Source organism: Bidens hawaiensis, unplaced genomic scaffold, assembly GCF_021521415.1.
Source record: "Bidens hawaiensis isolate Kalapana, Puna unplaced genomic scaffold, B.hawaiensis_p1.1 tig00014196_1, whole genome shotgun sequence".
In the NCBI taxonomy this organism is placed as follows: Eukaryota; Viridiplantae; Streptophyta; class Magnoliopsida; order Asterales; family Asteraceae; genus Bidens; species Bidens hawaiensis.
In genome coordinates, this window is record NW_027492220.1 from 177,923 (window position 1) to 250,011 (window position 72,089).

Below are 72,089 nucleotides of genomic sequence, written 5' to 3' on the forward strand. Positions count from 1 at the left end.
TAAAAATAAAAGAGATGCATTTGTAATTGCGTGCACTTGAAAGAGAGCTAGAGTTTATAGTTTGTATTTGAGTCGAAATGTTTTAATCATGTGGCAATAGGTTTAAGTCAAGTTGGGGTGGCTCGGCCTGGTAAAACCAAAATGGAATTGGTGAAGTGGCAGCAGGGCTTTTAGGTGTGGGTTCCACTTAGTCATACAAATTAATAGAATTGTCACGCCTTATTTGCCTCGATTAGTATTAGGTTTATGGGTTTAAAGTGGACAGCAATACCGGCAATCGACCTGATCTAGCTTATTAGGTGAAAGTTGGAAGAAATATTTGGGTAACGGGTCACTTGTTCTAATACTTTAAAAAGAAAAATAATAATAATAATAATAAATAAATAAAACCAACAGTTGTCGGTTGAACTCGGATATGATCCTGTGTAGTATTCTTTTTCAGGGACAAAAAAGTCTTAAGTGTGGGGATATTTGATGTGTTGTAAAACACGCGTATTTTCCGCACCTTTTTATCTACGTATTGTATTACATTTTATGTATTTTAACTTGTTTTAGATAGGTTTTACATATTTTTATTTATCTTATAGGCAAAAGGTTGGAAAGGAAGAAAAACCGGACTTTTGGAGCAGTTTACGAGCCTTTTACGCATATGTTTTCAAGTAAAACTCAAAGCCCGGCCCGTCGACGATATGAAAAAGCCCAAGCCTCATATTATATCATAAAATAAAAAAGAAAAAAAAAACCCTAGAGTGGGCTGGAACCTGCATTCGCAGTAGTAGGCGGCAAAGGGAAGGAGAAAAAAGTTTTGTAGCGGCTAGGGTTTGGACTTATGGTGGCTAGGGTAGGAAGAACAAGCAAGAACAAGCCTCGGTAGTCGTTTAACATCAGTTTCACAGCAGCAAGAGCAGCAGAAAGCCAACTCATATCCTTTCTTTAAACTATTGTTCATCAATCTTTCTTATACTTGTTGAATTGTTCACTAGTTTTGCAATTGCTGTAAGGATTGACTTGTTATTGATTAATATTGATTGTTGAATGACCTTTGAGATGATTGGTATGAGTTTTATGGTAATTTTGTCACACCCCGTTAAGCGAATTGCGGAAGCGTAAAACGGAAATGCAACAGATACGACTGGTATCAAATACATTGTTCATAAAGAAGCATTACTAACTAATTTACAATATATTATATCGTTCTAACATCTTTTACAAACTAGGTGATACAAGAAAACCGGTTCTTCAATTACTTTACTTCTAACTCAAATGCCCATGACATCAATCACCAATCAGACACGTAACGCACAGGAAATTACTTCTCATACCTGATTACCTGAAAAGCATGTTAAAACAGGTCAACTACGAATAGTTGGTGAGTTTCATAAGTTTAACGAAATCAGTTCTGCGTACCACACAGTCATAGTTTGTATGTACGCGCGTATGTAAAAATATGTATTTACATTTGTATAAATATGTACAGCCATATCCTTGTGTGTGCATATGCACACATATAAGTTTATAATATGAATTCGAAATTTTGGTAAAATCGTGATTGTTTGTTCGTACTACCTGTTTCCAATTTCCGTGTTTAACCAATCATTGTGGACCCCCTTCCTCCCACAACGGTTCCACATAACTGTCCTCTAATGTTTGAATAGTTTATTTGATTTGATTATTTTATAGAGGATTATAGACCGTGCTTAGGCCAATTAGGGATCTAAAATTTCATACACAATTTACCAAGAGTAAGATTTTGTTAAGGCGAGTTTTTCAGTTGGATAGTTGTTACAATTCGGAAGAAAGTATTCGAAGTGGATCAGTCAAGAAACTATCATTCAGCTGGTATTGCTTTCTCGGGATGTTTTAGGAATATGTGTTAAGAGATCCATTGTAGTTTGTTTCCCACTTCCAATGGGGTATCTCGAATTGTTGTAGCATCTCCGAGGATCTTTAGTATTCCCCGTTAACTTATAATAGTGCACACTTTACAACATATGTGCCTACGATTCCTTCATATATTTCGCTTGCATCTTTATACTAGTACTCAGTTTATCCGAACATTTGGCCTGACTTTTCCTTGTTCATCATTTGGTTATTAAGGCTATAAAAGTTTAAAGTTCAAGTTTCGGTTACAGATAGTATAGTTTTCCTCATCCGTGTTTCGTCATTGGGGTACTAGGTTTTGTTCCATGTACGGGATCACTTCTTTATCTAGAAGAGGCAGTATAACAGTTCTATTTCTATATATAACCTTCATTTGAACTCAATTAACTAGTCCATACTGACTATTACACAATGACTCCTCACTTCCACCGGGACTGCATCGATAGGAAATAGCTAGTTATTTAGGTTAAAAGGGTAGTTTTTCGAGTAATATGGTTAGTATTTATAGTCTTACTTTTGGTGGGTTCTATAGTATACAGAATTGTTATTTTACTAGACGGTATATTTTCCAAGGTAATAACTTGTAGGAACGAAACGTCTATCAGTGTCCGTAATAAATAAACTAAAGTATATTAGGCATTACTAGGAACGTACCTGTTACTACATTTGTTCTATCTGGTTTATTCACAATACTTGACCCCTAGTTGAGTTAGACGTCGATGTCGGTCCTTGCCTTTGTCTTCCCGTCGCAATTGGGTTCAATCTAGGGCAGTCTTTCTTGATGTGCTTCACACTACCACACTTATAACAGGCATTACGGTTTATTATGGTTTGGTTTTGGTAGACTGGTTGTTGTCGTGTTGGTTGCGGTTGGGGTAGTTGTGAGTCCTGGAGTTGGGTTGGTGGATTTATAGTATTCATAACGGTTCTACAATTTCGGGCATAGTGTCCCACCTTCCCACATTTGTGACACACATTGGTCCGACATTCACCAACATGATGATAACCACATTTTCCACATCTAGGCAAAAGCCCGTTATACTTATCTTGCTTCACATCAGAACTGATCATAGCGTAATTTTGTATTGCAGGGCGCGCACATTTATTCTGTTGTCTTTCTTGTATTTCCGATCCATAATTGGTTCGTTTTGTACCAGATGATTCCCCGGGCATTCTTAACGCACCACTTCTAATCAAATCAGAAGTTACAATGCCGGCTTGTAACACAGCATTTTCGAAAGTTACAAGGCCAGTTAAATTAACCAAACTCCTGACTTCGGGGGCTAAACCCCAAATGTAGCGTTCAGTACGTTTAGATTCTAGAGTAACTAACCATGGGACTAGACGAGCCAGTTCGTTAAAGCGGTGGGTATACTCCAAGTGATCTGCACCCTTCATTTCTAGATTCCAAAGTTCTTGCTCTAATTTCTGAATTTCGTTTATCGGACAAAAGTGTTTTATCATAAGACTTTTAAGTTCTGTCCACGACATACGATTGGTTGCCTCTTGTCCTCGAATTTGCACAACAGTATTCCACCACATTAGCGCGTGGTCTACAAATGTAGAAGTAGCAAATTTGACAATACAATCTGGTGGACAGTTAGTGATATTAATGATGGATTCAGTCTTTTCGATCCACTTTACCAGTCCATTTGGTCCTTCAGTACCGCTAAATTCCATAGGTTTACATAGCATGAAGTTCTTAAGTTGATATCCGTGTTGCGGGGGATTTTGATTGTTACAACTATTGTTCAAGTTCGGTGGGAGATTATCATTATTGAAAGTAATATTGGTATTCAACGGGGAAGTATTAGTTGTGATAGTATCAGTATTTATCGGGTTTGTGGTTGTATTAGCATTTGTCGGGAATTAGTATTTACGGCCATGTTAGTGTTCGGCACTTGATTTGTATTCATAGTTGTATTAATACTGGCAGCGAATCGTGCTGTTATAGTTGGAAGTACTGTTTGTAGTTGCCGAGCAATCATCTCGGCTACGTCTGCCTCAGACAATGTGTTTACTTTCTTCGGGGCCATTCTATAACAATAACCAATTATCCCACAATTAACAAAATTCACATACGCTAATGATCACAAAAGGAATTACAATAACAAGTAATCAGGTATTTCAATTAACACGTATATATCACACGGGTTTGTTCTCGAGTTAGAATTCTAAGGATAGTACGTAAAATTGGCCTAGCAACCGCCAAAGTTTTCACATATATTAAAAGTTGTCATCTCATGACAAGAAATTTTAACCCAATAGGGGTCAATGTTTTTATTAAAAATGCCCAAATCGTCCTCCATATTAGCATAGCGCACCACCATATGCTGGTATGGAGTATCAGAAGCTATACACGACAATACCGTACTATCCTTATCTACCAAGGCACGCGTTATAACAATTATAAATTGTTCACAACTTGTACGACAATTGTTCCGATACAATCCCATTATTGGGAAGCTGTTTTTGTTCGGTCTCTCCCGTAGGTAGATATTTGCTCGTTACGAGTTTAATCAGTACGTTATAATGGGAATGCATGTGTATATTCCACCAGACTTCTGAATGTTTGTTAACTAATATGGTAAAATATATTCTTTCGCCAGGTCATTCAATATTCGTAGGCATGTCGAACTTAATAAAAGTAGTAGTTTACTAGTTGGAGGTATGTAGGTTCCATTCTAGTCGGGGCACGTCATCATTTCGTGATTATAGCGTTTTCATTTTATAATAATCGATTGAAATCGCGTAATATAAGAGAGGTTGAAGGTTGTCGAACATAGAAGATTCGAAGAGCTTGCTAGTTAAGGAGGTTCATCAGAATTAGTTGTACTGATGATATGTAGAGGAAATTATTATTGTTAGTATTTCTTTTTGAAATATCATTAATACATTATATGTAATAGTAGTCACGGTCTGTTTATAGAATTATGGACTCAATAAAGTAGTTATTATATTTATAATTCAATAAGTTGGATTCATCACTAAGTATTTCCCCCATGGATGGTGTTTGTTTTTCAAACAACAGAAATCGAAGGATGACCAGAAAATAGTTTAGTTTAGTGTCAAAGAAACGAGTACATAAAATAAAGGTTAGACCTATGCTGAGAGGTATTATATGTGTGTGTGTATATATATATATATATATATAGTCTTGAGATCATTGTCTATAAAACATGCCTCCAACGGTTCTTTCCCAGGCCTTGCATATTAAGTCCCTTAGTGGTTCCGCATATCACCAGATTTAGTTTGAACTCGGTTAAGCGTCCTCGTATTCTCGTTTACAGGAAACACCGGTTCCTTAGTTGTCATAAGGCTACCCAATCTCAATATCCTTTGGTGTAATAGTTAGTCATAAAATAGCATTTTCAGATAGCTTTAATCAAAGGAGAATATATTATTAATTAGGGTAAAAATAAAATATTTTATTTGTTATGTATACATATAATATTAATTTTAGTAAAATATAATTTTAATTAATATAGGGATTAGTATTGATCATAACCGATTATAATGTTCGTTTCGATAAGATTCCATAATATCGGTAGTACCGTACGTACACATATCCCTATACCTCGTCTCAGATAAGCACGTATGCACATTCATATATACTTCACATCACCTTTATACACGTATGTTGCCATTTTTACCTGTCAATATGTTCCGCGACTTCTCCCCGAATTCCCTCGTACAAGCAAGTCTGTTATTACGTTCCGGACCATAATAACTCACTTGCCCTCCGAATTCATCCCGGCATCCATCAGTATCTATCGTTACTCATTATTAACTTTCCCAGTGATAATCGAGCCTACGGTTATATTATAGGTATCCTATGGGATAACCTAATTCTTTATAACCAATGGCTCTGATACCAACTTCTGTCACACCCCGTTAAGCGAATTGCGGAAGCGTATAACGGAAATGCAACAGATACAACTGGTATCAAATACATTGTTCATAAAGAAGCATTACTAACTAATTTACAATATATTATATCGTTCTAACATCTTTTACAAACTAGGTGATACAATCAAACCGGTTCTTCAATTACTTTACTTCTAACTCAAATGCCCATGACATCAATCACCAATCAGACACGTAACGCACAGGAAATTAATTCTCATACCTGATTACCTGAAAAGCATGTTAAAACAGGTCAACTACGAATAGTTGGTGAGTTTCATAAGTTTAACGAAATCAGTTCTGCGTACCACACAGTCATAGTTTGTATGTACGCGCGTATGTAAAAATATGTATTTACGTTTGTATAAATATGTACAGCCATATCCTTGTGTGTGCATATGCACACATGTAAGTTTATAATATGAATTCGAAATTTTGGTAAAATCGTGATTGTTTGTTCGTGCTACCTGTTTCCAATTTCCGTGTTTAACCAACCACTGTGGACCTCCTTCCTCCCACAACGGTTCCGCATAAACTCAACCACTGTGGCCCCCCATCCGCCCACAACGGTTCCGCGTTAACAACAACCGCTGTGGTCCCCCTTCCACCCACAATGATTCCACGTAAACTCAAACATTATATGGTGTACACGCAAATAATTAGTATATTCTACACATAGTATTTCCTACGGCTAATCACATAGCATGTATATAGACACATATACACATATAGTATTTATCACGTATCACCAAATACTGTGGCTCCCCATCCGCCCACAATACGCATAATCACATTATTTTCTTAACATTCATGTCATAATTATGTTAGTTTGTTTAATAAGTTGCAGCAGAACTTGGCTCATAGGCCATACTCAACTTTAGTTTATAAGTTGCAGCAGAACTTGGCTCATAGGCCATACTCAACTTTAGTTTATAAGTTGCAGCAGAACTTGGCTCATAGGCCATACTCAACTTTAGTTTAGTAAGTTGGAGCAGAACTTGGCTCATAGGCCATACTCAACTTTAGTTTATAAGTTGCAGCAGAACTTGGCTCATAAGCCATACTCAACTTTAGTTTATAAGTTGCAGCAGAACTTGGCTCATAGGCCATACTCAACTTTATTTTATTACTATTGTGGCCCCCCTTCCGCCCACAATAGCCCCATAATCATCACAGACCACGTTATCCCCATGGCCATTACAGACCACGTTGTCTCCCAAATTTGTTATGTTTAACATTACATAACGTGTTTGTATAAACATGTTGTCACGTGTAATTTCATTATGTTTTGCAATTCGTATTATCTCCATTCAATATATCAATCAACGATAATAATCATCTTTCATCAGCACGTAGTCAATCATTATGTTTGCAGGGACTTTTCATATATAAATGTTCAGATATTTTATATCCTGATCCGTTTTCAGATAGATAACGTGTATAAACATGCTTTCCAGCCCAAAAGTTCGTAAAATAGTTTAAAGAGTGGGGTCATGAAACTCACGGTTTTGTAGGCACTCAGTGCGAGGTCAGCTCGGGGTTTGTTTCCCTTGCTATCACTTAGTCCCTATAGTCCATATTATAATAATATTAATATTTTAATATTATTATAATCTCAGTACTAAACTGGGTTGTATAACTAATCCGGGTATAGCTGGAACGACCAGAAAGTAGCAATAGGCTTAGGTTGTGATGTTGTTCAATGTCTAATACTTAAAACTGAACTTGGCTCAGATTCTCGTTTCCCCAGCTGGGCTAAGTTGTTCGTTTACGCGTTCAGAAAACAGTTATGGGAAAATAAGCTTGAGTAAATGTATTGGTTAATAAATATGATTAAGTTATAAAGAAGGATCACATACTAGGGTCCCGGATTAGCCACGGGGCCCGTTTCCGTTTATTCAGTTTGATTTGAGAAGAAACGCGCACAATCCATCCGGATTGTCCAGGTTTCTCATAGAAAAGTTCTTTTTTACTTAATTAATCCGAAAATATGATTTTTGATCACTCTTGGTGTTTTGATATTCTCGCAGGTTCGCTAGTCGCGAACTTGCCGGTTTTTATAAAAACTGAATTTGTTTAATCTTTAAATTAACATAATTAATTAACCGTTAATTATTAAATTATGAAAATTTAACCACTTATCAATTAAAATATGTAGATTTTTATAAAAATATTTTTGGAATTATTTACTGATTTATTAATTTATAAAAATTCATTTTGTCAGCTATATTTCGCATGAAAATCGTCCGTTTACCCCAAACAATTTCCAAAAAATCCACAAAAATTTCTGAATGCTCAAATCATGTCCCAAATCAACCTGTATCAATTCCAGATCGTAAAATGCTTGTGCGATATTCTTTTCGACCCAAATTCGGCTATAAAAATTCACACGAACGCATATACACAAAACACCTTTAGACTTCTCCAAATGATCCCAAAATTCATATGTGATCAAAACACATCAAACCTGAGTTTCTAAACAAATTTCATAATTTTTGAAGTAGTTTAGCTATTTTTCCCAAATAAATGTCCCAATTCAGTAATAAATTCGTCAAATATTCTCGGATGGTTGAAATATCACCAAATTTGAACAGAGACTCATTGACATGGTTCCTGATGTCCCTGCAAAATTTCAAGGCCTAAAAATATGCACATCACAACCTTAACCTAAACAGCCTGTAAGCGAGTAAATCGGTATTACCTTTGCGGTTTTGGTTCGTTTTCGCTCTCTTAATCCAATTTTCGGGTTCTTGTGCTTCTATATAAGCTAGGTACAGGTCTTATATCACAAACCAAGTAGGTTTCATCAATAGAACAGCCCTTTAACTTAGGGTTTCGGCTAGTTCACCGAAACGAACTTTTGAACCGTAAAAACGCCGTTCCAACCCTTTAATCCGTGTTTATGGCCAAAAAAACTATCAAAACAGGTTCCTTACCATGTGTATGATCAAAACATATTTATGGACCATTTTTAGGGTTTTTACATGGTTAGGAATGATTTTTAACAATTAAGACATGTTTTTTTGGTATTAATCAAGGTTAAACAAGTGTAAAAGTAGCTTACTTAAGTTGTTACCTTAGGGTTTTGGAAACAAATCTGGAGTTTTTGCTTGCAGCTGCTTGGACCTCAACTCCTTATCAAATAAAATGAATAACCAAGCTTACATAACAAGTTATATAAAAAAAATGGGGGTGGGGTGGGCTAGCCGATCGGAAGCTTCATGGGCCCATTTTGGCCCAAGTTTCTGATTCTAAAGGCCCAAAAACGAAAAGCCCAGTCCAAATTTAGTTCGGGTTCGGTTTTTGGCTCGAAAAACTTATCGGGTGCGACAAACAGCGCGAAAACGAGTGTTTTTCGGCTAGTTTTGTGTAAAATTATAAAAACATACTATACATTTGTAAAAATCGAAAATATTTTCACGGATCTCTTAAAACATTTCAAATAGGTGTTTGGTAAGTCTTTTTCGGCTTAACGGATGATACAATGCTTGGTTTGTAACTATCTTTCGCGTTTAAATCTATAGCGGGTAGTTAAACGAGCATGTTTTCGTTTAACGTGTTTGCTATCGAACTAAGGCCATATTATCAGTATGTTGGCTTATAATAGACATATATCTCGTATAGATGGCCCCTCGGGATATTTGGGTCATAACCAGACCCATTCGGTTAATCGTTCATTCGTTACGCAATAAGCGGTGAAACGCTTATTCGAGTTTATAAGTACTAAGGTGTACTCGGTTTTGCCACGGATGTCACAAATTTTAATGAATATTTGCTGCTGTCCAAACAATATGCTAGGCTAATCTTGTTAGTTCTACCTAGGGATGATGTTAATTGTTAGGTTTTGATAGGTTTTATGGATTGTTTGATTGATAGACCTTAATTGCTATTGTAAAGTTTGATTTAGACATGAAATAGGTTGTGTTTAAGGGCTGGAAATATTGGTTAATTTATTTCATAAACCCCGTGTGTTGGTTGATTAGTTTTGTATTGATTGATCGGTGCATTGTTTGATTCTAGACTTGGTGTTTAGGGTTTGTTTGCGGTAGGAACAACCGTAGGATTTTGCTGCATGATTATTTGGTTAAAGTACAACGGTTAGACACTTTCTTTGAGACCGAGAGGTGATAAGAAGTAGGGTCATCTCATTGCCTTTATATGCTAGAATAAGGATTGCACGAGAGCGAGTTCGTTTCTTGTCAAGTTTAGGTGTTTTGAGTGACTAGTTGATCTATTTTGGTTTAAGTTAAATTGTTCCTCTATCCTTGGTTGTGTAGTATTCATTGCCATTAGGGTCGAGTGTTGGTGAGACCGAGAGATAATCTAGCATTAGAACACGTTAGCAATTGTTTCCCGGTTTGGTCGTTTTAGCCGATTTTGAGTAGTTTAGGCTTGTTGTGTGAGACCGAGGGGTAATCCAGTGAGCCCGAGCGATCCTTAGTCGTGTCATCTTTAGGGACCGGTGTCTTGAAGTCATTCAATCCATTAGCTTGTTAGGCCTACAATTTGATTCAGATTTAGGTAGACGTTTTTTTTCCATCCGAAGTCAACTCAGTTAGTTCCCCGTTAAGTTTTCTATTTTAGGCAACTTTTGTCAGTCAGTTAGGTTAGTCCAGTTAAGTAAGTAAAAAGCAAAAATCAATTAACTATTATTTTTAGGTAGGTCTTGTCTAGGTTTAGTAATCGTTAGTGTCTTACGTGTCCACGTTTTCGATACTCAGACTTCCTAGGTCTATACTACTTGCGATCGGTACACTTGCCGGTTGTGTGTGGTTTTAGGATTTTCGTTTTAATATTAAAGCTTAGTTGTGAGGGTCATTGTTATAGGGTTATTAGACACACATCAAGTTTTTGACATCAATCATGAAGCGCAACACAACACATATACCCAACGAACAAAAGCATACCTGTAAGACCCCGATTCCTGGGGATCCTACAATTGGTGATCCTATCCAAAAACATTCTCAAAAATTTAAAGCCAAACAATTTCATATTATTAAAATCGTTCCAGAGTACTAAGCAGCGGAATAAGGAATATCAAATTTCTCAAAACCAGGAAATTGTGATTTTAAACCCAAGGCAAGTCATTTATTTTAAAACCTGTTTCAGAGTATAAATCAGCGACAAAGTCATAATTGATCAAACAAGTTCCCAAAACACGGGAGTGGTGCCCAAAACCAAATCTAAATGTATTTAAGTAAAATTGAAAAGAACAATGTTCATCAATGAAACTTTCTGACTAGATATAACTTCAACCGTCCTAGTAGCCTCGAGCACGTCCAAGCGGTAAGCATCCTCCTCCTAACCTGAAACTCACACTAACATACACACAAAGTCAGCTTGAGCTGAGTGAGTTCAAGTTTTAATAATTGACATTTATAATTATCTTTCAAAAAAATCTTAAAATAAAACGGGATACAACAATTAAGCCATCATCAACAATAAGTATTCATACTTATATGTATACATCTATATAATTATATCCCTATAATTATCATCCAAGTAATAACATCAGGGTCGAGCACACGCACAACCCAAAAACATAACATCCAAGTAATAACATCAGCGTCGAGCACACGTACAACCCAAACACGTAACATCCCATCCGATGGTGATCATGCCACACGAGCCTCCCCCTTACGGACTTTTCAGGGCCCACCACAGGATTTAAGAACCTGAGTAGTATAGTTTGGCCCGGCCAAGATCACCATCCATCCGTATGCAAACACAAAGCAGGCATACGCAAACATCCTTAGTCGATAACGACTAATTAACATCGCCAATTATTGGCCATAAAGTAACGCATATATAAACATGTGTATACATATATATATATATATATATATACATATTTATATATGTATATATCATCCAAAAATATCTCATGATGAAAGTAAGTCTATGGTCATAAAGTAACACTTGCATACTCATTCATAAATATCATTTCAAGACATGGCATGATACGGGTGAGCCTATATCCTTGAATCTAGGTCGTAAGTAATGTCTACAACCTTAAGGAATATATGACCATAAACGAGTCTCAAATATCCTAAGGCATAGAATATAACTCACACATATTATCATGAACCCACAAACACAAGTAAGGCCACGTAATACCATCCAATTAGTTTAAACGAGTTAAGTTGGGTAAAGTTGTAATATGGTGTGTATGCTAGCACAAAACTTGAAAAGAGTGAAAAGGGGCATCATGAACTCACCTGACACGAGGCACACAATCAGAACGGGCTAGAGGACCCTTAAGTACTTCCACAACTCAAAAGCCTGCCGGATTACGAGCAATAATTACTAGTGGTACCGAATCGACTTGTTTATCCTACGAGATGCTCTAACATGGTTCGAGTTACCTAAAGCCTCGACCCCATCAAACTCAATCATAACAGCCCCTGGGGCCTTACATTTACCAACACGACCCTTAGATACTCCCGGGACTAAAGAATTCCCAAACTACCCCCGGAAGCACTAGGTGATACTAACACGTGCGTTTAAGAGTTGTTTAGGCACTTAACATCCAAATCAGTCCCGTGTGGAACAAATTTAATAAAATCACCGCCAACAAGTCCACACGACACTACACGAGTTGGATGGGTCGGTAACTCGCAAACACAACGCACCAACTATCAAATAAATGAGAATTCGCGTTGTACCGACCCGTTTGAGTAACCAACAACCAATTCAGCCCCAATACTTACAAATATCATTTTTCCACAGCCCGTATATCAAACCGAAGTTACACAAACTGAATTGGTTGTTAGTTCCCTCAAACAACACGCTAGACGCAACAATTGACAAACTAGACAACCGAAACCTAGTTTTCACTTCATCAACAATTGACCAATCTAACTAATGCCAAAAATCACGATACTAAAGTATGATATATAAGAAATACCTCGGAAGATGATAGAGCAAGAACTTCAATTAAAACAGCTCCGAAAGGACCTCAATTGGTCACCCACCGGTTAAGTCCTAAACCGAAAGAATTGATCAATGTCGAGAATAAGGAGCAGATTTTAGCATGAAAGGATGTATTTTATTACATAGGAAAACCATAGAAATAAATTATGAAATTTTTACCAGAGTTGTATAAATGTCTTAAGTTTATTAAAATATTTTTATTTTATTTTTCTAGTGCACATAAAATCTTGAAAATTCCTCCAACGCAAAAAGGTACGTGCAGCTATCTCAGTACGCAACATAATGGTTTTATTTTTATAAAAATCATTACCCAACAATATTAAACGATTCCAATTGGGTTTGATTCCTAACTCAAAATATTAAGTTCTAGAAGTGGAACCAACCAATTTGGACTTGTCGAAAAAGAGTTATGATGTCGGGAAGACAGACCAGAATCCGTCATCCTGCATCAACTTTGACACTCGATCTTATAAAATCATAAAAAGCATTCAAATCTCGTCCAAAAATTACATATTATACCTTTCTGGAAACTAGACCCAAAGTAAGAATCGATCAAAAACAATAAATTTTCATCGAGTTACAGACCGAGCAATAAACGATTACGAATCTGTCAGTAATTGTTATCATCAAAACTCAACCCTAACATGTTCAACAAGGGTTTAATTGTGAAAAAGACTTGTATTAAGGTAGGACCGACCTTGAATTAGACTCGGGAGGCCGGAGAATGGCTTGAACCTACACGAAAATCGAGGAGGAGACCCCCCTATGGCTGCCGATCGGAAATTAGGAGGAGGGAAGCAAGTTAGGGTTTATGTTATAAAACTTTTACATCTAGGCCCTTCAACTTATAAATTATGATGTATTGGATTAAATGTTATATAAATAGGCTTACAAGAAAGACAAAGAGGTCCCCGAGGAAAGCCAGATCAAGTCTTGGTAAAAATACAAACTCTATAACACATAGATCCTTTTAACAAAAATTTGCGGGCGTTACAATACCCAACCTCACCAGCCCATCACAAAATAAAATTAAAACCTTGCCATTTCTCCCATGTAAGACCCACATTTCTCCACCGATTCTTTACCCACAAAAAACTTAACGCTTTATCTTTCCAGCCACATTGCAAATGTTCGCCGGCATTTCATTAAACAATATCGCATTCTAGGCACACCAAATACACCAAACGATGGTCAAACACACCACATAAAAAGCTTTCGCTTTCTTTTTCTAAAAGTGGGTGAACCGATGTAGCTCCAACAAATCTCTAATCGAGAAAACGAAGATAGAAGGTAACTTGCACCAAGAGGAAATAATACTCCAAATATCTTGAGCAAATTGACACGAGATCATCAAATGATCCACCAATTCCACCTCCTCCTCGCACATTAGGCACACCGCCGAAGTCACTGAATACCTCAACCTCATAACTTCGGGCATTAATATCACATTTATCTTAGGTATGTTCTGGAAACGATTTGAATGTTTACGTAGCTCTCATAAAGTATAATCACTACAAGAAATTCTGTCTGTTATGACGAAAATTATACCCCTTATAGCAACGACTTGTTGTTGCCAAAGCCTTTAGCGATGACAAGTTGTCGCAATCTTTGTCTTTGCCTAAGTGATATTGCTATAGGTCGGGAAGGCATCACTATAGGTTCGTTGCTATAGGGTTGGCTTATTGCCACGACTTCTCGTCACTTTAGGCTTTAGATTATTAAATAAAGATTTAATAAATATTAAAATTATCTATTGCCACGACTTGTCGTCGCTATAGGGTAATTAAATAATAAAATTTATTTACTTTGTAGCCACGACATGTCACCGTTACTCGAATTTAAATTAGAATTTTTTTTAAATGTGATGTTTATGTAAAGACAAAATTTCATTGCTATAGGGTAGAAAATTTATCTTTTTTTTTCCAGGTTTTTTTTTTGGGAAACTATAAGAAATCCATATTTTTTAGCACATAAAATCTTAAACCAACAAATAACAAAATAGCCTACCATCAAACTACGAACGTTTAAACTGTCAAATTACAAACGTTAAATGATGTGGTCTAAATTATACATATTATATATATATATATATATATTCCCTATACTTTTAAGTCATTTCGAGCTATGTTTTTATTTAATAGTATTATTTTTTTGGTTCGTATGTGAGTTTAATGGTTTCATGAGACAACGAGCTAAAATGGAGTAATTTAATTATCTTGAGACCGACGAATGACGAGTCGAGCTTATGATATATTATAGTTGTTACAATTATATGTGTATTTAATAAGAATAAAAAAAAGAAAAAAAAGAAAGAAACGTGACACAAGTTTGGATGATATGTTCAATATTTTCATTTGTTTATTATTATTGCCATGCTTGTTAAAAAAAAAGACTCAGGAATCAAAAGAAAAGAAAATCATATTTTAATATTTAATTGTTTTCCTTGTCTCTATTTGTAGATTGTTGTGACGACGGAAGTGGCTTTACGAAAAACATAACAAATAGAATATTGGGCCAAGAGATTTATGGTGATATGAAATTATGGGCTGGAAATATTGGGCTTTTGAGAATTAGGCAACAAGTAAAGAAAATTAGTATAAAGAGAGACCCTAAAGCCGTCAGAGGGGGACAAGTAGAAATTAATTGAAGAGGTCGGTGGATTGGTCAACTCAAAAGCAGCCACAACCAAGGTTTGTTGATTGGTTGGTTCATAAAGAAATCTGAACAGAAGTTGAATATTATTATTCTTTCCGGGAGGAGCTTTGTGATTTGGAAGTTAGAAAGGCAGCCAAAAGTCAATTTGTTTGGGTGGTGTTCGGTTTCGCACCTACTCATTCAACACGGTTCTTTTGTTTTTAATTTTATTATTATGAAACTAGTTGAATTCATTTATTTTAGTTTATGGAACATGATTATTGGCTAAACTCTATTTAGTTGCCTAGGCTTTGAATGAATACTTGTTGAGTTTGGTTTGCTTGTCGGTTTTATTGGTTATTGGTGTTAGACTAATATTATTGTAATAGACTTTTTGATGTTTTTAAGATGAATATATGATGTGTTGTAAAACACACGTATTTTTCGCACCTTTTATCTACGTTATATTATTATATTTTATGTATTTTAACTACTTTTAGATAGGTTTTACATATTAATCTTTATCTTGTAGGTTATGGAAAAGTTGGAAGAAAAACCGAGCTTCGTGAGCAGTTTAAAGGCTTTTTACGCATACGATTTCAAGTAAAACTCAAATCCTAGCCCGTGTACAAGATGGAAAAGCCTAAGCCTTACTATAATATTAATCTTTATCTTGTAGGTTATGGAAAAGTTGGAAGAAAATCCGAGCTTCGTGAGCAGTTTAAAGGCTTTTTACGCATACGATTTCTAGGGTTAGTAATCGTTAGCGTCCTTACATGTCCACGTGTTCGATACTCGGACTTCCTAGGTCTCTACTACTTGCGATCGGTACACTTGCCGGTTGTGTGTGGTTTAGGATTTTCGTTTTAAATTTAAAGCTTAGTTGTGAGGGTTATTGTTATAGGGTTATCCGACGCACATCAATATGCATACTTATTATTAATTTACTTTTATTCACTAGTTCCATATGTGTCTTTGTGAAAGTCTTTCATGTGTAGACGCATATTAGGTTACCTACTGTGTGTTCGTAACTAGTTTATGGTTTATAGTTGACATATTCCATAGGAACTATTGTTTGAGAGTTTAGAGATTTTAAGTGTTCTACCTATCTTGAGACTAAGAGGTAATAGATAGTTGGGGTTGTCTTAGTCATTAGGTGGTTTGGGCATAGATTACACGAGAGTGGATTTCCCCTTATTGTCTTTTGATTTTTTCTATCCTAAGTCTTTTTGAGCATCTTTAGGTTACTCCTTACGTCCCTTACACTCCCGGATGTATTGTGATTAGTGAGACTGAGAGGTGATCTAGTCATTAGAGTACTTTAATATTGTTGGAGAGACTGAGAGGTAATCCAACCAACCGGTTTGCGTCATACGCCCCTTAGGTAATCCTCTTAGGTGACACCCAGTGAATGATCAGGGATCCACTAGGATGTCTAGGGCGTCGTATCTGATGTGTGTCTAATAACCCTATAAATATGACCCTCACAACTAAGCTTTAATATTAAAACGAAAATCCTAAAACCACACACAACCGGCAAGTGTACCGATCACAAGTAGTATAGACCTAGGAAGTCCGAGTATCGAACACGTGGACACGTAAGACGCCAACGATCACTAACCCTAGACAAGACCTACCTTAGAATAATATTTAATTGATTTTTGATTTTTAATTACTTAACTGAACTAACAAGACTGACCGACAAAAGTTACCTAAAATAGAAAACTTAACGGAAAACTAACTGAGTTGACTTCGGATGGAGAAAAACGTCTACCTAGGTCTGAATCAAATTGTAGGCCTACCAAGCTAATGGATTGGATGACTTCAAGACACCGGTCCCTAAAGATGACACGACTAAGGATCGCTCGGGCTCACTATATTACCTCTCGGTCTCACTCAACAAGCCTAAACTACTCAAAATCGGCTAAAACGACCCAACCAGGAAACAATTTCTAACATGTTCTAATGCTAGATCACCTCTCGGTCTCACCAACACTCGACCCTAATGGCAATGAATACTACACAACCAAGGATAGAGGAACAATTCAACTTAAACCAAAATAGATCAACTAGTCGCTCAAACACCTAAACCTGACAAGAAACGAACTCGCTCTCGCGCAATCCTTATTCTAGCATGCAAAGGCAACGAGACAACCCTAACTTCCTATCACCTCTCAGTCTCAAGGAAGGTGTCTAACCGCTGTACTTAATCCAATTAATCCCGCAACAAAACCCTACGGTTGTTCCTACTGCAAACAAACCCTAAACACAAAGTCTAGAATCAAACAATGCACCGATCAATCAACACACGGGGTTTATGCAATGAATCACTAGAATTTCCAGCCCTTAAACACAATCTATTTCATGTTTAAATCAAACTTTACAATAGCAATTCAAGTCTATCAACCAAACAATCCAAAAAGCTCATCAAACACTAACAAGAATCATCATTCCTAGGTAGAACTAACAAGTTTAGCCAATAATCATCTTTGGACAGCCATGAACATTAAAAAAAAATCATTAAACTCATCTTAAACATCAATTCAAACATTCAATAACCAATACTAATCAATAACAAGTCAATCTCTCAAGTAATTGCAAAACTACTAATCAATTGAACAAGTAAATCAAAGTATATGAACAATTAAAAAGATGTAAGGATATGAATGAATTCCGGGCTGTTCTTGGCTGCTACAACTGATGAAAAACCTTCCCGAGGCTTGGTTCTTGTGTCTTCTTCCCTCCCTAGCCGCTACACGATCAACACCCTAGCCGAAAAAACTTTTTTTTCTTTTTTTCCTTCCTGCTCTGCTGCGATCGGAACTTCTCCTGGCCTTAGGGTTTTTATTTTTTTTATATAATATAATATAATATGGTCTTGGGCCTCCATGATGCATACGGGTCGGGCCTTGAGTTGTTTACTTGAAAATGTATGCGTAAAATGCTCGTAGAATTCTCGAAAAGTCCCGGTTTCTTCCTTTCTTTTACCCAAAACCTACAAGATTAATAAATGTATGTAAAACCTATCTAAAACAAGTTAAAACATATAAAATATAATAATATACGTAGATAAAACGTGCGAAAAATACGAGTGTTTTACAACACATCAGTATCTTTAGATCCCGGTTCCATCACAGTTTCCATAGCCGATAAGCATCCAAGATTCACAAATAGGATTTCAAGCCTAGGTAACGCTTTTCTCATTATTGTCTTCGTCTAAGTTTTAGAGTTTTAAGTTTAATTTATTAGTTAATTTAGCTTAATTAAATAGTCTAAATAATTTTTAGTTTTAAAATAAAATAAATAAAAATCCAAAAATAATCTTTTTTTTAATTATTAATTTATTTAGCTTTTAGAATCTAGTTTCGTTAATTTAATTAGTGTCTCTAGGGTTCGATATTCCCGGACTTCGTATAGCTATTCTACACCCGATAGGTTCACTTGCCTGTTGCTAGTGGTTTGGTTTAGGGTATTCTAGGTTTTTATTACTCGTTGTGCTAGGTTGATTAATAGAATTATTTTTATATACCACTTTAAGCACATCAAGTTTTTTGGAGCTGTTGCCGGGGACACTTGGTAATTGGCGAGTTAGATTCTATTTGCTTTTTCTTTGTTTTTAGTGTTAGTTTAAACAATTAGATTTTATTTTATTTTATTACTTAATTACTCTTAATTGCTATCTGTGCCTTGTGTGCTTTAGGGATAAGTTTGGGTCCTCACTCTTTTAACTGTTTTTCAACATACGCGACGTACTCGTTCGCTAGGACCACCAGAGTTCACTGTTTCTTACGAACCCAAGAGAAATTTTTGTGAGCGCCGTAGAGAGCTTCGGGAGATTACACGTGATTTACACAAAAGCAAGGTACACATTCCAAATTCCACTTCAGATATGGGTGATGCTCTTCCCCCTAAGCGTACGGTTCACTCGAGAGCGAATGAGGGAGTTATGGGGAGACAGTCTGCTATCACACGTCCGGCGATGCCCGATGCTAGTAGCTGGCACATTCCACCCAACATCATGAATTCTATTACTTATTCCTCCCCTTTTCACAGACTTGAAGACGAGGATGCGCCGGGCCATCTAAACAAATTCACTCGCATCTGCGACACTTTTCATATTGCCAACGCCACTCGTGCTTCTATTTACCTTCATCTTTTTCCATTTTCTCTTGAGGGTCGAGCTTCATCATGGTTGGAAAACTTTCCCCCTGGGTCTATCACTACCTGGGACGAACTTCAAGATAGATTCCTAAAGAAGTATTTTCTGTCATCTAAAGCCTCGCGACTTCGTGATCAGATCTACTCCTTCCGCATGGACCCTGACGAGTCATACCCTTTGGCGTGGGAAAGGTTCCATAATCTGCTTAGTAGATGCCCCCAGCATGGTCTGTCCGAATGGGCCGTAGTCGAGAAATTCTATAACGGGCTGACATTTGAGATGCAGCAGAGATTCAATACGTCAGCTGGAGGGGACATGTTAGAGAAGCTGGATATAGATGAGTGCGAGTCGATGTTTGAGAGCTTCGCCCTAGCCGAGCAGCAGGGATCGTCCACCCGAGGAACTTTTAAAACCACCACTTCTTCCGCTCGAGGCATCCATCAAGTCTCGAATGATACTAGCATCATGGCTGCCTTAGAGGCAATTCAGAGGGAAATTAAGGACTTGAAGAAGGTTGTTAATAGGTGCGAGATCTGCCGAGGAGGGCACGAAACAGTTGATTGTCCGATCGATCAACAGGAGCAGGTGGACTATTTGGGAAATTAGAATAGAGGACCGAATGCCTATGGGAACCCAGGATGGAGGAATATCTCAAACTATGGTTGGAGGTTGGGAGGTAATGCTCAGGGCTTTCAGCCGAGGCAGGAGCAAAGTCATGTTAGAGATACAGAGGTGGCAGGGAGTTCGAGTGTGGGGAAGAGCAGTGGTATGGACCCGGATCTTAAGGAGTTTCTATCTAAGCAATCTACCATGCTTTCCCACCTTATTGATAGAGATAATAACCCACAGAATAGACTGGCTGAGCACGACACCTTATTGAAGAACCAGCAGTCGTCAATTTTGGAGATGTCTCGAAAGATGGATGAGATGATGAAGCATATGCTACCTAATAAGCAGGTTGGATCGTTTCAGGGAAGCACCGAGCTTAACCCAAAGGCACAGCTGAAGGCGGTGACCACCCGTAGCGGTAGAGGAGGCGATAGAGAGCAACCATCGACAGATGATGAGGAGCCGGTGGATGAGGAGAAAGAGATGGAGGCTCCTGTGAGGATGCACGAGAGGCAAGCCCCCGGAAGTACCGCGTCAAACGGTAAGTCTCCTGCGAAGATTGTTGCTGAGAAGAAGATTGAAGAGAAGAAGAGTCCCGAAGTCGATCTTACTCAAGTTCCGTATCCTGCCCGTCTTCTACGGCAGAAGTAGGTGAAGGAATATGGACATTTCTTGGACACGTCTAAACAGTTAAAAATCAATCTTCCGTTTGTCGAGGCACTCCAGCATATGCCCAAATATGCTACATTCTTAAAAAATCTTCTTTCGAATAAGAAGAATGTAAGGCCCCGTTACCGGTAGCCCTACTTTCGTGTTGGATTTACTCATAAACACAGTTCTAAATATCAGAGTTAATTAAAACATTTACGCGGAATATAAAACTTTCATAAAACATTACATAATTCATAACTTGTCTCAAAACATCCTTTGTCTTTCAACATTAAAGCATTAAAATTAAAACATCATAAGTCTTCAGATGCCAGACTCTTATTCAGTGCCACGTGTCTCCTCAAGCGAGCTGCCTCATCCTACTCACCTGCGTGCATACTAAAAGTCAGCTACGCTGAGTGAGTTCTAGTTAATCACATAATCATACAATACATTCTTACATTTCATACTTAACCTCTTAACTTTCTTTCATACACACCTAAGTGCTTTTACTTTCATTTTTACCTTCATACTTTCTTTACATACATAATCATACGTTTTAAAGAGCCTTTCGCCCTATAACCTCACAGATATTATAAGGGTCTGGTCCCTAGTTTTCGAATATTAGAAGGGTTCGATTCCCTAACATCACAGATATTATAAGGGTCTGGTCCCTAACATCACAGATATTATAAGGGTCTGGTCCCTAGATTTTGAATATTAGTAGGGTTCGATTCCCTCTTCGTTACCATACAACCATACATCATACCTCGAGTATTATTAGGGCTCGGTACCCTCCTTCCTCGAATATTAGTAGGGTTCGGTTCCCTAGTTCTCGAATATTAGTAGGGTTCGATTCCCTCTTCGTTACCATACAACCATCCTTTCCTTCTTTTATTAACTTTATCACATTCATACACATAAGCATACATAACATACTTACCTTATACCTAGCGTTACAACCTGACAGTACGTGCAATATCTGAAGATCGTTCACGTACCATCAAGCAATCATTCATTCATATCACATATATCACATATGGCATACACTTATCACTTAGGATAAATGCATTAATCAACACATCAAGTATGCACACAACCCCGAAAACATAACAAGGAATGGGGCTAGAAACTCACCTGAACACGGTTACGTTCACCGTTAATCGTAATCCTTTTCTTCAGTTGTGCATGGCTGACTGTATAACAAGTATACGTATCAAACAACTATCACTACTCATATCATCTTTCTAGTCTTAACTACTACCCAAAATGAACGGGGGTCCGGGGGCAGCGCCCCTGGCAGCGGGGTCTAGGGGCGGCAGCCCCTAGCAGGGTCCAAGGGGCAGAGCCCCTGGCTGGGTTGAGCTAAGCGAAGCGAAATGCCTGTTTCGCTTCTCATGGCTGAGTTGTCATCAGGCGAACTTGGCTTTAGGCGAAGTTAAACCTTAGGCGAACTTAGCTTTAGGCGAAGTTGTCATCGGGCGAACTTGGCTTTAGGCGAAGTTAAGCCTCAGGCGAACTTAGCTCTAGGCGAAGTTGTCATCAGGCGAACTTAGCCGTAAGCGAAGTTATCAATTAGGCGAACTTGGCCTCAAGCGAAGTTATCGCTTTGAAGGCGAAGTTATCGCTTTGAAGGCGAAGTTGCCCAGTTGCAGGCGAAGTTGCCCAGATCAGCCGCTGTTTTGGTTTTTATTGAGCATTTTGGCGATTTTAACACCCTTGTTAAGGTTCGACATCACCCACTACGCTTCCCGACCATTTTCGGTCGTATCTACACTATAAAACTTGGATCTTTAAACTTCAAAGATCAAGAATCATACCTTTCTGAGCTTGTTTGGATCTTGTTTAACTTGTTATCACAACTAATCGCTCTCTCTCTCGGATCTGGCTCGGTTCTTCCCTCGGCCGGCGGCGGTGTTGGTGTGTGGTGTGTGTGTTTTGGAGTGTTAGAGAATATGGTGAAATGAAAGATATTTTAGAGTTTAGGGGATATTTATATCCCTTAAATCCCATGGACCTAAGGCCCATTCTCATTTAACCCATCTCAATTAATCCAAGTCCATGATCCGCTCCTTACTCGATATCCAATAATTAACGCGAAATCACTAAACATAACTTTCTTTATTCAACATTAAAATTTTAGGATGTTACAAAGAAGCTGGAGGGGCTTTCCACGGTATGTCTAAATGAAGGATACTCTGCGGTAGTTCAGAACAAGCTGCCGGAGAAATTAGCAGACCCGGGACACTTCACGATCCCGTATTTGTTTGGCAGCTCGACTGAGGGCTACACATTGGCCGATTTAGGTGTTAGCATAAATCTGATGCCATATTCTCATTATAAAAAGCTAGACCTTGGCGAGCCAGTCCCGACGCGCATGAGTTTATCCTTGGCCGACCGTTCGGTCAAATATCCGCGGGGAACCGTGGAAAACGTACTCGTTAAAGTCGATAAATTTGCTTTTCCCGTGGATTTTGTTATTCTTGACATGGAGGCTGACGATCAGGTCCCGCTCATTTTGGGACAACCCTTCCTGCGTACTGCTAAAGCGCTTATTGACGTCTTCGATGGCAAAATTACACTTCGTGTGGAGGAGGAAAACGTCACCTTCGATGTCGTCAAATCGATGAGGAACTCCAGTAGTCAGGACGATTCTGTTTACTTTCTTGACACGTTCATATCTCATGTTGTCTTGACTACATCTCTGGAGCAGATTTGCTCAATCAGGAGGACGAGGTTGATGTTCCCCTGGAGCATGACCTAAGCATTCTTGCTAGCTCACTTCCTAAATACCCCGAGGTGTTCACGGTTGCTGATAGCACCGAGGGACCGAAGGAGAGACCTTCGATTGAGGCACCGCCGTCCCTTGAGCTTAAAGAGCTACCTCCTCATTTGGAGTATGCTTTCTTGGACGGTGAGGCTGATTTGCCCATCATCATTTCCTCTCGGTTGACGGATGATGAGAAGTCGAGGTTGGTTGATGTGCTTAAGGCACACAAACAGGCTATTGCGTGGAAACTGATGGACATTCAGGGCATCAGCCCGAACTTTTGCACGTATAGGATACTCATGGAGGATGAGTACAAGCCTGTAATCCAATCTCAAAGGAGGCTCAACCCTAACATGTCGAAGGTGGTCAAGAAGGAGGTTATCAAACTCCTCGACGCTGGCCTGATCTATCCTACTCGGACAGTCACAGGTTGGCGGGTTTGTATTGACTACAGAAGGCTTAATGACGCTACTAGGAAAGACCACTTTCCTCTTCCGTTCATTGATCAGATGTTGGAGCGCTTGTCGGGACGACAGTTTTACTGTTTTCTTGATTTGGATTTTCAAGTTATTTCCAGATCCCCGTCGCGCATGAGGATCAGGAAAAGACCATTTTTACATGCCCATACGGTACCTTCGCATACAAACGTATGCCTTTCGGTTACGTAATGCTCCGGCTACTTTCCAGTGTTGCATGGTAGCGATTTTCCAGGATATGATCGAGAGTTCCATGGAGGTCTTTATGGACGATTTTTCAGTATACGGGGACTCTTTTTATCAATGTCTTTCTAATCTTGAAAGGATGATGAAGCGATGCATAGAGACGAAGTTGATGTTGAACTGGGAGAAATGCCACTTCATGGTGACTGAAGGCATTGTGCTCGGGCACAAGATTTCACGAGACGGTGTTGAGGTAGATAGAGCTAAGATCGATACCATCAGTAGACTTCCTCCACCGACTAGTGTGAAATCTGTTCGTAGTTTTCTTGGGCATGCGGGTTTTTATCGTAGGTTCATCAGAGATTTTTCTAAGATTACCCGGCCCATGACTCGCCTTCTAGAGAAGGACATCACATTCGACTTTGATGCTGATTGTCTAAAGGCTTTTGACTTTCTCAAGGGGCAGCTGGTTAACGCCCCTATCTTAGTAGCACCCGACTGGAGCTTACCCTTCGAGCTCATGTGCGACGCTAGTGATTTTGCAGTCGGGGTTGTTCTAGGTTAGCGGAAGGACAAGCACTTCCATCCTATCTATTACGCGAGCAAGACCCTCAATGATGCTCAGGAGAACTAAATGACTACCGAGAAGGAGCTTCTAGCAGTGGTCTTCGTGTTCGAAAAAATCCGTTCTTATCTCGTGCTATCCAAAACCATCGTTTATACTGATCATGCGGCATTGCGATACCTGTTCGCCAAGAAAGATGCCAAGCCTCGTTTGATACGATGGATTCTCCTGCTTTCCAAGTTCGATATTGAGACTAGAGATAAAAAAGGAGCGGAGAATGTTGCTGCGGATCGCTTGTCAGGTTTGGAGGATCCGAAGAGAGGGGAGATTAGAGAGGACACCATCGAGGATAGGTTTCCCCATGAGTCATTGATGATGGTGAAAGTGAGATTTGAGACCGAGCCAGTCTTATACGTTAGTGCTGAAGAGGAAGGTCTTCCATGGTTCTCTGACATTGCGAATTATCTGGCCGAAGGAGTGGTAAGTTATCAGCAGAGGAGGAAGTTTTTCGCAGATGCCAGCCATTACATATGGGATTCACCGTATTTGTTTCGTGTAGGCACCGATCGAGTGTTGAGGAGGTGTGTGAGTAGAGAAGAAGGTCGTAAGATTCTTAGACATTGTCAGGAGAGTTTAACTGGTGGCCACCATGGCCCGTCTTCCACTGTGAGGAAAGTTCTAGATTCCGGTTTTTATTGGCCATCGATTTTCAAAGACTCACACGAGTTTGTCAGACAGTGTGATGCATGTTAGCGCACTGGTAACATCTCATCTCGTAATGAGATGCCCCAAAACCTATTCAGGTTTGTGAGGTTTTCGATGTTTGGGGCATTGATTTCATGGGTCCATTCCCTTCTTCTCGAGGGAACTGATACATTCTCGTGGCTATCGATTACGTTTCCAAGTGGTTTGAGGCTCAAGCCTTGCCCACTAATGACGCCCGAGTTGTAGTGGGATTCTTGAAGAGGTTGTTTAGTCGGTTTGGTACTCCAAGGCCTTGATTAGTGATAGGGGCACACACTTTTGCAATGCCCAGATGGAGAAGATGTTGGCACAGTATGGGGTCACCCATCGTTTATCCACCGCCTATCACCCACAGACGAGCGGGCAAGTGGAGAACGCGAACAGAGGCGTGAATAGAATTCTAGAGAAACTGTCGGCAAGAACCGAAAGGACTGGTCCAATAAGTTAGATGATGCGCTTTGGGCTTTCCACACAGCATTTAAAACACCTATTGGGACCACACCCTTTAGGATGGTTTATGGGAAAGCGTGTCATCTGCCGGTTGAGTTAGAGCATAGAGCATATTGGGCGTTGAGATCCCTTAATCTTGACCTAACCCAGGCTGCGAAAAACCCGTATCTCCAAATTCATGAGGTTGAGGAGTTGAGAGATGAGGCGTACGCGAGATCGTGGAGTTATAAGGAGCGTACGAAGGCGTTGCACCTTCGGAAGTTGAAGAAGGTGAAAGAGTTTAAGTGTGGGGATCGAGTGTTGGTTTATAATTCCCACCTGAAGTTATTTCCAGGTAAACTTAGATCGATATGGGTAGGACTGTATACGGTCAAGGAGGTGTTCCCGCATGGTGTTGTTGAAATTCGAGATGTTGATGGGAGCTCGTGGAAGGTAAACGGCCATAGGTTGAAGCATTATATTGGTGGGCCGGTTGATTCGGTTGAGGAAGACGTGTTTTTCCTCGACATCCCTAGGTTGACTGCTTGATAGGGATAGGACTCGGGCAATGCCAAGTGTAAAGTTTGTATATGTTTTTATTTGTTTTCTTTTATTCTTGTATTTTGAGTCAGTTTTAAGTTTTAGAGTCTGCTTGATGTCTGCTTTGGGTGCTTTGAGCTTTGTTTTGCATGTTTGGATGCTATCATTCGTACTCAATCTCCATTCGGACGGGGGCGTTCTGAACTTATTTGATTTTAGAAGGGTACCCAAAAGCCGCGGCCGCGAATGAAATCCTATACGGTCGCTTTATTGGAACTTGACTTATGAAGATCACTACCTTATTACCAGGGGAGTATGTTCCATTTTCTTTATTTATTTATTTATTTTTTTTTGTTTTATTTTATTTCTGCTTTATTTTTGTCTTTTTCCTGTCTCACATTGAGGACAATGTGAAATTTAAGTGTGGGGATGAGAAACTGGCGTTTTTTTAGATAGTTTAAAAAAAGTAATAAAATAAAAAAAATTAATAATAAAAATTAAAAAAAGTATATATTTATATAACAAATAATAAAAAAATAAAAATAAATAAATAAATAAAATGTCCCTTGAATTAAATGTTTTGCAACAAAATGGAAGATGATAGAAAAATTGGAGATTGGTTTTTCAAAACTACTAATATATATGAGATAAAAAAAATAGAAAGCACACTTAATTTGGGATGTGTCGGTATGCTCAACTAGCCTTGAGATGGGGGTAAACGGATCTGTAACTCTTTAGGTGTGGGACCCATAGGCTTATAGATATCACTTGAACTTAATCATTGAATATGATGGGGGGCTTCATAGGTTGGTGGCTGGGTTTAAGGGGACAACAATATCGGCAATCGCGGTTTTTGCGTTTATCTATTATTAATTAAAATAACCTAAATGTTTTGAAAATCAGTTTTCCAATTATGATTACATTGCAAATAGCTTTTTCAGGGACGAAAAAGATTTAAGTGTGGGGATATTTGATGTTGTCTAAATTATACATATTATTATATATATATTCCCTATACTTTTAAGTCATTTCGAGCTAAGTTTTTATTGAATAGTATTATTTTTTTGGTTCGTATGTGAGTTTAATGGTTTCATGAGACAACGAGCTAAAATGGAGTAATTTAATTATCTTGAGACCGACGAATGACGAGTCGAGCTTATGATATATTATAGTTGTTACAATTATATGTAGTATTTAATAAGAATAAAAAAAAAGAAAAAAAAAGAAAGAAACGTAACACAAGTTTGGATGATATGTTCAATATTTTCATTTGTTTATTATTATTGCCATGCTTGTTAAAAAAAAAAGGCTCGGGAATCAAAAGAAAAGAAAATCATAAATATTTAATTGTTTTCCTTGTCTTTATTTGTAGATTGTTGTGACGGAAGTGGCTTTACGAAAAACATAACAAATAGAATATTGGGCCAAGAGATTTATGGTGATATGAAATTATGGGCTGGAAATATTGGGCTTTCGAGAAGTAGGCAACAAGTGAAGAAAATTAATATAAAGAGAGACCCTAAAGCCGTCAGAGGGGGACGAGTGGAAATTAATTGAAGAGGTCGGTGGATTGGTCACCTCAGAAGCAGCCACCACCAAGGTTTGTTGATTGGTTTGTTCACAAAGAAATCTGAACAGAAGTTATTTTCAAAGGAATATTATTATTCTTTCCGGGAGGAGCTTTGTGATTTGGAAGTTAGAAAGGCAGCCAAAAGTCAATTTGTTTGGGTGGTGTTGGGTTTCGCACTTACTCATTCAACACGGTTCTTTTGTTTTTAATTTTATTATTATGAAACTAGTTGAATTTATTTATTTTAGTTTCTTGAACATGATTATTGGCTAAACTCTATTTAGTTGCCTAGGCTTTGATTGAATACTTGTTGAGTTTGGTTTGCTTGTCGGTTTTATTGGTTATTGGTGTTGGACTAATATTATTGTAATAGACTTTTTGATGTTTTTAAGATGAATATGCATACTTATTATTAATTTACTTTTATTCACTAGTTCCATATGTGTCTTTGTGAAAGTCTTTCATGTGTAGACGCATATTAGGTTACCTACTGTGTGTTCGTAACTAGTTTATGGTTTATAGTCGACATATTCCATACGAACTATTGTTTGAGAGTTTAGAGATTTTAAGTGTTCTACCTATCTTGAGACTAAGAGGTAATAAATAGTTGGGGTTGTCTTAGTCATTAGGTGGTTTGGGCATAGATTACACGAGAGTGGATTTCCCCCTTATTGTCTTTTGATTTTTGGTATCCTAAGTCTTTTTGAGCATCTTTAGGTTACTCCTTACGTCCCTTACACTCCCGGATGTATTGTGATTAGTGAAACTGAGAGGTGATCTAATCATAAGAGTACTTTAATATTGTTGGAGAGACTGAGAGGTAATCCAACCAACCGGTTTGCGTCATACGCCCCTTAGGTAATCCTTTTAGGTGACACCCAGAGAATGATCAGGGATCCACTAGGATGTCTAGGGCGTCGTATCTTTAAATCCCGGTTCCATCACAGTTTCCATAGCCGATAAGTATCCAAGATTCACAAATAGGATTTCAAGCCTAGGTAACGCTTTTCTCATTATTGTTTTTGTCTAAGTTTTAGAGTTTTAAGTTTAATTTATTAGTTAATTTAGCTTAATTAAATAGTCTAAATAATTTTTAGTTTTAAAATAAAATAAATAAAAATCCAAAAATAATCTTTTTTTTAATTATTAATTTATTTAGCTTTTAGAATCTAGTTTCGTTAATTTAATTGGTGTCTCTAGGGTTCGATATTCTCGGACTTCCCATAGCCATTCTACACCCGATAGGTTCACTTGCCTGTTGCTAGTGGTTTGGTTTAGGGTATTCTAGGTTTTTATTACTCGTTGTGCTAGGTTGAGTAATAGCATTATTTTTATATACCACTTTAAGCACATCATTAAACCGTCTAACTACGAGCGTTTAAATCGTAAAACTACAAACCATTAAATTGTTCATAACTAATCACTCACTTCTTTCACTTTCACCATCTTCGTCATCAACATCCATGTCTTCATTTTCAACATCTTTACTCGATTCACCTTTGTTCTTTTCATGTCCATCAACACCGGCGATCAATTGACGTATTTGTTGTTGCATGGTGTCCCATTGTGATGGTGTTGTTTCGTATACGGACGTGACATTGGCTGATGTACTTTTCACCTAGACGAATGCCTCGTGCCCAACCACTACGAGAACCAAGTGCACGTCGAAGACACTCTACCTCATCAATTGGCTTATCATCGCCCTCATCCCTTTGCATCCTACTAACCTCCTCTTGAATTTTGTCCTATATTAAAGAATAAAATGGTCAGATTTATAATCTGATTGCTTTCAAGCTTCACTATAAGTTATCCTAGATTTATAATCTGATTGCATACATATACATTATATATCCAAATATAAATAAACAAACTTACCAATCTTGGGCTGCTTGGTTGTTAACGAATCCACCTTTGACATTTAAGTGCATTGACCTCCAATTCTCGATTTCACTTGTTTTTGCAGTAGATTGCAGCTATAAACAATAATAATATTACTAAGATTTGAATCAAATGTAAATACTTCTATAGATTATACTAATAACTTTTCTTACATCCAAGTGTCTTGTTTGAGCATACGGCCTACTCCCACCACAACTTGGGTAAGATTGTTTTGATCTATTTCTTGCGTTTTGTTCTTAGCGCTCAGCATACTAGGATTAAGAAACAGGTCATCAATAAGCTTGTTTCACTTTTTTATGTCAATTAAGGAATGAGGCTTTTTTCTTGAATTTTCCAAATCTTCTTTACCTCCAACTTTCTTGAAATGTTTACCAAATTCATTTTAAGACCCCGAAAGCGATTAGCAAAATTACTATTAATGTCATCGTTAATTTTTCCCCAATGTGGTGAGTTTGTCCATGGGGCCAGATCAAAATAATTCTACAAAAAGTAAATAAAAAACATTAAAAAATAGGAAATTGAAATAAAAATCAAACATTACATTTAAGTACGCGAAACAATTTTCCCTTCTCCTCTTTGGGCACATTTTTCCATCTTGAATAGTGGAAATAAACCACTTTAGGAAGCCCATTTGTTATGCATCGTACGAACATGCTTTGATAATCACCAACAGGTTTATATGTTGCCCCTTCGATATCAAACTCCACGGGTAGTGGTTTGTTGTTGTTATTCTTCTTCACGATGTCTAAATTTTTGTTGGCACCTACCCCTCGCTTTCGTGGTTGAGCTACATTGATAGCGAAATTAAAACTTTAGCAAATTAAAAAAGTATTATTGAGCAGTTAACATTGACCCATACTCAAAAACATACGCGAGCAAGTTCTGAACGGCTTGCGCCTTACAGAAATTCTTCTAAAATATAAAATTAGGAAATGACCAAGAACACAAGCGGAAACAATCAGGTATTTATGTTTATTGACATTCTAAGGGTACATATACAACCAGGTTTGTGTATACTGTTGTAAAAGAAATGCACCATATCTGTGTATACTGTTGTAAAAAGAATAAACATAGAAATACCAGCAGCAAAGATTTACCAGCAGTAAAAACAGTATACCTAAATTTACCAAATCTATGTATACTGTTTTTACCACTCCACAGCAGCAAAGATATATGCATACTAACCACTACTACTAATCACCAGATCTACCAATAAGCACTATTACTAATCTATTTTACTCGTAAACTGACCACTACAATTAATAAACAACAAATCTACATTAAGGTAGAACAATTAACTTACATGACTCACAACCACTAGGGGTCTTAAAAGAACGCCCAAGTGGAGGTCGATCCCCACTATCTCCACCATGCGAACATGCACAAGTTGCCATTTCTACAAAAAATAAATAAAAATAAAAGATAGAGAGCAAGAAGAAATAACAATCATAATTTAACAATTAATAAGCAATAATATAACATATTGCAGAGACAAGTGTCTACATACATTAATAATCATTCAAATCAATACCAATATAACATAATCATTCAGAACCATCACTAATATAACACAATCATTCAGGACCATCACTGATATAACTTGTGTCAACAAGATCATCATCATCATCATTGTCGTCCTCCTCGTCTGAAGTGTATATACCCTCATCTTCTACATCATCATCACTGAAACTTTCATTGTTCACAATCAGCGGGCTAAGACTTGACGAACCACCTTCACCTAAACCCGACACCATGGGCAAGTATCCTAAGTCAATAAACAAGCTACCACATTTAACGCTTGTTGCTTGGACAATCGAGGGGCTAAGACTTGCGTCATCGCCTTCAAAGTTATAATCAAATGATCGAGTGTCGTGCAACACATCTATCTCATGAACGGGACTAGCACTTGGATAATCCTAGAGTGTTCGATGGTGAACGTCTTCCACAAACCTCCAATTGGAATTTGTAGGATCTTCGATATAAAACACTTGTTTAGCCTGAGTGGCTAAAATGTATTGTTGCTCATCATACCACTCACTACCAACATAACTTTGACGGCTGACGTCAATAGAAAGAATATTGTCTTTCTTAACTATTCATCCCTTACCCGACGTGTTAAACCATTTACAACCAAAGATTACAACTGAGTAACCACTTAAATAGTTCAACTCAATGATCTTCTGAAGTTGACCATAAAATGGTGTATTGTCTTCTCCAAAAGACACAACACCACTGTTCTGGGTAAGGCATCTGAGATCACGATCATGTACCACAAATCTAACGCCATTGACTATGCAAGTTAAGTAAGAATATGCACTCAACGGACCATGTGCCAATGCCCTAAGTTCATTAGTACAGTTGGGAGACTCGTCTAGCTTTCTATTAAGCCATGAAGAAAATTCTTTTTTAACATTTTTTTTCAGGTAAAGCTTGTTTAAGTTCCCTGTATGATGGATAGACAAACTAATCAAACTATTTTTCAATAAAATATAAAATAAAATTAAAAATAAAAAAAATCTTACGATATGTTGCTTTTAATTTCACCATCGCAGTTGTCCAATAGAAACCATCCTAATGATTTTTTGGCATCTTCAACAAGATCAACTAAAGTCACCACCGACATTGGTCAACATTGTGGTGAGAACACAGAGTATTGCCTCTTTGGAATGCCATCATCTACATTTCTATGAGGACGGTTGAATTTGGTTTGTATACCATCAAGATACAAAGAGCAAAATGTCAATGCTTCTTCTGCAACATAACCCTCTGCTATTGAGCCTTCGGCCCTGGCCTTGTTTCTTACATACGCTTTCAGTTTTTTCATGTATCTTTCAAAAGAATACATCCATCTCATATATACAGGCCCACCAAGAATAGCTTCTTCAGGTAAATGAAGAACTACATGAACCATTACGTTGAAAAATGCTGGAGGATATATCAATTCCAACCTGCATAGTATCTTTATCAGTTCATCATGTGCTTTGTGCATGTCATTCACATTTACTGATCGTGCACATATTTTTTAAACAAGGTGCAAAGGCCAAATTGTTTTTGGAATCTCCTCATCGAGTCCTGCTCGGACCCCTATTAGCAACAATTGTTGCATTAGAATATGATAATCATGAGACTTTAACCCTACTATATTTCATCCAACCACCTTACTTCTAAAGTTTGAGCCAAAACCATCAGGTAGTCTCACTCCTTTAATGAACTTACAAAAACGCTCTCGATCATTGGTTTTGAAAGAGTATGGGGCATGCGGTTTGCTGACCTCCCAAAACAATTTTGTCACATCCTACTGCAACGACAAATCGTTGCTATAGGTCTCCTATAGAAATGACAATGTCATTGCTATAGGTTTCGTGATATCAGATGAAATTTCTTGTAGTGAATGCATAATCTAATTTAATTACGTTTATAAAAGATATAGAAAGATAATTATCCGAGTAAAATTTATAGTGGCAAGTGCTCATTTTCCAAAACGAAGAACAATTGAAAAAAATCAAGAATTATATGAAAAGAGTAATAGAAAAAGTGACGCCAAAAGATTGCACTCTTGAAATCCACAATAAACAAAATAAGGAAAAGCATTGTCAGTTGTTCATATGTGCAAGAACAGAAATTAGATTCGGTTTAGTTTCACATGAACATTGTCGCATATTTCAGGTAACACATAAAACCGAACACGATTAAAATCTGAAGCATAATGTACATGTGCTTTACATACAAGTTGTAGTCATGTTGGTCTATCTATCTTGCCTGATTCTTTTTTTGGGGTAATCCAATGAATAATCCTGTGTCAACATCAGAACCCTCTCCAAAGTTCAATGTTTGAAAGTTTGCTCTTTGTTGAGTTCGTTCGTCTATCGTTTCTTTGGTTTGGACGAGACACTAAAACAAAAAAGATCCGAGTGTCATTCCCCTTTAAAACCAACAGTTTACAACATTGTATATAGAATTTTTCTTAAGGTTATTTTCAATGTAGTGAATACATATAATTACTTCCAATGTAAATATAAATAAATAAACCAACTCTAAATTAATCAAACTGTTATAAATGAAAAGGCTTACCTTTCCATTAAGCATTGCATTTCGAGAAGCAAGTAATTTCTCCTGAAATTTCGGACAGAAAATGAATAAGCATTGCATTTCGACCAAAATGTCCATTTGATCTATCAATTTCGACAAATGTTTGTTTGACCAATCAATTCCCATAATGTACACCCTAAAACTCGTAGACTCGATCACTTTTTAATCATTACTCAGTAGGATTTTTAGCCAACTAGCATCTGCACTCTTCAAAAAAGATATTGTTGGAAGACATAAAAAAAAGATCTTATTAGAAGCTAAAAAAAATTCATCTGAAGCCAAAAAGCACCATTGAAAGCCAAAAAAATTCGTCGAAGTATAAAAAAAATATCTCGTTGAACACCAAAATGGATCTCATCGGATGCCAATTTAAATGTCGTTGGAAGCCAAATAATCTTGTTGGAAACCAAAACAATCTCTCATCAGACGCCTAAACAATCCATTCAGCTCCGACGACTAAAAGAAAAATATATCGACCGGATGGTTTCATGATATGTAATGGAATCATGCTGATTAAAAATCCCGTCGAGTTATGAATAAAAAGTGATTGGGTTGATAAGTTTTAGGGTGGACATTAGGGATTCGTTGATCAAATGGACATACATCGACCCAAATTTTAATTTGTTGGTTTTATTTGTACCTTTGCTCGTAGCTCCTCTATCTGTTCACTATAAACTTGCATCTGAAAAACCAAAAAAATAAATTGAGCAAGAAGCATTTCAAGTCTAACTCAATCAGGACTAGCAGTTGAGACTTGAGAGTTAGTGTCCTTATTTTTTTTTCTCTGTAAAAGATAGAAACCCGACCTTTCGAGCTCGAATGATGCACACGCTCCTCTCCAGTTGATGTTCAAGCTCTTGCAGTTCCTCAATAGTGCTTGATCCCAGACCTTCTCCCAAAAGCTTTCTGTCAAAGTTTAGATGTTATTTGGTTTTCTTGAAGCTATCGAACTATCGATCTTAGCTTTGCATCAACATATGTTGTCAACTATAAGGAATATAAACACAACATTTGAACCTTTTTGCTAGCTCTAGGACCTTTATCTTGTTTCCCATGATTTCTGCTTCTTGCCTTAAATGCTGCAACTAAAATGCCATCAGTGATTTGACATCCCTCGATTTCGGGTCAAATTGTATTTATTTTGTATTTGTTTTTATGTTGTAAACCAACCCGATTTATATCCCGAACATTTCAAATATATAAAATATTGTATTTTATGTTACTAAAACATTCCCGCTTGTCTAATTTGAAAAACCCCTTTTACGGATTCAAAAACGGACTTAAAACGCTCAAAATACAACAAAAACGAACTTCCGGACACGAACCGACTCGCAGCGAACCAGCAGCTTCATCTTCTTTTTTTTTGTTGTTTTGTGACTTGTCTTGACCCCCCTTTTGCATGCAAACCTTGATATTTAACCCCATGCTTGACACGTTCAACACACCGTATATATACACCCCTATCCCCTTCATTAATCCCTGCTCATTCATCTCTTTCTCTCCTAATCCTCAAGCATTCAAAGGTGTTCTTTATATTTTTTGACAGTTTGACTTTCCAAAGTCAAACTGACCATAGTCTTACATTATAATCAACTTGTTAACACTTATTAATACTTGAAGATTGTTATACAATATATATATAATAGCACCCTTTGTACCTTCGGCGGGCATTTCTCCGGTCTTGGTCGGTTAAGTGTCCCCATAAGACAAAGCTACATGGAGGACTCGTAGTAGTCCTTGATTATATATTTTCCGCATCTAACCATCTAACTTGTTATACTTGTTTAACTTCTGCTCATCTTAGTTCTATTTTACATTTTGAGTTCCATGGTTATGGGTTTGTAAAGACTAGCCTCGGTTATTCCGTAAATAACTCCAAACCGGAAGCCGAACTCTTGTTTACTAGTTTGTTTAAATAGTTGTATAAACATGTTTTATGTAAGATTTGAGTTTCTAAAATCATTTTAATTAGTTCCATGGTTATGGGTTTGTAGAATTTAACCTCGGTCTTATCCCGAAACAAGATCCGAACCGGAAACCGAACTTTCGTTTAAAGACTTTGTTGTTAACTTTTTGTATGTAAATCTTTGGTATTATTATTTATAAATTATTTTAAAAGTTCTATGATGTTTGGACATGTGGTAACCATTCTTGGCCTTATTCCAAGATAAAAACCGAACCAAACCAAACTAAACCATGTTTACTCGCTTAAGACACACAAGTGTGTTTTTAACCATTAAAGCTTATATATTTCTTTAAAAATACTTTATAAACTGATTTTAATTATTTCACAAAGTACTCGGAATGTTGAATCCAACTTGATCTTATAACAAAGTTTGGACCGATTAAACCGAACACTCGCTTAACGGACGTTGTTAGTTCTAAATCAATAGAACTACATACTTGGTTAAGTCTCTTTAAGATTTATTGAGTTATCTCATACATTTATTATTTTGGAAAGTTGACTTTGGGTTTGGTCAAGTCACCAAGACCCGAACCGACCACCCGAACACTCGTTAAAACCCGTTTTAGTATCTATATTATAAAGGGACTTGCTTTCTTGCATTTTTACCCACCTTATTACTTAACATAGGTTGAGTAAAATTAAGGGCTAGATACTTTAACCCGGTTTCGAGCAAACCTACATTTTTAAAGGACTATTATTATAATTTCTTAAATATTTACATTTTAAACCTTAAACTTTAAATTGTTTACATTTCTTATCATTTATTTTCATTTAAAGACTTCCAAGACAACTTTTCTAATACAAGACTTCTTCTCCTTTAGGCTTCGTTCGTTAAACTCATCGTTCCGGTTAATCTCCAAATCATCAAATCTTTCAAGTTTATTACTTGAACGTGAGTACTGTCATCCCCCGTTTTCACTCTTTTATATTTTGGGGGTGACATTGCAAACTTATTCAAATCCAAATGATTTATACTTGAGTCTTAAACCACAAACTTTATTGTATACTTTACTTAAATAAATGCTCGATTTGGTGTTATATGCTTATTTGCTTAAGTGCTAATGTGTTTACCGCTTTTGGATGGTTGATTCACAAATCCGAGTATATCTGGCATCCCCTTATAGAAATGTGTCGTTAATGTATTCTTATTAACGATTTCATACAAAATCCGAGTATATTTGGCATCCCATTATAGAAAGGTGTCGTTAATGTATTCTTATTAACGATTTCATACAAAATCCGAGTATATTTGGCATCCCCTTATAGAAAGGTGTCGTTAATGTATTCTTATTAACGATTTCATTTATCTAAATTGTTGCTATTATTTATTGTTTTGTATACAAGTTGTGGAAATTTCATATTATATATCTATTGTTCAAAAACTATGAAATTGCTCACCAACCTTTGTGTTGACAAATTCTATTTATGCAATGTAACAGGTTTGACTTTAGGTTGACTCGAGGACTTGAAGAAAAAACGTTATCAAGACTATTAGGATATTAGCAAAACGATCAATATATTATTTATTATGATTTGAATTCGGTTATTGTATGAACAAGTTATGTGACTCTTTGTGTTTTTATGAATTTAAATGAGTTGATTAAATATTGTCACTTAATAGTGTTGTGTGCGATGAACAATCGGTTGCGGCCCGACGTTTCCGTCTTGGTCGGGGTGTGACAAATTGGTATCAGAGCCCATCGACTATGAGATAGGTGGTTAGACGTAACGACCTAGTATAGTTTAGGTTTTAGGGTCCTTATACGTGATGCTTATACGTGTTTACCCTACTTGATTGTTTATTGCACTTATTTATTTATAAACTTGATTAAAATTCATTTTTAAATCATAAATGTACACATACACACACTTTCATAGTATTTTAATGTATCTTTACCTTAAAACGCAAAACATTAGTTTTTTTTTTATATTATGTTTTATGGATCACAAGCTTAACTTTGATTCTGTTGTTTAAAATCTCCTTAAAGATCGGCTCTATAATATTCGTTGCGATGACCGTAAGGACTGAACACTTGGAAACGGCCTTTTGACAAAAAGATTCCAAGAATCGAAGGTGATATACTTACCTGGGAAGGTCGAGTTTAAGTGTTCTTTTTTAGGCCAAACGATTTACGTTATATGAGACGACAAATTTAAGTAGTCGAATGCAAGCGTTCCAGTTGCCTCCATATTTTGGTGTTGAAAACATGAAAGCCACGGTGATACGTGGACTAGTGTTTTTGACATCTCGTTGTATCTCCGTTTTATTATATGTTATTATCGCAATTTGAGTCAACGACATAAAAGACGCGGTGATACGTGCATATGTTCGACTCCATGTATATATTACATCTATATACGAATTTTATTGTCGGGATATCAAATCATGGTGGTTCATGTACGACTTTCCCGACTATATGTAAATTTCTATACTTTAAAACCTCCCAATTTTTAAACTCCAAAACTTTGAAACATATACTCATACACATTTTATCATTTGGTTTATGTACAAACTAAAAAAAATAATAAATAAATAAAAATTTCTTACTAACATCTCATCCTCATTAACTTTATGAATTCACAATCAAAACTTGAAATTTTATTTTATCTTTATACACCCTCATATTTATTTCCAATTACTTCAAACTCATTCTATTTTCTTTATAATTTTTTTTAGAATGCCTCCACTACGACGTCAACCATGCAAGACTCCAACCGGCTTATGGCATCTTTCGTCGTCAAGCAAATGGCCGCTAAGATTCCCGAACTACAAACCCAACTTCAAGCTACCCAACCTCCTCCCGTTGCACCTTCCGTTGTTGCACCCGTTGAACCCAAACCCGCATCCTATTCTTATAAACAATTTACCGGTGCTAACCCAACCAAATTCGTCGTCACAAACTGTGCAACTACCTTGTTGCAATGGTTTGAGAAAATGGAGAGTGTGTTCCGACACAGCGAATGCCCCGAAGCGAAGAAAACGAATTTCGCTTCAAGCATGTTTGAGGAAACTGCTCTTAATTGGTGGGGGTAGTGTTATGCATCTCCAAGGGACGGAAATTGCCATGGCGCTTCCATGGACCGAACTTAAGGAACTCATGATGAAGAAGTTTTGTCCCAAACACGAGCTCCAAAAGCTTGAAGCCGAATTTTGGGAATTGAAACAAGAAAGTGGTGATAATGCCGCTTACTCGCTCCGTTTTCATGAATTGAGCACCCTTGTACCTCATTTGGTTACCCCGCTCGAACGTAAAATCGACAAATACATCGGGGGTTTACCCATACTAATTCGGGACTCATTCATGAGTAGCAAACCCGAGAACCTTGAGGATGCAATTACTCTAGCCGGTTAGCTATCGGAGAACCATGTTAAGGCGGGTACCCTAACCATCCAGAAGAAAAGTGATAAAAGCAAAACCGAACCCGCACCTCAAGCCAAAGTTGACCCACCACCTCAAGCCATCAACTACTCAAACTCTTCCCGCCACAACAACAAAAAAAAAACCAAACAAAACCACCAAAACTATGTCGTTACCCAACCGCAACCACAACAACAACCCCAAGCTTCCCCACAAAATCGAAAACCCTATACCGGTACTTTTCCACTATGCAACAATTGTCAACTTCGTCACCCATCTCACTTACCTTGTCGCCATTGCACTATTTGTAACCGTTTTGGCCATCTAAATAACACATGTCGTTCCGCACAACGTACTCAACCCAACCAACCAAGAACCACTCCACAAAACACCCAAAACCGCTTTGCACCTTACCCACAAAACCCTCCTCAACAACCCCAAGCTTGCTTTAACTGTGGTGACCCAAATCATTTCTGCAACAATTGCCCACGACTCACTTTTGCAAACCAAGCCCAAAACGTAACCATACCCTACTATCAAACCCAAGCCTACCAAGTCCAAACCTCCTAACCTCAACTTCCCCAACTCAATGCACCACTCATCCAACCCATGCAAGCCATCCAAGCACCTCCTCCTCCACCACCTCATGCACCTCAAGGAAATCCCGGTAACCAAGGACGAGCTTTTATGATGAATGCTAATCAAGCTCAAGTGGCAAACGATGTTGTCAACGGTATGTTTCTAGTGAACGAGCATTTGGCTTCTATATTATTTGATACGGGTGCCGATAGAAGTTTTATTTCATTAAAGTTTGAATCTACTCTTGCCGTACCTCGCACTAAGCTTTCTCGACCCTTTTCTGTCGAAGTCCCCAATGGAAATTCTATCACCATAAACTCGGTCCTTCGTAATTGTTCTCTCACTCTTTGTAAGCGTAAATTCTTCATCGATCTCATTCCGATGTAAATGGGAAGTTTCGATGTCATAATAGACATGGATTGGTTATCTTTGCACCGTGCCGAAGTCGTTTGTTATGATAAATTCATTCGGATTCCGCTTGTCAACGGTAAAACTCTCAAGGTCTACGGAAAAATGTTTCCTAAAAGGCTCAATCTCATGTCGTGTTCTCAATCGCAAAAATACCTACGCCAATAGTATGTTCCGTTCCTAGCCCAAGCGGTGGTAAAAGACCATAAGGAAAGAAAAATCCTAGATATCTCCATTGTTTGTGATTTCCTCGATGTCTTTCCAGATGATGTTACCGGTCTTCCACCCATTCGTCCGGTGGAATTTCGAATCGATCTTGTGCACGGCGCAATGCCCATGGCCAGGCTCCTTATCGTTTAACCTCGTCGGAAATGCAAGAATTATCCAACCAACTCAAAGAACTTTCCGATAAAGGTTTCATTCGTCCAAGCTCTTCTCCTTGGGGCGCTCCCATCCTCTTCGTGAAAAAGAAAGATGGCTTGTTTCGCATGTGCATCGATTATCGTGAACTCAATAAACTTAATATCAAAAATCGTTATCCTTTGCCACGAATCGACAACCTCTTCGATCAACTCCAAGGCGCAACGTGTATCTCTAAAATCGATCTTCGATCGGGATATCATCAGTTGCGTGTTCGCGAAGAAGACATTCCAAAAACCGCATTCCGTACTCGATATGGACATTTCGAAGTTTTGGTCATGCTCTTCGGGTTAACCAATGCACCCGCGGTATTTATGGATCTCATGAACCGCATTTGCAAACCGTTTCTAGATAAATTCGTTATCGTCTTTATTGATGACATTCTCATCTTCTCTAAATCCAAAGCCGAGCATGAGCATCACTTGCGTTCCATTCTTGAACTCTTAAGGCAAGAACAACCTTATGCCAAATTCTCCAAATGCGAATTTTGGTTGGAAGAAGTTCAATTTTTGGGACAAATCGTAAACGACAAAGGTACTCATGTTGATCCCGCTAAAATTGAGGCCGTTAAGGATTGGAAGACTCCATCAACTACCATGGAAATTCGATCCTTCCTCGGTTTGGCCGGATATTATCGGCGTTTCATTCGGAATTTTTCCAAGATCTCTTTACCCCTCACCTCCCTAACTCATAAAGGAAAACCATTCGATTGGGGATCCAAACAAGAAGAAGGCTTTCACACTCTCAAGGACATGCTTTGCAATGCTCCCGTTCTAACTCTTCCCGACGGAAACGACTATTTTGTTGTATTTTGCGATGCTTCTCATCAAGGTCTCGGTTGTGTTCTCATGCAACGAGGTCAAATCATCGCATACGCATCAAGGCAACTAAAGGTCAACGAGAAGAACTACACGACTCATGATCTCGAACTGGGTGCTGTTGTTTTCGCTCTCAAAATCTGGAGACACTACCTTTACGGTACGAAATGTGTTGTGTTTACCGATCACAAAAACCTTCAACATATTTTTGACCAAAAAGATCTCAACATGAGACAACGACGTTGGGCGGAATTACTTAGTGACTACGATTGCGAAATTCGCTATCATCCCGGTAAAGCAAATGTTGTCGCCGATGCCCTTAGTCGAAAGGTTAATGTCAAATCCGTTTTGCTCCTTAGCGTCATTATTCAAACCGATCTTCAAATTCGTATCTTTCAAGCTCAGTGTACCTCCGTTGAGGAAGGCAACATGTACGATGAAATGTCGTGTGGAGCCGAACTTCAACTTGAAACCAAATCAGATGGTCTTTTGTACTTTCTCAATCATTTGTGGGTTCCCGATCGCGATGACCTTCGTACTTGTATACTCGACGAAGCTCACAAGTCGCGGTATTCTGTTCATCCTAAGCGGATAAGATGTACTTCGATCTTCGTGCTACCTTTTGGTGGCCGGGTATGAAAAAGGACGTAGCCTTGTATGTATCTAAATGTGTTACTTGCTCAAAAGTCAAAGCCGAACATCAAAGACCTTTTGGTCTACTCGAGCAACCACCGATTCCCGTTTGGAAATGGGAAGACATTGCTATGGACTTTATCACTAAACTACCCAACACCCAAAAAGGAAACGATAGCATTTGGGTGATTATCGATTGTTTAACCAAATCTGCTCATTTCATTCCGATCCGCGAGAAGCATTCTGTCGAGCAGCTTGCTCAAATTTATGTTCGGGAAATTGTGTGCCGACACGGTTTACCATTGACTATCATTTCCGATCGCGATGCTCATTTTACTTCTCATTTTTGGCAATCTCTTCAAGAAACCTTGTGAACACATCTCGATCTTAGCACCGCTTATCATCCTCAAACGGACGGACAATCCGAACGTACGATTCAAACACTCGAGGATATGCTACGAGCGTGTGTTCTTGATTTCGGTGGGAATTGGGATTCCCACATTCCTTTTATTGAGTTTTCTTACAATAATAGTTTCCACTCTAGCATTGGCATGGCTCCCTTCGAAGCCCTCTACGGTCGTAAATGTCGTTCCCCGATTTGTTGGAACGAGATCGGTGAAGCTCAAATCACTGGTCCCGAACTGGTTCAAGAAACCACTGACCGTATCGATCAAATCCGTAAAAATCTTTTGGCCGCTAGAAGTCGTCAAAAGAGTTACGCCGACAAACGACGGAAACCTATCGAGTTTAATGTTGATGACCTTGTCCTTCTCAAACTATCTCCTTCGAAGGGGGTGGTTCGTTTTGGAAAGAAGTTAAAACTAGCTCCTCGATTCGTTTGTCCTTTTAAAATTCTTGAACGGGTTGGAAAGGTGGCTTATCGACTCGAATTACCAGAAGAGCTTACCGGTGTTCATCCAACTTTTCATGTTTCGAATCTCAAAAAGTGCTTAGCCGAAGGTAATCTCCATATACCTCTCGACGAAGTATATGTCGATGAAACGATGATCATGGTTGAAAGACCTGTCGAAATCGTGGACCGAAACGAAAAGAAAACCAAACGTAGTCGCATCCGGTTAGTTAACGTTCGATGGGAATCACGGCGTGACGCAGAGTTTACATTGGAACGAGAAGAAACAATGAAAGAGAAGATCCACATCTATTTGCCTCATCATCATCATCATCATCATAATTTTGGGACGAAATTTCCTAAAGTAGGGGATATTGTGACATCCCTCGATTTCGAGTCAAATTGTATTTATTTTGTATTTGTTTTTATGTTGTAAACCGACCCGATTTATATCCCGAACATTTCAAATATATAAAATATTGGATTTTATGTTACTAAAACATTCCCACTTGTCTAATTTGAAAAACCCCTTTTACGGATTCGAAAACGGACTTAAAACGCTCAAAATACATCAAAAACGAACTTCCGGACACGAACTGACTCGCAACGAACCAGCAGCAGACCAAAACAGACCAGAAGCTTCATCTCCTTTTTTTGTGTTGTTTTGTGATTTGTCTTGACCCCCCTTTTGCATGCAAACCTTGATATTTAACCTCATGCTTGACTCTTTCAACCCACCCTATATATACACCCCTATCCCCTTCATTAATCCCTGCTTATTTATCTCTTTCTCTCCTAATCCTCAAGCATTCAAAGGTGTTCTTTATATTTTTTGGCAAAATCAAACTGACCATAGTCTTACATTATAATCAACTTGTTAACACTTATTAATACTTGAAGATTGTTATTCAACATATATATATTAGCACCCTTTGTACCTTCGGCGGGCATTTCTCCGGTCTCGGTCGGTTAAGTGTCCCCATAAGACAAAGCTACATGGAGGACTCGTAGTAGTCCTTGATTATATATTTTCCCCATCTAACCATCTAACTTATTATACTTCTTTAACTTCTACTCATTTTAGTTCTATTTTACATTTTGAGTTCCATGGTTATGGGTTTGTAAAGACTAGCCTCGGTTATTCCGTAAATAGCTCCAAACCGGAAGCGGAACTCTTGTTTACTAGTTTGTTTAAATAGTTGTATAAACATGTTTTATGTAAGATTTGAGTTTCTAAAATCATTTTAATTAGTTCCATGGTTATGGGTTTGTAGAATTTAACCTTGGTCTTATCCCGAAACAAGATCCGAACCGAAAACCGAACTTTCGTTTAAAGACTTTGTTGTTGACTTTTTGTATGTAAAACTTTGGTATTATTATTTATAAATTATTTTACAAGTTCTATGATGTTTGGGCATGTGGTAACCATTCTTAGCCTTATTCTAAGATAAAAACCGAACCAAACCGAACTAAACCAAGTTTACTCGCTTAAGACACACAAGTGTGTTTTTAACCATTAAGGCTTAAATATTTCTTTAAAAATACTTTATAAACTGATTTTAATTATTTCACAAAGTACTCGAAATGTTGAATCCAACTTGATCTTTTAACAAAGTTTGGACCGATTAAACCGAACACTCGCTTAACGGACGTTGTTAGTTCTAAAACAATAAAACTACATACTTGGTTAAGTCTCTTTAAGATTTATTGAGTTATCTCATACATTTATTATTTTGGAAAGTTGACTTTGGGTTTGGTCAAGTCACCAAGACCCGAACCGACCACCCGAACACTCGTTAAAACCCGTTTTAGTATCTATATTATAAAGGGACTTGCTTTCTTGCATTTTTACCCACCTTTTTACTTAACATAGGTTGAGTAAAATTAAGGGCTAGATACTTTAACCCGTTTTCGAGCAAACCTACATTTTTAAAGGACTATTATTATAATTTCTTAAATATTTACATTTTAAACCTTAAACTTTAAATTGTTTACATTTCTTATCATTTATTTTCATTTAAAGACTTTCAAGACAACTTTTCTAATACAAGACTTTTTCTCCTTTAGGCTTCGTTCGTTAAACTCATCATTCCGGTTAATCTCCAAATCATCAAATCTATCAAGTTTATTACTTGAACGTGAGTACTGTCATCCCCCGTTTTCACTCTTTTATATTTTGGGGGTGACATTGCAAACTTATTTAAATCCAAATGATTTATACTTGAGTCTTAAACCACAAACTTTATTGTATACTTTACTTAAAAAAATGCTCGATTTGGTGTTATATGCTTATATGCTTAAGTGCTAATGTGTTTACCGCTTTTGGATGGTTGATTCACAAATCTGAGTATATCTGGCCTCCCCTTATAGAAATGTGTCGTTAATGTATTCTTATTAACGATTTCATACAAAATCCGAGTATATTTGGCATCCCATTATAGAAAGGTGTCGTTAATGTATTCTTATTAACGATTTCATACAAAATCCGAGTATATTTGGCATCCCCTTATAGAAAGGTGTCGTTAATGTATTCTTATTAACGATTTCATTTATCTAAATTGTTGCTATTATTTATTGTTTTGTATACAAGTTTTGGAAATTTCATATTATATATCTATTGTTCAAAAACTATGAAATTGCTCACCAACCTTTGTGTTGACAAATTCTATTTATGCAATGTTACAGGTTTGACTTTAGGTTGACTCGAGGACTTGAAGAAAAAACGTTATCAAGACTATTAGGATATTAGCAAAACTATCAATATATTATTTATTATGATTTGAATTCGGTTATTGTATGAACAAGTTATGTGACTCTTTGTGTTTTTATGAATTTAAATGAGTTGATTAAATATACTTAATAGTGTCGTGTGCGATAAACAATCGGTTGCGCCCCGACGTTTCCGTCTTGATCGGGGTGTGACAAGTGACAAATAAAAGCAAATAGTTAGAATATAAGAACAGCACACTGTTGACTCAAGGATTAAACTAAATTACAATGGTCTCAATGTCACTGTACACATATGTAGGGGGTGTTTGGGATTCCTTATTTTACCTCGTAATAACTTTTTAATAAGTTAATAAGTTATAAAAGTATAACTTATTAACTTTCTTCTCTCACACCAAAAGCAACCCCAAACACCTTATTACTTTTCAAAAAGTTAATAAGTTATAAGTTAACGAAAATAAACAATCCCAAACACCCTCGTAATAGTTAGCGTTGTTAGATAGTTATTGTAGTTATAGACTTATAGTTACCCACCGTTAGTTAGAAAACAAACAGTTTGTGTAAAATAGTGGTTAGGATGTTAAGCATGTTGTAATCAATTGACATTTGATACTCATTAGCGTTAGAATTATCAAGTTTGTTGATCATGTTATGTTCTTAATTCGTTCCATCAAATTTGTCTTTGATGACCAACATTAACTAATAACTAGCTTATACGAGCATCCACAATAGTCGGTTTTGAGAGAAGACGTGATGTGAAGGAGAAAGAGCATAGTGCATGTTTTTTATTTAAAGGCCAGATTTCACCAATCAAGAATTTTTCTCAAATGTTCGATCATTAAGGCTTTCTATACTTAGCATATACCTGTATATCATTAAGGCTATCCGCTATGGTGGGGGCATCGAAGCCCCTCCACCGTGCCACGTCAACGTCATGTCATCGTCTCGTAGAAAACGGGGCATCGAAACCCACCCTGCTATGGTTAATGCCCCTTGGGCGCCCCCAATATATATATATATGTGTGTGTGTGTGTGAGAGAGAGAGAGAGAGAGAGAGAGAGCCCACCCCGCCCATCGTCCCCTCCACTGCTCCCCCTTCCGCGCCCCCACCAACGGCGCCCCGCGGTGGTGTTCCGCGCCCTCGGCGCCCCGTTTCTCCCCCTTCCGCGCCCCATAGCTGGGAGCCTAATTATCATAATTCCTTAACTTTTTTATTTATAGTCTTGATCTCAGTATTTTTGAGTCAGTTTGTAATTTGAAAAATTGATAAAAGGGCTACTTATGTTTTTTTTAAACACGGTTTTTATCTAATGATTTTAAAATTATAATCTTTGTTTATTTTTTATTCCGCTTGGCGTTACTTTTTGAGACTTGGTTTAGGAAATAGAAAATAAGTTAGGTTTTAAATTGCAGATGCACAACCTTGATCGATCATCTGGCTAGGAATGAATTCAGAATTCTAACCTGAAGATCTTCTATGATTGCAGAATTTTCCGTTTGAAATTGTTTAACCTGATTCCTATAACGTTCAATAGTCTCCTCCATGCTGAACAAAACACAAAAATTATATGAACATAAATACATAATGACGTTTATCTAATTTTACACAAAAGCTGGATATGAAATGTTTCAAAAGTTAGCAAATGTTTTAATAGTAAGTGCGTTTTATGTCCTAAAATAAGCTAGATTTTTGGCTCAGAAATGATATGATTGAAAACCTAACAAGAAAAATCAACTCAAGCAAGTCGTATCATGTCATGAAACGTATATTGACAAACTAACGTGACATTTGAAGTGAGAAACAGAGGACAATTCGCAAAACTCATTCAAGCAAAACATCAAACAAGTCATGAACAACTTAAAACAATATGTTCTAGGAAGAAATCACTCATCAATACACTACTAGAAAACATCTCATTTTTCTACATAATTTTCCTATAACTTGTAACTCCAACAAATTCCAGACAAATATTCAACAAAAAAAGTTTGTTGGAAATTGTAGCTAACTCTCAAACAAAATTCTAATAACAATACATTTATCAATTATGTTTACTATTTTCGTTGAAATAGTGTTGGTAAACATCATATATATAATTATTTATGCTATATGTAGTATTATACTTTTATTGGTAGCAATTAAATAAGTAAATAAATAAATATAATAGGTTATGTTGTAAAATTGTAATAACTTCGCAACAATATACGTTTGTAGGAATTTTATAGGGAACTGTTGTGAGAAAAAAAAAGTTGGAAATGATCTTTTCAACATTTGGTTTTTCCATGCGGCTTTTTGTAGGAAAATAGTTGGGAGGTTGATTTTTCAACTAGTTTTCGAACAAAAATCGAATTAAGGAAATGACTCATTTTCTAGTAGTGAAACTTATACAACATCACAAAATAATGCATAGTTGAAGAGGTTGTGGGCAACTTCAAAACAGTCCTAAGAAGAAATAACCCATCAAAGTAAGCTATCGATCTTGCAGCCATGTTGTTCATATACATAGATGTATTTAAAGTTGCCCATGACAGATCACAGTTTATTTTATGTAAATACTCAAGAAAAATTGTTAGTTGGATTGTATGCACTAAAACGTGTGTAGAAACTTAGTGTGTACAAAGTATTAAACATTTCCGCCGCTATATGTGTAAAGGTTTTAAGCCTTGTTATATTTGTGTTCGCAATTATGCGTCGACAACTATTACACAGTTTATAAGTACAAACAAAATTATAAATTTGTGTACGAATAATTTTAATATTTGTTGTAATGTAATAATATTGCAGATTTGTATCATAAAACTTAGTAAGTACTATACAAGTTCTAGAAATGAATATGCTTAAAATACAAATACAAATAGACAAATGGGGTACAATTTTTTTTTTTTGTAACCCTTTTCTCTATAGATTGAATTTGAAGTTAAATTTAGATATCTTAACTGAAAAGATGGGCTGTTATGCAAAACATTTAGATCGAAGAACTGAAGATGTTAAATCAAACATTATGTATTTTTGTAATATTATGTATTTGATCTAGTACATAAATAATATAATATGTATTCTATATATTGTACTAGCTATTTTCGTAATGCATTTAGTACATAGTTGATTCTTTTTATGGTAAAAATGTGAAGAAAAGCAAAAGCTGATCACTTTCTGCGTATGTAGAAAAGAGGTTGGGATATATGCAACAATTACTTCATGTAAATCTTCCCATATGAAACATAGGAGTAAACATTCTACTTTAGATTGGGATCAATGATGTCGGTTTAATTTTATCAATTTCCCATTGTTAGGATATGTTTGCCCGGCCATGTTTCATTTTGTTTGTCTTCTCTCATGTTACATTTGGGTTGCTTGCTCCTTGCAAGTCTTCCCGGGTTTTTGTTTTCTTAATAATATTGGTCTTTCAAAAATAAATTAGGAAAAGAGAAACATTCTGACAAAGAGTGTTAGTGTTTGGAGATCTTTTGTCATCTCAACAAACATGAAAAGCTACGCCTCGATGTGAAATTTTGTTAGAAAGTTCAATAAATATCAGCTAATATCTAGAATATAAGTTTTTCCATATATCAAGAATGTTCCTGTGTTTCTACGATTAACCAGCATGCTAATGGATTACGAGAAATTGGATCGGATTTGCCGTTACAAGAAGTAAATTTTGTGTGATTCTAACTCAAAACTCCTCTTAAAACACGTGTTTGCATCAAAAGAAATATTAGAGAAATGCAGACAACGTATTAATCTTCACCCAAATTTAATCTTAATATATTGAAATTGTGCAAGATAAACTGCCAGGAACTCCTATATACCAATATATACTGCTAGATTCCTATTAGTAACCGTGAAAGTAAAAAAACAAGAACCGAGTTTGATGCAATTTTGTCATGTCTCCTTAAAAGTTTTGATAGTAACGCATAGCAAAAGATTAAGAAAATAAAACAGAAGAGCTTTTCGTTTTCCTTCAATTGTAGCCTTTGTTGGATCAATATGTCAATGCAGTGTCGTAATCATTTACCTACCAGTTTATTTTAATTGTTTTGAACCTAAATCGTTTATCTGTCTCTTATACCAAATAAAAAGAACTGAATTTCAGATATAAATATGTGTGTCGGTGTGTTCTAATTAGAAAATAAAGAAACCCTAGGTTGATAATGTAATACCAGAACACATAAACACAATTACCTAACACACATACGGATCTATATGTATATGTAGATCAGTTTATGAATGTTTATGTGTGTCTATGTGTATGTATATGGATGAAAGAAATCAAAAGAAAAATAATGTCTCACAAATTTAAATTAATCAATTAGAAATTAGTGAAAAAGATGAAATTACCTTGAGCTTGCAAATTCACAAAGCTTGCCTCTTGGAGAGAAGATAATCAAAGATACTTGAGCATCACAAAGAACAGAAAGCTCAAAAGCTTTCTTCAACAAACCATTTCTCCTTTTGGAGAAAGTCACTTGTCTACTTGTAGCATTCTCTATCCTCCTCATCTGGGTCTTTCCTCTTACCATCTTAAATCTTAAGTTCTTGAAATAGACCTAATATTTCAAGAAAAAAGAATCCATAAACCATTCCAAGATCCTTCAATGACCATATTTGTGGACCATTTTGAAGTTCTCATAGGTGGAAACCTATGCTTTGTTGCTACATATATATATCTAGAAAGAGAACTTACCGAAGAAGCAAAATCCAGATTAGTGTTCTTTATGGAGAAAAGTAGAGAGGTCAATGTGTGTGAGAACCGTTGGAGAAGTATAAGGTGTGATTGGGAGAGGAGTACTAGGACTTAATTAGAATGGATTTATGGAAAGTTTGTTGTCTATTATTGATTGGTCACTCGCTACATCCTTAAAAAGAAAGAACCATAACCCACCAATTTAATTCATCGTCCTTTGAGCATTCTCAACTTATTCTCCATATTTTTTGCAAGAAATTTTGTATATTATATGGTATGACTAGTTTGGGACCCGCATATTACACGAAGAATTAATAAAATTATAAATTTAAAAATGGATGTTAATAATAGGGTTACTTTAACTAAAAGTATTCTTGAATTTCCGACTACAAAAGCAAAAAAAATAAATTAAATTAAATAAATAATAAGTAATTTGCAATAGTAAGTGTAAAGTATCTTTTAATTATTAAACTTATTTTGAAAAATAAGATAACTATATTTGCATATATGAAATTTTCATATTTATTTTAAAGTCGGAAATTATAATCCATGTTAGTGCAAAATAAGTAATTGTTAATAGTAAGACATAATACTGCTATTTATTTTCATCCAATTCTTAAAATTTGATTAAGGTTTAAAAATATGTCGTTCAATGTTAACAGGCGATTATTAATAGTAACATTTTAAAAAGTAATAATAAAGCATAAACCATAAGAATTAAAACATGCAATAATTAAAACATACACCACAAGAATTGTAAATTTCAAATAGTGCGAGCATAAAAAAAAAAACCTAAACGTGATTAAGTAATCAAAGTTCAAAGCAAACGGTATGAAGAAATAAAAAATATTCTTAAAAAATGTTTAAATACGTTTTTTCTTATTTTTCCATTTTATGAATCAAGAGCTTGGGCTTGCCATTTTCTTCACATTGCCCCGAATGAGATTTGGTTGTAGACTGAGTCGGGGAATGATCCACATCAATAAGATTCCTTTTTAAAATGAGAGTTGAACAGATCGGAGAAGTCTTCTCATTGTTGTATGTGATGTTCTTTCCTGTGTTTTTTTCCACTGCTTTGAGATTGTCATTGGTAACCGACATAACATCCTATTAAAATAATAACAAAAAGATGTCGTAACAAATACAGATGGGCATTAAAATAATATCCTCCTTTTTTGAAAACTGAACCATAACCGAACCGGTTTGAACCCGATATTACAAAAACCGGTTTTTAGTTATAAACCACCGGGTTAGGACTGGTTTGGATTTTTTTTAGCTAAAACTGGTTTGAACCCGATATTTTGGAACCGGTTAGACAAAAAACATGTTTCATCCAGTTTAAAACCCGTTTGTAGCTCAAAACTAATTTATAACTCAAATATCATATCCATTTATAGCTCATTGACCATTCCATGTAATTCCCCATTGAAAAATCAATTTATTGTAAAGAAAAATATGATTATAATTATAATAATGATAGTAACAATTGCTTATGTTACACTAAGAAAGATATTTTGGAACCGGTTAGTCAAAGTTAGGTTTAACCTGGTTTAAAACACGTCTATCTATATACGTCAGCTTCAAAACTAATTTATAGCTCATATATCATATCCATTTATAACTCATTAACCATTTCATATAATGCCCAATTGAAATTTGGAAATCAATTTATTGTAAAGGAAAGTAGGAAATATCAATTGGAAATCAATATACGGTAATTAGTTCCAGTCGTAATGGCAGTATCAATACATAGATACCAACACTGATCGGATATATCAATTGACGTAAGTGTTGATTGACGTACGTGAAGACCCAAATCTATTGGTAGCATATGGTAAGTAAAAGATTCTTGGTAATGCTTTGGTTGACAGTTTCTCAAGGTTAAAAAAAAACGATGATATATACAATATGTCAAAACTTCTTTACAAAATATAGGCCTTTAAAGTGTAAAGAACTGGACGTTCAATGAACTGCTCGGGTTTAAACCGAAAACCGGTTTGTGCACCTCTAGTAACAAATGTTGTCAACTACTATTTGAAAAAGGAGGCATAAATAGCAAATGTTGTCAACAACTATTTTAAAAAGGAAGCGGTAAATAGCAAATGTTGTTTAATAATTTATTATTGTTGTGTAATAAAGGAAAATAATTTAAAATGAAAAGCGACATACCTTTACACTAAATGTGTCAACGGACGCACCAACAATAATGGAGTCGGATTCTTGATGCTATTGAATGAATTAAACAAACAAATTTAAGTAAGACTAAACAAATCAAAATATCAATTGATAATTAGAAATAATTCTTCATTAAAAAGTATTTGTTGGCCATGTAAAGTTTAAAATATCAATTGAAAAATTGTTAGTTCACCATTCTTTTAGGCAATTAGCAAACCAAGGATAGGATAATAATAAGCTATTGACGAAAATAAAAGATCATTTCTTTTGAAAATTATTAAAGTTGAGATACAAGAATTAATGAAAAATAATTGAATAGAAAAAAATCCATAATTTTAAATCCCCATAGAAAAAATTCTAAGCAAAACAAATCTAGATTTTAATTAAAATGGATAAACTTTATTTTAAAAGACCAACATTTTTAGTCGTCAATATTGCTTTGACCTTTGAACGCTTATTAAGTCAAATTCGACACTTATAAGTTACAATCTTAAAAGTTAATACAATATATTTGCTAATATATAAAATGTATAATTAAATTAAATTGATTTATCTAGTGGATATGGGTTAGAAAAAGGAGGAAGTCATGAGAGCATGACAAGTGTCAAAATATGATACTCTTTTATTAGAGTAGTAAGATTATAAGTAGTTGTGAGTAAAGGAGAAATAAAAAATTATATAGAAAAGTTAAATTTGAGGTTTCACTGTTCACACCATATAATTTTTTAATATTTTCTGAAAGTGGTTGTGAATGACTGAGAGAAAAGATAATAATAAAGGTATAAAAAATATTATTTAATTGAACAGCATAGAGAAATTACGATGATTTTTAATGTAATTATATGATATATATGGATATATGTATGGAATAGGTGGGGAATAATCTTAGACAAGGGAATTACAAATTTTCAATACCAATGCGCATATGTTTTTATTTTTTACACTAGGTTATTGACTTGTGCATGATATGGACGGAAATACAGAAATCATCAAGTAAACACATATATAATTTCAAACGATAAGTTATTTTTATTATATTTTTGAGATAGCAACATGATTTTTTATTATAATTCATATTCATACGCAAACAAAGTATTGAAATACATAAATTTACGGAAAATGACTTTACATATTAGAAGGCTTACAAAGAAAATTTAAAACTTTAAAACATAAACTTTATAACTTTAAAAAATAATATTAACATAAACAAACAAACTTCATTGTCACTAGTCTGGAAAGCAAACTACGCATCAAGAAAAAATTCCCGATAAGCACCCAAGAATGATTCGGACTTCTTTTTTTTCCTGGATCGGAAACACAGTTGATGGCATAAACATTCATATATCAATCTAACAAACATAGTGACTAACTGAATACGAAAATTGTTTTTACATTTCATGTGAAAAGTCTTGTATCCTAATAAATTAAAGCACGCCCAAAGCGCATTTAAGAACCAGAACCAAATCAAAACCTTTTTAAAATGACATGTATTAACCAAAATCAAATCGTTATGTTTTGAGAATAACCATTTTTTAACCCGAACAAACTCGATATCTTCTAAAATTGAGCTATTATGACCCGAACTAAATCGACACGATTTTAAAAACACCCGTTGAAACCCGAACAAAATCGATACCTTTTTATATTGACCAGAACTAAACAACTAATACGCTTTTAAAATGACTCATTTTGATCCGAGCTCAAGCAAATCGAGACATTTCTAAAATGACCCATTTTCATAAATGAAAATTAAAATAACACACTTGAAGAAGAAGAAAAATGAAGGGTAGCATATACAACGTTCTTATATTTTGAAATCCTTTCTACCAAATGCGAATTATCATTACTAGTTATGGATATCCAAAAAAATATAAAGCTTCAATGACTTCAATCAACTTGAAAGTTGAAACTCATATGAACCTTTCACCTAATCTATGAACCCTCCATATTCTTTTATTTTTCAATATGCACTAAAACTAAATGCTAAATAAACTAAATACAAATTGAAACATAACTAAATTATGAGAATATATATTATTTATGGAAATAGTTATTATTTTAATAGTATAGTAGATACTTTTTTAGGAGTGTTAGAAACTACACACAATATTTGAGTGGGTTTTTTTAAGACAGTGTGTCAACTGCCAATAATGATTTTGATGCTCTTAGCCTAACTCATCAAAAAAAACCACTGTTGTTGGAAAGCTGTCTTGAATCAAGTATTGAATCTGAGAACATAAAAATCCAAATCTTAACCTTCACTCTATGTCAACAGACCCAAAGACAAATTAGCAAAGGGCATGTAGGATAATTATGTTAAAATGTTGAAATGGTGCCCCTGTCAAATTGTAATTGTTTTAAGTTCCATGATAAACAAAATTATTTAGATTTAGATAACACCATGCTTCGGAAAACCAACCGAGCCTAAACTATCCATGGCTCAGTTTCAGTCAACACCCTACTCCTTAAAACCAACAAACCAACTTCCCGAACATCGGAAACCAACCAAACCTAAACTATCCACTTCTTTTTCCCAACCCGAACTTAAACACGTCGCCAAATTCCTTAGCCACCAAAACCCCATGTCGGTGTTCGAGACTAGGCAGTCGGAGCCAGAAACTCAATCGGCGTGGTCCTCTAGTTCAACTCGAAAGGCGGGTTGTAGACACAAAAAGAAGGAACCGGGGGAGCCGACGGCGCCATGTGAGTGCTTAGCATGGACGGAGGAGGAGAAAGTAGCTCTCTCGCGAGCTCGGATCGCCATTTCGGAATATCCCGACGTTTGAAAGTTATTAATATTAAGTATTTATTTAACTTCATTTAGTATTTATTTAAAGTTAGTATTAATTGTGAAAATAATTTTAATTTAAGCAAAGTATCAAGCGTCCGAAAAATTTTGAAAGAAAATATTGAAGTTTGTTCCAGATAAGGGGCAAACCGGTTGAATACCGAGGTAAAAAAGCGGTTCAAGCCCATTGAAATGTCATAAACCAAGAATGCAAAAATATGTTGGGATATACAACCGATTCAAGCGAACCGGTTGAGGTAGCGGGCAAAACGACGCCAACGCCCAATCTCGAGTGTTAACCAACATTCTAACTCAAGGGCATCCGAAAGGGGCGCAGGAAAGGCATTAAAGTATTTAACTTCATGAGAGAAACTTCGGGATTGCCCGAAAAGGAACGGGCCACCTACCGTTCCGGTCGATCGACGATCCAACACATCATACCGGGCTACAAAACGTTCGAAGACCTCGTTTTCGACAAATCTGAACACACCCGCAACTCCCTCCAATGCTCATAACTTCCACTTCGTTAACGAAGACGAGGATGAAGCAGTTAATTTAGGGAACTTCAACGTACAAGAGTTGGCTCGACCCCCTGGGAGAGGAAGAAAAAAAGAATGAAAAAAATGTGGAGGGTTCGTTGTCGACACGAGTTGATGCCGAGGGGTGAAGAATTAGACTGACTAAACGATATGTTCGGTTGTTTCGAAACCCAAAACATGGAACGTTCCACTACCTTCCTATATAGCAACGAAACCGGCGATTAGCTTGCCCGTCTATTTGAATTGCGATAAATGGGACGAGACTACGAGTACCTCGTCTCAAACGGGTTTACCGAAGAGGCCGCATTATTAGAAGAACAACGAGTACAAAAATAGCGCGAGTTTTACAACCTAATAAAGTAGTTTTTAATTTTATGGGTTTTTCTTTTGTTATGTATTTTTTTTCGGTATTTCTTTTTTTAATATTAATTTATTTTATTTATTTATTTAATTTAAATTAATGTTTTTTATTTGTTTAATTTAATTATGGAAAGAAAATAAAAAAAAATGACGTGACGATATGATGGGGCTACAAAACCATTACACCCATAAGACAAAAATTTTCTATTTACTGACTAGACGTCACATTTCACTTATTTCGCTACACATAGTGTAAGAGTATCTTGGGTGTCAAGTGCCACCCTTCTAGCACAAAAAAAAAAAAATTGTTTTCCCAATATTTCCACTCTCTTTTTTCTATCCAAATAAAAGTATATTTCTATTAGTTAGAATATTGTATATAAAGAAGTAATTACTTAGCCATACCCCTAATTGTAGTGTGATGGTAAAGATATTGGTATAACCTAACAAATATTAGGGTTTAAGTCTCACAAAAGATAAAAGAGGTGAAGAATAAAAAAAACGGATGTTAAAAAAAAAGTAACTACTTATTTTGAATTACAAACATCTCGATCTTTATTCCTTAACTATTTATTAATATTAATCAAAATTAATTTATCAATTGTTATTAGTATTGTACATTTGTACTTATAAACTTCAGTTACATCTTAATTCAAAATATTGTTTATAATACCTAAAACCTTATTATAGTACGAAATATATAATACATTTATTCAAGTTGTGTTATACACGAGTTTCTAACTCAGGATATTATGATAAGTCAAGTAGGTTACATGTTTTGTGTTCAAGTGGGGTTAACGTGTTCGAAGTTCTAAATTAAACTTTAATTTTGTGGCTTTTACTATATTTTAACTTATATGCTTTTGTGTGTCTTGATTAAGATTATGGATAAAACAAAAAAAAATATATTGATGTTTTGTAAAAGAAGAAACCAAATTATGTTCTGCTATGTTATGTCATGTCATGCCATTTTATGTTATGATTTATTTCCTTTGAAAGAATCATATTGTGGATCTTGATAACTTGAATTAGAAAAAGAAAGTGAGGATAATCATCAACATGCTAACCGTTTTATTTGTTTGGTAACGATTAATATAGTTGTTAATGATCAGCTGATCAAGTGTCATCAATAAACTTTATAGACTATACCAATAACACTTTTTTGGACTAAACTATTACATTGTCACAATACCCCCTTATCTGTTTGACTTTTTTACCTCAAAAACAAAAAGACGGAAATCGCATACGAAATTCATCACTGAATTCCCAGGTAGCTTCTAAAATTGGCAAATCAACCCATTGAACTAATAGTTTAATTTATAACAACTTTATTGCATATGCGTACCACTATTTTGTCTAATATCGCCCGTGGTTGTAAATGGAATCAAGGACCAGCCGGTAAGGTTTCCATGAGCAAGCTTCAATAGTGATACGCGAAATGTAGAATGGATCTGAGACTCTTTAGGGAGGCCGAGACAATAAGCGACGACTCCAATTTTCTTGAGAATCAAGAAAGGTCCATAGTAATGCGGACTTAGCTTCTTGTTATGTTGCAATTTAAGGGATGTTACACATACGGTCTCATTTTGAGGTAAAACCCGTCCCCGGCTATAGATTACCGGTGTCACATGCTTCGTTAGATTCCGGAGGTCAGTTAGTCATTTTCAAGATTCTGAGCCTAGCTAGTCTTCTTTCTCATATTTGGTAGTTTCGTGTGTTCGTTTCAGTTTTCCATTTAGTTTTTATAAGTTAATTTGCTATTTGTATTCTTTAGCATCTGTTAGTTAATCAATTAAAATCAATCACATTAAGCTAATCAGCCATGAACTAATAGAGGTTTATTATTAAGAGTTGTCAAACGTGTTTACGGGTTTGATACTTGGACTTACTTTACTGTGCTGCTAGATGATCGGTACATTTCCTGTAGTGTGAAGCGTGCTTTGGCTTTTCCCTTTTTAAAACTTAAGTTGTGAACAACCTTCTTAATTAATTTTATGTACTATTTCACACATCAAGTATTCGCATTCCTCTATAGTGTTGTATAGATAGTTGTCGCACCGATAGTATTCACATGTGTAGTATTCGCATGTTGGTGTGCGAATGCTTGGTATATGAATACTTGACATTCGAGAACTTGGTGTAAGAGTACTTAGGGTCGCACTCCAACCTACGATGGAACATGCTGGGGCATAACGTTGATTGTTCAATAGCTCATAAGACACTTATATATAAGTGACAATAACTATTTGATTTATTAATAAAACTTATGTATATATTTACAATAAATAAATCATTCAAATATTTCTTTTATTTATATAACCTAAGACCAAGCTAAATTTTCTTGAACTTTCAAATCTACAACTACCAAATCTGTAATATGTGTAAAAGTTTAGTTTTATAAGGTAAAGTTGGTGAGCAATACATACTAAATATATGTGTTTGTGTGTGTGTATTATATAATAGAACAATTCATATGTGAATAAGACAACTACAACACCAAGGATATGTTCATTTACCAAATAAAAATAGATGTGAACCCGTTCTAATTTGCACAAAGCTAACATACTAAGGTAACGTATTCATACAAGATGAGAATGAAGATGGGGTCAAACCACCAGACAATAAAATAAACAAATAATCGTATAGCATCGCATTAACGGGCAATTAATTGACAGACACCTAATATCGAATTGTGGTTGAGGAAATATAAGTGTAAATAGTTTAGGTTGATATAACATACGTATGTTACCCACAAAAGTAAAACAGGAAATGGGGTGTGTAAAACTCACTTGAAAATTAGACGAGCGAATAAGTAGATAATAAAGAAGTAGAGATAAGTGAGCCGACAAATTCGACTTCAACGCAAAACAAACATTAAATATTAATAAATTAAATTGAGGTTAGTGATATAAAAGATTTATGCAACTAAGGGATAACTAAAATTTGGGGTTTTCAAATGTAAAATGAAAGATCCGCGTTTAAACGAGTGTTCGATTTGTGTTTGGTACGAATGCTGATATGAAATTGGATTTTAATATCACATCCCCAAAATATTAGAATAAGATGAGATGAAGATAAATAAGAAGTTAATTGCATCAGAACGTTTGATAAACTAAAATACCCAAATTGGATGTTGAAATCTCTCAATTCATTGAAATTGAATGATGGCTTTTGATCCATGGATGATTTGGAACATAAAGCATGTATAAAATTACCTTGGGATTCGGTTAGGAACTAGGAGAATCGAAAAGAAAGACAAAGGTTGACTTACAAAAGACAAAGTTTCAAGAACGTGAGAATTACACCCCCAATGGACGAATTTGGAGTATATAACCGGTAATTGGCAGAGAAACAGGGTCTAGGGGTGTCATTTATAACTCGTTAACTTACGATATTTAACAAGAAACACAATTAGGGGGAAAAAAAGTAAGCAAGTTAAGCACAAAAGATCACAACATAGGGAACAAGTTAATGAATTTATGATGGGAAATCGTCCACATCATTTCTTGGAGGCTAATTTTAGAATAACAACTCGTTTGGGATTGATTTGGTGAATCAAATCAAAGTTAATAAATTTTCAGCCGATATCCTGGTATGCTGTCGCGACGAGTTAGTCCTTAGCCATCGCAGCGTGCGGCGTACCAAGAATCTTCTATAAACTTTCTCTTGTCGGGAATTGCGAGGGGGTTATCTCTAGTCGTACCGTAGCGCAGCGTATGAGGGAAAAAAATAGAAACCTTTGGAAATTACATTTTTGACCCCCTAGACTTTGATTAAATGCAATTATAACGTAAAATACATGAAAAATATTCCAACAATATTAACGAACATAATTCAATATGATTAACATAAATGAACATGAAATAACAATCTCACATTAGCAAATAAAAATCCTAAAATTTTAAACGGGTCGGGTTTTCGGGTTTAGAAATAGACGAATGCCACACTTAGCATGTAAACACTTGATGTGCAAATACCTAGCATGCGAGTACTCTATATAGTATTCACAGATTATGAAGTTTGATTGTCTCATGCGTGAAGTTTGCACATATTTATGGAGCAGTTGGCAATAACATAGTTTACATAGTTATACTGGCATGCGCATTCTAGATCCCCTCTTTTATATGTTTATGGGGTGGTATGCATTCTTGGCAGAATAGGTGATAGCAAAAAGTATTTCAAAGTAAACATGTTCTATACTTGATATAACAGTTTTTTTCAAAGTAAATGAAAAGGGTAGTGACTTGTAAAGATATTATAATATTATCAAGTTTATTATGTCCCTTCAGGGATGAATTGTTATAGTGGATCTTATATAGCTTCTTCGGAGAAAGTTCAATTGTTATAGCGTATGCCTTATAGCTTCCAATGTAAAGAGTTAGAGTATAAACATTTACCAGTTGTTATAGCATATGCTTTATAGCTTTATAGCGTATGATGTATAGCTTCCAATGTAAAGAATTCAATTGTTAAAGCATATGATAGTATGAAAGTTGCTTTTGTCAATAGTAGGTTGTCCTCGTGGCATACCAATTAAAGTTTTGCTAGCATACATGACCATTTATAGCTATGTTTTCCTTTTAATCCCTTGTTTTATCATTAAGTAAAGCTAGAACTTACTTAGCGACGTAGACTTTTAGTGTGCATATCAAGTAAAGTGTAGGTCCTTTTGGTGGATGTTCAGGCTTAGTAACAAGGGAGTAGGATACCTACCCAAGATCGACATCTCTTTATGATTATTATTTATAGACATGTGATGTTTTGAGACTTAATTACGATGCTAATGATTAAAGTTTCTAAGTTTAAAAACTATTGTTCATGTGTAAATCCAACCATTGTGACACCCCCCCCCCCCCCCCCGGGTTCGAGGCATTACAAGTTTGGAGTATTCATCTTGTAAATGACATATAAAATGGTAGTCCCTTTTAGGAACAATTTATTTTCTCTTATTTATATTTATATTCAAGTTCGTGCCAATCATCATAGAATCTAGCTTCACTACTTGGAGCATTCCCAACGTCTCCCCTAAATTTTTGTGAACGAGTTTTGCAAATTGTAGAATAGGGTTTTAAGTGGTTGTGAGTAGAGGTTAGAGAAAAGTTAATGATTTTTTGTAAATTTGGAGAAACATTGTTCGTCTCCATTTATTTTTTAATATTTGTTGAATTAGTTGTGAGTAGAGGAGAGAGAAACTTGTAATGATAACGGCATAAAAAATATTATTTAATTGAATAAAAGAGAGAATTATAGTGATTTTTTGTGTAATTATAGGGATAGGGATGTGAGATGTGCTGGGAGTGCTCTTATACCTCACTAAATCTGGTTTTTGAATGTTCAAACGTAGTTTAAAACATTTACTTCGTTTAATGGATTCGAAATGCTTTTCGTAATAAAATATTCATCTTTGCTTTCCTGATAGGCTATCATAACATTTGTACTTTACATCGATCCGGTTAAATAGCCCTATCTTCATTTAAAATACGCTTCTTCATCGTGAAGAAACATTCATTTATCAAAATCTTTGAATAAAACACTCGTTTTGTCATATGACAAAATAACATTTTGGACCATCATAATAACAATTAGACATAATTTCTAACTGTTAGAATGGAGAAGTCTTATTTTGAAAGCATTTCTTATACGTGAAGTAGCGTTTATTATTGTATTTTTCATCAAAACATCCTTTGACAAGGTTTGTTTATTGCGTCTAAGATCAAAGCTTAGACTTTAAAGAAACCATATTTGATCTTAAACCTTACCTCATTCTAGCTAAAATACTAGCTAAGACGACTTCTAGTTCTTCTAGGTCAAATAGGCAGAACCTTCGTACTTGTAATTCATTGGATATAACGAGAACACGACTACATATGCTTGGACATAATCTTCACGCATTCTTAAACACGAGAATTGAGCTACTTACGGGTGAGGCAATGCTTGGGAATGGGGCTCGAGTTATATGAGTATCTAGAGAAAAGTCAAAGAGAATGCTCAAACTGAAACCCAAATGGCCCTCTTTATAGAATGACTCGGGTCCCTTAATGGAACACTAAGGTTAGTTGTGTCAATTTCTAACACGAAATGAAAACCCGACAAGAACCTAACTAAGAAATTTACTGGTTTGAGTTTTGTATAATGGAACACTAACGTTAGTGGTGTCAATTTCTAACACGAAATGAAAAACTCGACAAGCACCTATCTAAGAAATTTATGGATTTGAGTTTCGTATAAATAGGTCCGCGCCAGTTTCGGGTTGAACCAAGAACTTGTTTAGCTAAATGTGTTGGATTCGGGTTAACTTGGCATCTCCACGGGTTGACATGTTTGTTTTGGTAAAAAAATTACCTAAGCAATTTAGTGATCAAACTTTGTAAGTGAGGTAGTGTGTTCTTCACAATATTGCAAGTGTGTGTGTGCAAAACAATAAATAGGTCAGGATATAGCGAGGAAAAACCTTTGATCCTTAGTAAGATCCCCGGCAAAAAAACCTCGAGAAGGGAAAACTATATGTCGGTCTCAGATTTATTAATAAGTGAAAGTGCTACAACTCGAGAACTGATGATGAACAAGTCTAGAGTACAAGAGTGTATGTAGTATGGTTCCAGTAAGCAAGTAGTGCCCTATTTTGTTCATCATAGCCCTATTTATATAATAATCGGTATGCTGCCATTAATGCTCTTGATTTTGGTCCAAAAGAGCCATTGGGCTTGTGTAGCTTGGTCTTAACAAACTTCTCCATTAATAGCTGGTCTTACAAGCAGTTGTAAGACGGTAATGAGTTGAATTTAGTTGAGATACTCAACATATGCGTAACTGACGCATTGGATCCCACCTATTTAATGAACTTGATGAGTCTTTATTGTGATCATTACTCTTAGTAGTTACAAGACTCGTTCCAGATGTTTGACCCATGAACTTAATGAGCTTTTAATGCTAATTAAGTCACCAATGATTACCTGCAAAATATACTTGTTAGTGAATTAAATGAAGAGTTCTGGATACCGAAGCTATCTGGGATCACGGCTGGCAAGATAATGAGAGTCAGGATCCTAAGTGACCATAACAGTGTTTAACCCATCTATTTTTGTTTTATTTTCTAAATATGCGGTTTTTTTGTCAAACTAAATTTGTTGGATATGTTACACCAAAACTTAAACATAAAAAGAAAATTGGCATAATATTTAATATTCAAAATGCAATTATTTGTTATAAATATATATATATATATATATATATATATATATTTGTTGTAAAACTATAAATTTAAAGTATTAATTTGTGAAAGTAAATAAAAATACAAAATTTTTAAGTCAACCAAGTTGTGTTCGGGTCAATCCACATATATGTGGTTCGTGTTCGGGTTTCAAGTTTCTTATATTTACATGTTCGTGTCAAATCTATGGGTTCACGCAACTCGTTTAACACCCCTGCTACTGATGTAGGCTGTTGTGGTCTACTCAAAAACAATTAATTAAGGACTTAAATACCTATAACTAGTACGGGTAAGTAAGGTCGTCTCCACAAGGACTCAAGGAAAGTGATAATTTAATATGACTAAATTAATTAATTAACTAAAGCGGACAGACGATGTCAAGCGGTTTTTAGAAAAAGATTTAATTAAAACTAATTATTACTTAAAAAGATTTGTAAACAATATTAATTAAAAGTATTCATTCTAGGTTCGGGTAATGTGACATTCAACTTAATCACATATTTACTTGTCTTGATTGCGCAGTAATTACTAGACCTAGTAGTTTGATTGTGATGACAAACGATACCCTAACCGAATTGTTGACACAATTTAACTCGATTTACACAATTACCAATTTATGTTTTATGACAACTAATTAAGTAGCATGAACCGATGATTATAAGTTCAATGACACAAGAGCCTAACCCTAAGTGTTGATGAACAAAATCAAACAAGTGATGCACTAATTAATAATCGCAAATACAAATTGTTTAAACAACCAAGCAATCAATTAAACAAGATAAAAGCAATAACTCAAATCAAGTTCATAACTTTAAGCATAGTAAATCTGGTCTTGAGAGGAATTACACAAAACCCTAGCCTAGAATGAACAAAGGACTTAGCCGAACATAATCATAATGTCAAAACACTTATCTTTGATGAACATGCAAACCCGAGATGAACCGGAAGCCTTGGAATGATGGAAGATCGTCCTAAGCAGCCTCTCTTGCCTCTGGAAGTCGTAATAATCCGAATGGGGAGGTTAACGGGTTTATATAGGGCAAACCTAAATTTTTGTCCGACTTAAGCATCTTCGCGTATCGCGTAGATGTAAAGGGTGCTTCTTCGCGTATCGCGAAGGACAAAATAGACGCGGCTGATCCTGCAACTTCGCGTATCGCGAAGTTGCCCTTCTTTGCATCATCGCGTATCGCGAAGATGTAAAATATCAGATTTTCATGTTTTCTATTCTTGAATGCCTCGTGATGTGTGCACTTCCAATCTTTCACTTCTCGATCTTCATTCCAAACCCGTAAATATCCTCATTAAGCTCCATAGCTTCCAATATCCTGAAAATACGTAAACAATGCTTGAAGTACCAATGTTCATTCGATTATTCAACTAAATATAACCAATTAATATATAATAATAACTAACTTTTGCCCAACCATCACATCCCCACACTTATCCTTTTTCGTCCCGAAAAAGACTTTGCAATGGAATCAGAATCAGAGATCATTCTTACAAAATACTTCTTAGATTATCTTAATTATGCACAAAGAACACAAAAAACCACGATTGCGACCCACGCCTTAATACTTACCGGGAAAAATAAGGTGCGGCAATTTTATTAGTTCATATGATTAAAATTGAACCCACACCTCAAAGCCCTGAAGCTGCCTTACCATGCTTCATTATAGTTCTACCGAACTAGACCACCTCAACTTAACTTAAACCTTAAGATTAGACGATCAAAATTTTGCACTTTTGTACAATTTTTCAAGCCCATATGTAATAGTTAAGACAATCTTGGATGTTTTTATCGAACCACAACCCAAACTTAAGTATTAAAGTCTACCAAAATGGCCATTAGATATGATTAAGGTACAATTAGGTAACCAACTAGTAAATAGCCCCCACTACATGACATACCCCCGTTATAAAGCAATACCCGAACTCCATCACCATACATGAGTAGGCACGAATTCATCTGTAGGGCTTACATATGACGTGTCCCGTGTGGTCCGTTTCTTAATGGTAATGAGATGCGAGCACGGGGACCCCATATGACTAACAGCGTGGATGATTAAGTCAGTAGTGAATTTGTACTTTGAAAGCACTTTTTATGATCATGTTTATTGACTTATGAATTGGCAGATAAACTGCGGGTTTGCTCTTTTTAAGCTTTTTTTTAATATGAATAAATCCACTTAGGATTTACGCATACCAGATGATAAACCGCATACTGACCCATGGTCTCCGTTCCCCGGGCATCCCATCAATACAGGATTTAAGGCCATAAAACCAAACGCCTATGAAGTGTTAGCCACTAAACTAGCAGTATTTTCTTTTATATTTATATCACAAGCCATTTAGCATACTCTAATATTAAGCCTATCCAACCATTGCACTATAGACTATTCATATTAAAATATATTTTTATTGATCAAATCTAATAGAAAGGCATGAGTATGGCCTAATCTTTCATTCCAGTCCTTACACAGGCTTAGCTAAACAAACAAAACCATGAAGGTGTTTCCCACTAAAAATCAAGCATTTAAGGTTCAATTAAGTCAACAACCAAATTATCCTTTCATTCTTAAGGCTGAGCCTACCGGCACATCCCAAATTAAGTGCGTTCCCGTTTTATTTATCTCATATTATATAATAATTTTGAAAAATAACCCCTGATTTTTCTATCATTTTCCATTATTTTGAAAAAAATCTTAATTCAAGGAACATTAAAACTTTTAAATTTCCAATTTTTCCCCCATCCCCACACTTGAGACAAACGTTGTCCTCAATGTTGAAAATTTAAGACATAAAATAGGGACGAGATTAAAATTCACTTTGACAATTTTAAAAACCGGGCCTAATGTGATGGTGGTTATACATTTATACAATTATACTTTTAACACAAAAACTAATAAAACAAATAAAGTTATGAAAACGAAATCACCTAATAAATAAGAAAAACTCTCATGTGCAACTTTCGTGCCCTCGGTGATGCTCTCGGTGAACCTTACCTCCTCAACTCTCAAAATAAAATCTACAAACTCTCAAACATGTAGAAGCAAACTTCTCACAAATGTTAAAAATATAGGTTTTTTAAATCGTTTGCAAAACCATTAATTTTTAAATTACCGACCGAGATTAATAAATTTCTTAACCAAATTTGTTAAACGAGTAAAAATGTTAAAAGGCCTAACTCACTTTCGTAGGAATCACGATTGCATTTAGCGTATGTAACAAGCCCTTTAAACCCCCCTATAGCCCGGGTGGACGAGTATGGTCTCGTGAGGGTTTATAGTGAACTACACCCACAAAGTTCAACTACAAAATATACACAAGCAACCACCCACAAGAAGAAATCCCATCAAGTGTCCCAACCAAACCACCCATAAGCAAAATAATAATAATAATATCAGTACAACCCATAAGATAATGAAAACATAATAAAATAAAACCCAAAACATTGATCGGGACAGCTACTTCCATCAATTCCTACTCCTCGTCAGAATCCTCCTGGTGTAACATCCAACTTTTTGTTAAATAATAAATGACGGAAAACTTTGTTATTAACTGTGTGTCGTTAAGTTAGTTGTGTGTTAAGTGTTTGGATAATATTTGGATTTGGAATTGTGAGTGGGTTGTGGGGCCCATGGCCCCCTATATAAGCCTAACCTCTCCACCCTTTTACCATTTTGTTACCTTTCACCACACACACACTCAAGAACACACACACTTTCTCTCTACATTCCGGATCCAAATCCGTGTAAAAAGAGGAAGAATCTCGTGTGTAGACGTTATCAAATAACAAGAATCACGTCCAGATCTACGTATTGGCCGGATCTGAACTCAAACCCGAAGCAAAAGGTAGGTTTCGGTTTAAATGGTTAAGTTTTATGGTTAGAATCGGCATACAAACAGATATAATGATAGATCAGGTTGTGAAATGTAAGAAAAATATAAACTTGGTAAGATATAACCTCTCCGGTGCACTTTAAGATAAAAAGGTGGCGTTTGGACTTTGAGAGATGGGTTCAGGATCAGGTGCATGGGGTCAGAATGTGTCGAAAGTTGAGAAAGAGTAAAAAATCAGGTCCTGAGGAAGAGCCACGAAGTAAAATGGATTTAAAATGGTAAAAACGAAGAAAGGAAGGCATTTCGCTTCGCTCAGCCATGAGAAGCGAAACAGTCATTTCGCTTCGCTCAGCCATGAGAAGCGAAACAGGCATTTCGCTTCGCTTCGCTCAACCCCAGCCAGGTGCTCTGCCCCTTGGACCCTGCTAGGGGCTGCCGCCCCTAGACCCCGCTACCAAGGGCGCTGCCCCCGGACCCCCGTTAGTTGAGAGTTTCATTAACTTAGATGTAGGAAGTAGTAGTAATGGATAACTGACACGCGTAATGTATTTGTATAGTTAGCCGTGCACAACTAAGGAAGGGCATTACCATTAACGGCGAGAGAAACCAACTCCAGGTAAGTTCTAGCCCCATTTCCTGGTTATATTTTTGGGGCTGTGTGCATACTCCTATGTGGTAGTTAAAATGTTTATCTATGATACATGTATGATCGTGCATTGAATGTTATTACTATATGATGGCTATGTGAATGAATGTGTATGTAAATATTATATACATAAGACAAGTAAAGTATGCGCTTATGATAGGGACCAAACCGTCATAATATCTGAGATGATAGGGACCAGAGATGATAGGGACCAGACCCTTATAATATCTGAGATGATAGGGACCAGACCCTTATAATATCTGAGATGTTAAGGACCAGACCCTTAATAATATCTGAGATGTTTAAGATAGAAAAGCTTATGGTATACCATAGGGTTTTATGAAAGAAAGTATGTAAGTACGTATGCATGTATATAAAGTATGTTGAAAGAAGTAATAGCAAAGTAAGGTATGAATACGTATCTTCGGACGCGTATGACTAAGGATAGGAATGTATTGTATGTTAAATTGATTAACTAGAACTCACTCAGCGTAGCTGACTTTTAGTATGCACGCAGGCAGATAGGTTGAGGTAGCTGGCTTGAGGAGGGACACATGGCACAAGCTAAAGAGACTGGCATCTATGAAGAAGTGTCATGACTATTTTATGTTATGTTATGAAAAGACAATTTGTATGTTAAGACAAAAATGAATGTTTGTAATGTGATGTTTGAAGTTTTAAATTATTCCGCAAAAGTTTAAATTAACTTTGATTTTAGAACTGTGTTTATGAGTAAATCCAACACCAAAGTAGAGTTACCGGGCTCGGGGCCTTACACCTGGTCATTATCATCACCATCTCCACCAGCTCCTGATCCTCCAGCACCTGCATAATAAAAATCACTCGACCCATACTGTCCATAACTGCCATACCCACATCCTCCAACACCAGCTCCATACATATGTCCGGCACCAAACCCAGAACCGCCCATGTGAAAGCCACCAATAGTAGGCGGCGGCTGCTGCAAAGTACCTGGAAGTGGAATATGACAGTGATCAAACATGGTTCTAAAGTAACCCCGCGACTCATCTCTGTATTCTCTAAAATCGTCTCGATACCTATTCAATTCATCCCGCATTTGCAATTGCTGCTCAAACATGTAGTCTAAAGTCATCGGCTGCAGATGCTGTGTCGGTGGTGGACTCGGTTGTTGTCGCTGACGTGGCTGGGCTGGTGGCCTCTCCACACGGTGCCCCCTCGAACTACCCTCTGCTCTCGCATCTGCCATCCGCGGTGGATCACCATAAGTCATAATGCCCGCTTTTTGGGCATCGTCAATCGTCACAACCTCAGTATCCGGTCCCTCTGTAAAAACTCGTCCGGATAATGTCCAAATACACCCAAAGACTGAGCAATCCTCGTAATCATGGGCCCCAACGCCAACAGAGTCGTGGCCGCACTCGCTCTCCGACCACCCCTATTAAATGAACTTAACAACAATGTAGCCAGATTCACATTCATACCTCCAATTATGGACATCAAACACCATTTTTCATGAACGTTTCGGCATCCTTAAATATGGTAGGCCAATAGAACCCGCATGCAAGCATTCGATGCCCCGTCTTCTGGCCGCTGAAATGGCCTCCACAAGGTGAAGAGTGGGCATGATACAAAACACTCCGCATCTCCTCCTCCGGTATGCACCGCCTCCTTACTTGATCAGCTCCAACTTTGAACAAATCCGGATCTTCCCATGCATAGTGCTTTGCCTACGAGAGAAGTGTTGCTTCTTCTTCTTCGGCCAAAACTCCGGAATTGTATTTGCAACAAGAAAATTAATAATGTCAGCATACCATGGCAAAGTTGAAACAGAAAACAATTGTTCATCGGGGAAAGCCTCATTGATAGCCCTCTCGTCTTTCTCCTCTTATTCTTGTCCCACAAGTCTCGACAAATGATCCACTACCACATTTTCGCTTCCTTTCTTGCTGCGGATCTCCACATCAAACTCTTGGAGCAATAAATTCCACTTGATTAAGCTCGGCTTCGCGTCTTTCTTCTCCATCAAATACTTGACTGGGCTGCGATCTGAAAAAACAGTTACCTTGCTCCCCCAAATGTAAGATCGAAATTTATCATGTGCATATACTACCGCGAGCAACTCCTTTTCCGTAGTGGTATAATTAATTTGAGTATCGGAAAGGGTTTTGCTTGCGTAGTATATGGCAACGGGCTTCTTATTCACCCGTTGACCCAACACGGCTTCGACCGCGTAGTCACTTGAGTCACACATGATTTCAAATGTAAGTGACCAATCAGGTGACAACTAGGGGTGTTCAAAACTATCCGAATCCGAATCCGCATCCGAACTATCCGACTATCCGTATCCGAACTATCCGAATCTCGGATATCCGAAAATTTGGATTCGGATACCGTTTTTCAGATTTTTTGGATAATTCGGATATCCGAATTATCCGATATTATAATTTTAATATTTTTAAATTTTATTTTATATTATAAAATACAAACCCTAAATCTATTTTTCTATCATCTACCTCTTTTCTTTCTTTCTTTCTATCTGTACTGGATAAAAACCCTCACGGCCTCACGCCCTCCCCCTCCTAAGGCCGTCCTCCCACTGTCCACCGTCCTCCAGCCGTCTAGCCGTCCACCGTCCTCAGCCGCTCCACCCAGCGACCAGTAGTCCAATACCTACTAACCATGGCTCAAACCTCTTCGTTGGACATTCTTTCACACTTTTCTGGTATTAATTCATTAAGTATTACTTGTTATTTGTTTCAAATATTTGTACTTATTTCAGATTTTGGTACTGTTTCTTTAGATTGCATATTTATTTATTGTTAAGAGTGTTAATTATTACTTGTTTCAAATGTTTTTTTACCTAACAAAGTATTACAGAATGTTACTTTGTTAGATTATTAATTGTTAGTTTATGGTATGCATTAGATTGTTAGTTTTGTTAGACATTAAATTTGTTATAGATTGTTATTTGAAACTAGATTTGTTACTTGATAGATTAAGTTGTGAAATGGAGGACAATACTAAAGCAAATGACTCTGACCACCGTGAGCAAATTTTTGAAAACAAGGTGATCTCTGACAATAACGCTAATGAAAAGAAGCGAAAAAAGAAAACTGGAAAAAAGAAATATGGAAAACCCCCAAGTGTACCCTCGGTAAGTGACTCTCAATCCACTGATATCAAAATGGAAAAAACAAGATCTATTTGGTGGGATCATTATAATAGGCTTTCGGTAGATAAGGCTGAGTGTAAGTATTGTGGTAGATTAATAGGTTGTTCGACAAAAAGTGGAAGCACTCCTTTGCAAAATCACAATAAGATTTGAAAAAAGTATCCTCCAAATATTGATAAAAACAAAAACTAATTGATCTTGAGTCGAAAACACATATTAGTGAAGATGGTTCTGTTGAAACCGTAACGGTTCCTAAGTTGTGGGAGTTTAACCAAGAAATAATTAGGAGAGCTTTAACAAAAATGTTGATTCTTGATGAGTTACTGTTTTCTTTTGTGAGCGGGAAGGTTTTCGTGAATTCTGCAAGGTTATTAATACTTATTTTGTTGTACCTTCACGTTCTGCTGCTGCTAGAGATTGCTATAGTTTTTTTATTAATGAAAGGAGACAATTAGTTGGCATCTTTAAAGTATGTCCTCAAACGTATCTTTAACAATAGACACTTGGACTTCGGGTCTAAATTTATCGTATATGTGTTTGACTGCACACTTTATAGATGATGATTGGTGTTTGCATAAGAGAATTATAAATTTTTGTCCAATTGTTGGTCATTCCGGGGTTTTAATAGGGAGAGCGGTTGAAAAGTGTTTAATTGAATGGGGCTTAAAAAATGTTTTGACTACAACTGTGGATAATGCTAGCTCGAACGATGTAGCTATTCAACACTTGAAAAAGGTTTTCAACCATTGGGAATGTGGTGTTTTAAATGGAGATTTTTTGCATGTGAGGTGCGCGGCTCATGTTTTAAACTTAGTTGTTGTAAGTCCCGTGGAGGATCTTTCAATATGATATCAACTAATCTTAATGTTGGTGCGGAAATCCAACACAAGATGATAC

At 36.3% G+C, this 72,089-nt stretch overlaps 3 protein-coding genes across 3 annotated transcripts; 2 read left to right on the forward strand and 1 right to left on the reverse strand.

Annotated features, from left to right (window-relative positions):
- The first annotated feature begins 24,833 nt into the window (after positions 1-24,833).
- On the forward strand, positions 24,834-25,517 carry LOC143546031 (uncharacterized). The gene has a single exon (XM_077037786.1). The coding sequence runs from the start codon at positions 24,834-24,836 to the stop codon at positions 25,515-25,517; it is 684 nt and encodes a 227-aa protein (XP_076893901.1).
- Positions 25,518-26,018: 501 nt separating this feature from the next.
- Positions 26,019-26,486, forward strand: LOC143546032 (uncharacterized). Its single transcript, XM_077037787.1, has one exon. It carries the CDS (start codon positions 26,019-26,021, stop codon positions 26,484-26,486), a length of 468 nt encoding a protein of 155 aa, XP_076893902.1.
- Positions 26,487-33,696: 7,210 nt separating this feature from the next.
- LOC143546028 (MADS-box protein SOC1-like) lies at positions 33,697-50,322 on the reverse strand. Its single transcript, XM_077037783.1, has 7 exons — positions 50,132-50,322; positions 47,260-47,341; positions 35,053-35,120; positions 34,842-34,941; positions 34,676-34,717; positions 34,018-34,059; positions 33,697-33,837 (listed from the first exon to the last, which is right to left on the reverse strand). Exons 1-7 carry the CDS (start codon positions 50,311-50,313, stop codon positions 33,697-33,699), a joined length of 657 nt encoding a protein of 218 aa, XP_076893898.1. The 5' UTR covers positions 50,314-50,322.
- Between the last annotated feature and the right edge of the window lie 21,767 nt (positions 50,323-72,089).

What these genes read in the sequence shown, in the direction of transcription:
- LOC143546032 (XM_077037787.1), top strand. Translation starts at nt 26,019, where the DNA reads ATGGTTTATGGGAAAGCGTGTCATCTGCCGGTTGAGTTAGAGCATAGA.
- LOC143546031 (XM_077037786.1), top strand. Translation starts at nt 24,834, where the DNA reads ATGACTACCGAGAAGGAGCTTCTAGCAGTGGTCTTCGTGTTCGAAAAA.
- LOC143546028 (XM_077037783.1), bottom strand. Translation starts at nt 50,313, where the DNA reads ATGGTAAGAGGAAAGACCCAGATGAGGAGGATAGAGAATGCTACAAGT. An exon ending in GTCCTAGAGCTAGCAAAAAG is followed by an intron (nt 34,942 to 35,052) that starts GTTCAAATGTTG and finishes AAACTTTGACAG; the next exon opens with AAAGCTTTTGGGAGAAGGTC. An exon ending in ATGCAATGCTTAATGGAAAG is followed by an intron (nt 33,838 to 34,017) that starts GTAAGCCTTTTC and finishes TTTTTGTTTTAG; the next exon opens with TGTCTCGTCCAAACCAAAGA.